This window comes from Tiliqua scincoides, chromosome 10 (assembly GCF_035046505.1).
Source record: "Tiliqua scincoides isolate rTilSci1 chromosome 10, rTilSci1.hap2, whole genome shotgun sequence".
NCBI lineage: Eukaryota > Metazoa > Chordata > Lepidosauria > Squamata > Scincidae > Tiliqua > Tiliqua scincoides.
This window is the reverse complement of record NC_089830.1, coordinates 19,835,838-19,896,457: the sequence shown is the minus strand read 5'-3', so window position 1 is coordinate 19,896,457 and position 60,620 is coordinate 19,835,838. Positions and strand designations below refer to the sequence as shown.

The window sequence follows — 60,620 nt, the reverse complement described above, 5'->3', positions numbered from 1 at the left end:
GTACCAGAGGAGACTGATGTACACTGCACATACCATGTTTGTCGAGAACATCAGCTGAACCAGTTAGGCTTTGACGTGGTTTCACTTCCTTGGGAAAGGATTGTGATTTGGTGATCAAGTGGATGCTGAGCATGTGCAAAGTTCCAGGCTTGATCTCCAGTGACAGTATTTCAGGGAACAGGGCGGCAAATCTGCACAAGGGGGGGGGGGAATCTGTAGGAAATGCGGAGACTGCTGCTAGTCAGAGTCCACAGCACTGATCAATGGTCAGACTCAATGAAGGCAGCTTCATAGGAGACCAATCCTTGGACTTGGTTTGTAGCTGCCTGCAGATGCTCGGAGGCATGAGAGCTGTGCAGCAAGAGAGAAGACCACGCTGGGAAGGGAGACATCTGGAGAATGAAAGGTTCTGTATGGACAGTTTTGTAACCATCCCATTTGGAAAATGGGGTTTATGCCAGCCTGCCAATGGAAACTGCTGGACAGCCCTGGACCTGTGCTGTAGCCACAGGTCAGAATTGGCCATCTCCTTAGGGTAAAGGGATTTTTTCCGCTTACCCCAACTAACACCCTAGCCTGCGCAATGGGGCTACTCGGATCTCAGCCAACTATTTAATAATGCAGGCAGGCCTAGGACAGGGGTTAGGATCCCACCGCTCTCCCAGGCGAAATCCACCCCCTTTCCATCTTCCACTTGCCAAAAAAACACCCCTCCCCACCTCTGGAATTCCCCCCCCCCCGCCACCCTCTCCCAGCCCCTGCACCACTCAGTACAATACTCACCTCCGCTGTCGACCCTGGGATGGGATGTAATGCTGGTGGGCCGGCTCAGGCCACCCTGCCAGTGCAGCTAACTCTCAAATAGTCACAAACGTGCTTTATGGCACATTTGAGACAGTCAAGACCAGTGGTTCTCACACATTTACCACCAGGACCCACTTTTTAGAAAGAAAATCTGTCAGGTCCCACTGGAAGTGATGTCATGACCAGAAGTGACATCATCAAGCAGGAAAATTTTTAACAATTCAAGGCTGCAGTCCTACCCACACTTAGAGGAGTAACAGCCCAATTACTTTCCTGGAAATAAGCGCCATTAACTCTAATGGGACTTACTTCTGAGTAGACATGTCTAGGATTGGGCTGGAAGTCCCATTTACTACCATTGTTAAAAGCATATACATAGTAGCCTGTTCATAGTACAGATCTGTAACCTTTCCCCAAATGCAGTCACATATCATAGTAGCATCAAGTCTAATAATATATTAAGAATAAAATATTGAAATGAATGGGGACCCACCTGGAAATGGCTCATGACCCACCTGGTGGGTCCCGACCCACAGTTTGAGAAACACTGGTCTGGACCGTCGGAGTGGCAGCCGCACTGGTGGAAGGGTGAGTTTGGACTGTACTCTCGAACCTATGAGGAAGGCAGCAGACACATACTGTAATAAATAATTAAATAATCCTGATTGCAATCACCTCTTCTCTAGAGGCTTCTCCCTAATCCCAGGGAAATTACACATGGGTGCTCAGCACTGAGAAAAATCCACCCTGCACACAATCAAAGGCACTCTCTCCATTATCAATTCTGATTTTCCCAAGGCTCCCCCAAAGCACATAGATCTCAATCCTGAAAGCAAGGAGAATGGGGAACTGAGCTCGGTGCAAATGGGGCAGGCAGTGCCTCCGGGGACAGGCAGTGCCCGGTCAGGAAGCAGACTTCATGCTCGCAGTTGCATCAGGTTGTTGTGTTGCTGTTTCTCCCCAGGGCTCCGGCTTTCTATTCTCGCCTTCCCGTTCCCTGCGAGCGGGTCAGGGGATCATCATAACGCAGCCACAAATAAATAATGCAGCTTCCCACACTTTTGCCGTTTGAGAGCCCAGAACCAGAGTACAGGCAATCCCGGGGGGATTAGGGTTGAGCTTCAGAAATGAGAGACATTGGAGGGGCAAGCTGCCAAAAAAAGAAGAAGGATGCTTAATAAGGATTTATGGGAGATGGGCGAGGTTTGGGAAGCGATCAGGTGCATCCTTTACAGGGCAATGGGATTTGGGGAATTTGGAATAAGGCAATTGGCTTCCTTTACAGTCAAGGGGGCACCTGGCACTCCTAACCCTGCTCATTGGGCCAAGAGGCACTTTTTTAAAAATGGCATCCTTTTATATTTAGCAGGGGGATAACAGCTGTCCCTCTTCACTCCAGTGCGGTGCCTTTTACCAGTGGCTGTTGCTGGTGTCTCTTCTTCATCTTTACCTTTGAGATTGCAAGCCTGCTGGGAGCAGAACATTCACTCAGGGCCTCTGGAAGGAATTTTATCAGGGGGTGCTATGTTTGGCAACCTTCAGTCTCGAAAGACTATGGTATAAGCCTACAGCACCCGGTATTCCCAGGCGGTCTCCCATCCAAGTACTAACCAGGCCTGACCCTGCTTAGCTTCCGAGATCATGGTATAAGCCTACAGCACCCGGTATTCCCAGGCGGTCTCCCATCCAAGTACTAACCAGGCCTGACCCTGCTTAGCTTCCGAGATCATGGTATAAGCCTACGGCACCCGGTATTCCCAGGCGGTCTCCCATCCAAGTACTAACCAGGCCCGACTCTGCTTAGCTTCCGAGATCAGACAGGATTGGGCATGTGCAGGGTAACAATTGCTGCTATAAAGTTTCTTTTGGGCCCTTTTGCAAAGGGGAGGGGTGAAACAGAGCAGGGGAGGGTGGTGATGGGTAAGCAGAATAGGGGCAGGGGGGCGAAACGGGGGCAGAGGGTAGAAACAACTGGAAAAGTCTTTGGAGCCCAGGTCTACTAACCCATGTGGCATCAGTAGTGTCCCCAGCATCCCCAATTGTCCCATGGGCGTCCACCCTGCCTAGTTGCTCTGTATCCTGGATTTTAAGCACTGTATTTTCAGCAACTGTTACCCTGCACATGCCCAATCTCGTCTGATCTTGGAAGCTAAGCAGGGTCAGGACTGGTTAGTACTTGGATGGGAGACCGCCTGGCAATACCGGGTGCTGAAGGCTTATACCATAGTCTTTCGAGACTGAAGGTTGCCAACCATTTTCAGTGGTGACTGAGCTAGGTGCTACATGGCCCACCTAAAACTGGCTCATGACCTAGTTAGTGGGACCTAAGTAGGGACCCATTTCCCAGTTTGGGCAATGCTGATTTTCAGTATTTAGCTATGGAAACTGTTTTGTAAGTTACTTTAGGCTGAAATGTGGCACATAAATATTATTCTTAAATCACAAATCCCATGCATCGGGCAGGGCAACTCTCTGGGCAGCAAGCATAGTGATGTACATGTACCATTGCCCCTGCTTCCACTGGTATTTTGGCTATAACTTTTGATAGAGTGGAAATATTTCAACATCTTTGTTTGTTTGTTTGTTTGTTTTTTTCATTGCCTCCTGCATGAAATTACACATCGAGTGAAATACAACCTGATGGTATCATTCAAAAATAGCATGATTTAAAAATTTTTTGACCAGTAGTGGTGTCATGCACGTCACCTGATGCGCAAGGTGACCAGATACAATGGAGGACAAAGTGCCTATACTTTTAACCAGTGTATGGTTGGTTGGCAACCTTCAGTCTCGAAAGACTATGGTATAAGCCTACAGCACCCAGTATTCCCAGGCGGTCTCCCATCCAAGTACTAACCAGGCCTGATCCTGCTTAGCTTACGAGATCAGATGATATTGGGCATGTGCAGGGTAACAGTTGCTGCCAACCAGTGTATAGAAGAGGGGATTTTGGCACGTGTAGCTTTTCAAACCATTCCCTCTTCTAAAGGTATAGGTGAGTGTTTCTCAGACTGTGGGTCGGGACCCACCAGGTGGGTCATGAGCCCATTTCAGGTGGGTCCCCATTCATTTCACTATTTTTAATATATTAGACTTGATGCTACGGTGGTATGTAACTGCATCTGGGGAAATGTTATAGACCTGTACTTTTAACAAGCTACTATGTATAATTTTTTTTAACACTGATGGCAAATGGGACTTACTCCTGTGTAAGTGTGGGTAGGATTGCAACCTAGGATTGTTAAAAATTTTCCTGCTTGATGATGTCACTTCCAGTCATGACATCACTTCCAGTGGGTCCTGACATTCTAAAAAGTGGGTCCTGGTGCTAAATGCGTGAGAACCACTGGTATAGGTACTCTGTCCTCCACTGTATCTGGTCATCCTGTCTGGTGCCGCCTGCATCACCTGCACCTCCCTAGCAATGCCACCGCTCTGTCCCTCTTTCCATCCTCACAACAACCCTGTGAGGTCCTTGAGGCTGAAAGAGGGTGACTGGCCCAATGTCACCCAGGAAGCATCAGCTAATAATAAAAATAATGATAAAACTTCCCTACTTAGCACTCAGGCTCTCCAACTAATTAAAGAGCATCACATGCAAAATGTGGCATGATCCATGGCACATCCTTCCCTGCTCTCCAAACGCACCCCTGGGTTTGCCCTTATCTCTTTAGCGGGGAAGACTGGGGTCCTTGGCGTCCCAGCCAGGGACCACTCCATGCTGAGCCTGGGATTTTTTATTTTAGTCCCTACCTTCTAATTCATCCCTTTATTCTCCTGCCTCCGAGGCAGCCAATGGGCGGCCAGGTGGGCGTGGCCTCCCCTGCCCTGCTGAATGAGCCGGAGCTCCCTGGAGGTGAAGGGCTACAGTGTGGAAGAAGCCCGTGCAGGGAGCGAAGTGGCAGCGTTGGGGAGAGGGGGGATAGTGCTGCGGTGTAGGGGGATAGAAGCAGCCCACCCCGGGGTAGCCCCCTGGAGAAAGCAGCCCCCTCTAGTTCCACTCTTCCCCTTCTCCCCTTTAAGCCACCGCAGCCCTTGCAACCAAGGTCAGCCTCACCAGCTCTCCTCCCCTTGGTGGACCTGCCTTGGATACGCGGGAAGGACGATCGTGTGAACGGGGGCAAGAAGACTCCTGCAGCTCCAGCCAGCCAGCCCTGCTGCGGAGCTCTCTGCTTCCCTCCAACCCACCCACCCACCCACCTACCCCGCATCGTGCCTGCATGTGTGTGTGTCCCGCCCCACTCCACCTCCCCTCTCCCTCCAAGCCCTCCACTATGAGGACGGAGCTCCTGCTGACCTGGATCGTGTCCCTGAGTTACTTTGCCAAGACAGGTAAGGAGCTGCGGCAGCTTTCGGGAACTTTTGACCAGGCAGGGCAAAAAAAAAGGGGGTGGGGACCCCAATCCCTCTCCGCACCCCCTCCCCATTCCAAACCTCCCGCCCCCCAGAAATGGAGTAGTTTGGGGTGTGTAACTGGTTGCGTGAGTGGGGTACAAGGCAAGGATGGGGGTGGGGGTCTCCCCAGTTGAGGGTCCTGGGTTGTGTCCCTAACTCTGGAGGGAGATCATAGGGCAGTGGTGGAAGAGGGTGGCCAGGACTCCTGGGTTCCCTTGGGAATGGGGAAGGGGCTGGGAGGCAGGACTGCGGGGTAGGGGGGTTGTGCCAGTGATCCTTGACTCAGTGTGTATGACCTTGAAGAGAAATTCACCCTATACCTCCGCCTTGGCCGCTCCCAGTTATCTGGGGCAGGGAAGGGGGGGGGCGATGTTAAGCAAATAATGTCCCTGCTGACTGCACCAGAGGCTTTCTCTTCTCTTGGGGGGGGAGGGTCTCTCCTCTATCCTCCTAGCCTACATATTGCAGTTATATCTCTGGAGGAACAGGGGGGCTTTGGGGGGGGGGCTAATTGATGCCATACAGGCTGTGGGAGTGGGGAGCCCAGTAAAGGGCTGATTGACATTGTCTTGCCTTTTTCCCCTAAAATGTCTTGGGGGGGGGGGAATTGGGGTTAGGGCTGCTGTAGGTTCCACTCCATGGGCAAACTCCCCCTCGTGGTTAACCTTGAACCACAAAAGCACAGTCTCTTTGCTTGCTTCCCCCCCCTTCTCTCCCTACCCACCCCACACTTAGTTCTACAAGCCTTTACACTTCAGGGTAATTCTGGAGATATTCTATTATTTAACATTCCTTCCTGGCAGGAGAATTCCCAGTACACAGCTGGAAGAGTCCCTGCAATCCCCCTCTCAATTAAAGGGTCCTCCTCCTGACATTGTGCTGTGCCCCCTTCCCTGGCAGAAAGCACCTTGCCCTCTTCAAGGACTTGAGTTTCCTCATTTGGATGTCCTACATGTCAGTTCCGTCAAGGGGTGAACTTTCATTGGGATCCCCTGTGCCCTGATTGCAGCAATGTAACCGCTGGTTGGTGGGGGGTTACGCAGTAGGGAGCAAAAGAAAAAAGAAAAAGAAAAAAAGCACTCTGCACATGCTTAGGTGTTATGAAGCACATGTCATGAAACTGGCATTGCAGGTTTGGGGTGGATGGGGCTGGTCCAAGCAGAGCCATGTTGGAGGTATTGGTTGATGAGGTGGGCTGCCAATACATTCTGGTCTCCCTTGTTAGAAATTCTGGTTTGGGGTGGGGAGGGGAGGGGAGAGCCTCTCCCTTAGCTGCAGTGGCTACAGGCACAGGTGCCTGAGGAAGCAGATGCCAATGACCTATTTCCCTCCCTCCCCACTAATTAGCATGCTGCACTAACCACTAGGGAAGATTGCCTATGCAGGCAACAGCAGCGAGGCTAGTAGTTTTGTGCAGCCCAACTGCCTAGTCCATTGAATGTTGATGGACTCTCAGTGGCTCTCAGGGGTGTTGGGGTTACAGCTTTTCCCAGCCTGACCTGGAACTGCCCGGGTTTGAACCTGCGACCTTTTGCATGCGGAGCATGTGCTCCATCACTGAGCCATGACCCCTCTCCACTGCACCTGCCTTGCGGTTGAATCTGACAACCACCCACTCTCCTCACTGCCCTTGAGGACTGCCCAAAGTCCATAGCCTGCCTTTGCTGTGTGGCAAGACCGCCTGCCCCAGTGCAGGAGAGCCCACAGGCAACCCTGGGTCATTCTGGCAGTGGGTCACTGGGAGGAGCCATGGACACATGTGGTTGCCTACACCAAGAGGGCTCCTGTGCCTTTAAGGACTCTGCTGTTAGCCGGGAGGGGCTCCTCCAGTCTGCAGTGCTGCAGTGGTGGTGGAAGGTGCACCTGCCCAACTTCTCCCCTGCTGTGCAAGGCCACTCTTAAAGGCACAGGAGATGCCTTTCCAGACCAGGCGGTGGCCCTCCTCCTGAGGTGGCCAGGCTCCTTGGCTCATCCACTGTCAGATGCCTTCAGTGGCAGCGATTGGAGCACACAGAGGGAGATGCCTCTGGGGTAGGGTTAAGGGGTGTCAGGATGTGTGGGGAGCGGATGTGTCAAGGGGACGAGCGAGTTCACACTTACACGCCTGGCTTAGTCCCTGCCCTGGGCTACAAGTTCCCTTTGCAGTAACGCTAATAATTCCTGAGTGATTGCGGTGCTCGTACCCGGGGGCGCCTTCTCTTAGCCAGCTTGGTGTTGAATCAACCTCTGCACAAGGGTGGGGGGAAGAGATGGGAGGGCACCGTCTAATGATGATGTGTGGTGAGCCGGCAGCAAGAATCAGCAACAGAAACATGGGAGAGGGACACAAGGAGGAGTACAGCTTGAGGACAGAAACAGGACCTCACATTTCCTTATTAAGGCTCCTTCTCTCTGGAAAATCTGTCTGTGTGACCCTCCTGTGGATGAGCCACAGCTTGAAAGTCAAATAGTTGCAGCTGTCCTTTTTGGCCTGATGCGAGAGTTCTGTGCCATGCAAAAGCTTGCACACTTGTTCACAGACATCATCTGGTTCAGCAGAAACTAGTGTGCTGTCACCTGTTTTCTGGAACACGTGCCGGGTTATTGTATAGCAGGTGATGGAAGGAACAACTAGTGGCAGTATGTTGTCCATCTCACTGCTTTTATCTGTTCATGGTCATCAAGAAGCTGCAACTTTAAAAAAAATAAAAATCCATCATTCTCTGAGGTCCAGCCAGGCAACCATTCCATCAGAGATCTGAGGCTGACCTTTGACTTGGTCCTGAAACTGTGGCCCACTTTTGATCACTATTGTTTTCTTAATTCAAATTTCTGCTCAACTTTTTCTCTTTTTCTTCTTCTTTAAAACACATGCACCAGACCCCAAAAAAAAAAAAAAACATTCTCTCTTCCTCTTCTGAAAAAAATAATACCATCACTGGAGCGAGCCACCATAAGCTGGGGCTAAAACCACTTTAGGGTCATAATTCACCAGTTGTGGACCAAAGGTGAAGGATCATGGCTCTGTGGTAGAAACTGTCACCCCACACACACACTTTGCAGGCTGAAGTTCCCAGGTTCAGTTCTTGGCATCTCTGAGTTCAGCTAGAGGTAGACCCCTCTGCAATACAGCCAACCAGAGTGGACAATAGTGACCTAGAAGGGCCTAGGAGGGTTTGACTGGGAGATTGACTACAGACTGAAGTTCCCAGGTTCAGTTCTTGGCATCTTTGGGTCCAGCTAGGGGTAGACCCCTCTCTGCAATACAGCCAGCCAGAGTGGACAATAATGACCTAGAAGGGCCAAGGAGAATTTGACTGGGAGATGCCAGTTTCATAGATAGCTTAACCAGCTGAGCAACCTTTGTGTGTTGCAAAGGATTCTGGGAACTGTTCTGCATTATGGTCAGACGTGGCACCTGCTGTTTTCCCTTTGCCACTGGCTTGCGCAGACAGAAAGCGTGCTTGGAAACACACCCCTTGCTCATTACAAGGGAAGAATCAGTACTGGTGCCTTCTCCTCTTCCCCCTCCCCCCCATGATACCTTCTCATTTGAGGAATCCCAACTGAGCTTCTATAGAGGGCCAGAGTTTGCTGGAATGCCACAAGACTGCCACCGTTGTCTAGCAAGCTGTATTATCCAGGCATAGAATACCTAACATTCCTTTTTCTTTCTTTTTCCGGTTGACTTTCTATTTTTTACAAGAGGCAACTTTTATTTCACCAGGCTTTCAAACCCACATGCCAATTTTTCACCGAGTCAAAGGGGTCGGGAGCCTGCAGAGTGCATTGTGTCCTTGATCTTTCCTGGTTGTGTGTGTGTGTGTGTGTTTAATGTTTGATCAAAAATAGACATAATGAAGCTTCCTTTTGTCAAGCATTCACACTCTTCCTGCCCATCTGATTTTTGTTTCCATTGCATCGGGTGGTTTTTGGTGTTCTAACACACTACACACCCACAAAAATTCTAGCTTGCTCCAAGAATGATAGGAAAAGATGATTTTTTTTTTTAGTCCTTCCTCCTTCATCTTTAAAATAAAAAAATAAAAAAATGCAGTCATCCCATTGAGAAGCTGTTTGACTGAAATTTGGCAGGAGCAAAAGCTGGCCTGGGGGGATATGCCTTCTGTTGTTTCGGTGGAAATCCACTCAAATTTGCAGTGATCTCAAGTTGGCAAAACTGCAAGTAGTGCATTTAACTGAATACTAATGCCATGCCTTGCCTGTATTAAGTTTATGCAAATGACTACCCCCCCTCGATCGCTGACACAGAGCTTGGGGGGGGGAAGCGGGGAGAAAATGACTGGTTGGCAACTCCAGGGGCGGTGGAGGTGGGGGGGAGAGAGGGAAAGAGGGCTGCTCGGTCAGGCTGACAAACAATCAACAGAGGCATCGATCAACCGCAAATAAGCCCCGCAGACACACAAGGTGATCTTTAGAGCATATTTTAGGAAGCTAACGTGTTTCCTTCTTCCCCTCTCTGGACTGGCTAACAAATCATCGTCATCATTGGGAAATCTGTTTGGCTCCGGGTGCAGCTGTAGTCATCTTCAGTGCCAGGAGTGCTGTTGCGAAGGAGGGGGGGCTTGCACTCCAGTTAGAAAGCTGCTGCTGTTTACTGAGTCAGGCCCCTGCTTAATCTAGGTCGATATCCTCAACACTGACTGGCAGTAGCTGCCCAGGGTGCCAAGCAGGAATGGTTTTCTGCCATACTTGAAGATGCCAGGATCTGAAACTAGAACCTTTTGTATGCACAACAGGGGCTCCGTCCTGGGGCTTCAGCCCCACTGATAAGCTAACATTCATTGCGTGAACCAGCAAAGCCCATGTTCCAGAAGCTCATAAGAAGTGCTCAGCTGGATCAGATCAAAAGTCCCTCTTATCCACTATCATTTCCCTCCCCCCCCATCAGGTGCCAGCCAGGTGCATTCATAAAACACACAAGCTGCTCATTAAGGTAACAGTGCCATCACCTCCCTGGATTTGAAGGTATACTGCCTCTAAACATGGAGGTTTTTGCTTGGCTATCATAGTGGTTGGTAGAGCTCTCCTCCACAAATGTGGCTCCTTGATCCTACTTTTGAAAGCCATCTAAGCTAGTTGCCATTGTCACAGCCTGTTGCTATGAGCACAATGGCACATCACACTAAATGCATCCTTTGGCCCTTGGCATACATTTCTTCTGATTTAAATTGCAGCCATGGGGGAGGGGTGGATGGCTTTAACCCTATTTTTCCCAGCATGGTCCCAATCTAGATTAGAAGACTCCCACAACAACCCTGTGAGGTAGATTAGACTGAGAGATGGTGACTGGCCCAATGTCACCAGTAAGCTTCGTTCACATTGGATATGCAAAAGAAGGAAGTGGTACAATCCTGAAGGGTAGGTAGCGAACTGTGCCTTTAAAGGGCTGATGCAGGGATTGTGTGGCCACATGCTTCCCCATGTGAAAACAAATCCCTCCTTTTAGTAGTGAAGTAGCACACCAGGGAGAAAAGATTCTAGTCCGCCCAATTCCCTATTGTGCTAGTTTTCTACCTGCAGGGAGTTTTTTTTACCTAAGAGAGCATTCAAAAATATAATCCTTTCCCACACTCAGGCAGCTCAGTGCCACTTAGCAGATCAGGGAAATGCTGGCTTGCTGCTACAAGAGTCCCACTGATGAGCAGAACTGTCTCTGACTGGCCCAAGGTTGCGTGGTGAGTTTTTTTCAATGCCTAGGGATTGAAGCATGATTCAGATTTAACCCAGTCTTTGTTGCATCTATCTGGAAGGTCTTCAGAAAGAGGTTGCCATAGTTCTGGGTTGTAACAACCTCCCCAATCCACTCTTGCGTACAGCTGGGCCTTCCAAGCATTTTTCTTTCTTATCTTGGTCATGTCCCCAAGTGCTGCATTTGTGAATCCTACTTCTGCCACCAGAGATGGCAGCTGTGCACAGAACATAAGAACAGCCCCACTGGATCAGGCCATAGGCCCATCTAGTCCAGCTTCCTGTATCTCACAGCGGCCCACCAAATGCCCCAGGGAGCACACCTGATAACAAGAAGACCTGCAAGGCTTCCTGGGAATTGTAGTTAAAAACATCAGCCCCACTGGATCAGGCCATAGGCCCATCTAGTCCAGCTTCCTGTATCTCACAGCAGCCCACCAAATGCCCCAGGGAGCACACCAGATAACAAGAGACCTCATCCTGGTGCCCTCCCTTGCATCTGGCATTCTGACATAAAAGACACAGGAGTGTCTTGCCCCACATTTGAGGCTTCCCCCAAACCATGCCTCTTTGGGAGGGCCAGAGAGCTGCACAGACATATTTTGTCCCATGGGGCACCACTGTCCCACCCATTTCCACTTCCAATGAAGCTGGGCTAGCGCCATGTACTCACCACAAGCAAAAATGGTTGGCAACCTTCAGTCTCGAAAGACTATGGTATAAGCCTACAGCATCCGGTACTCCAAGGCGGTCTCCCATCCAAGTACTAACCAGACCTAACCCTGCTTAGCTTCCAAGATCAGATAAGATCAGGGATGTGTAGGGTAACAGTTGCTGCAGTGGTGTTGATTACAGGTCTGATCTCCTAATCCACGGATTTGGGGCCCATGGATTTAACTCACTGCGGGGTCCAAACCTGAGGTGGAAGGTTGGACCTGGGCTCCTGAAAGGTATTTTCTGGTTGCATCCAGGAGCCTTTCTGAGGCCTGCAAACCCCGCAGAGTTGTTTAAAGGGCAGTTCTGGTTTTCGCTGAAAACCTAATGTGCCCTTCTGAAGCTTTCAGTGGGCTTTCTCCAGGGGGCCACTACAGGCCTCAGAACAGCTCCAGATGCCACTGGAACAATGTTGTGGTCACATCCAGAGGCCCTATTGGCCTGCACCCCACTGATTTAATTATCTGCAAGTTCCAGTATCTGCTTGCCATTCTGTGAAGTGCCTCCTAGTGACACCAGTACCACGGGTTGAAAAGCACTGGCGCATGGTGACGCATGTACTTGACAGCCAGGATGGTGTAATGGTTTGGGTGTTGGATTTAGACCTGGAAGTTCCAGGTTCAAATCCCTGCACAGCCACAAACTGCCAGGGTGACCTTGAGCCAGTCACTATCTCAGCCTCATCTACTTCACAGGGTTGTTGTGAGGGCCAAAGGAGAGAAGGAATCCATGTACACCATCCTGAGCTCCTTGGAGGCAGGGTGGTATACAAATGGGGAAAAATAAATTTAATGCGGGGTTGCCCGTCGCGTTGTCCTTGAACATGTCTTGTACAAACAGCTGTACGTGGAGGGGGGTTTCCTGTTTGCTTTCTGTTGGAACCCCAGCCACTCTGTCTGGGAGGGCCAGCAGTGGTCACAGAATTTCCCATCTGCCTCCACCTGTTTCCAGCCAAGCTTTTATGTTCTCGAATGCCAAGCTGGGGTTGGGGGGGGGGAACACCTTACCGCAAGAGCCGAGTGATGAAATGGGCAGGTGCTTAGCCTGTAGCTAAGTAAAAGCGGAAAGTCGAGGTTGAGAGGTCCGTGCAGGCATCTCCTCTCACTTCCTGACATCTGGAAAATTATATCGGTTCGGCCCCTCCCCTCAAAGTGAGTGTCTTTTATTGGACTCCGCGCACACCAAAAAATGTTAATGGAGGATTTGGCCCTCTGACAGCTTTTTGGGACAGAAACCACTTGCCAGCTTAGCGATGGGGCAGGGCTGATCGATGGGGGTCCTGCCTGCTTTCCAGTTTTGGAATGCAATACTTTGATTCAGGATCCCCACTGTGTCTGTCACCGAGCATCGAGGCTCTTCTTTTTGCTGTCTGATGTCAATCTGTGTTTGCTGCAATCACACAAACCGCTAATGTGGGTGGGGGGGTGCGTGTTCCTATTGATTCAGACTCAAACCAATGAACAGCTAGGTCTGCTAATGAATGCCGCACAAAGCAAATCTCCTTTCTGAAGACCAGCATGCTTTTTTCTGAATGTGATGGCCCTGACGCTGTATGAAGTTAGCGATCGCTATTAAAACAAAAATAAAATAAAACTCTTCTTCTTTTTTTTACCCCCGAGCTTCATCCCTCTGTCACAAAGTAATTGTCTGATCCCTTAATTTCCTGCGGCGCTCAGCGTTTGGATTGATTTCTTTAACTAGTCTGGAGAGATGCTTTAAGATACCCATTGATTATTACCCGCTCAAATTGTCGGACGAGACAGGGAAAATTGAATTTCTGAAGGGAGAAAAAAGACACAGGAGCTTTCAAAAAAAAAACTGCAGTTATTACATGCTTGATGGCCACTGGAGAGATTGGCAGCGGCCCAAAGATGTTGTCACCGTTGAACATATTTCACGGGGAGGCTCTGAGAGGCAGGGCGAACCTTCCCATGGACTTATTGCTTTTTCCCCAGCCAGGGCTTAGCTTGACATATTGGTTTAGCCCCCAAACCCATTCTTTACTGCTTGTGCCCAAGCCCTGGAACACAAGTGGCTGTGGGATAATGAATGCCTTCACTGGAGAAGAGGACACCGACAGCTCAAAATATTGCTTTTCCAACTGTACGGAGGCCCACGGAGAGGCTGAGCAGAATTGCCTGCCTCATAAACTGGTCCCCGCTCAGGGAATCCTACTTGATTGTTCAGCTCTAGTTTGTTACATGGCCAGCAATCAGCTAGAACAAGAGTCCTATTCTTGTTTTTGTCCGTTGGTTCATCCCCTGCCATTGGACTGGTTTACCTGCTACAATGCTCTCTCTTTTGGGTAGCTATGCTGTGGATCCAGTTCCATCCAACTTTCCAGGGCTGATGCAGCCATGCCAAAGAGGCATACACTGCATCCTGCACTGGGGGGGGGGGGGGTAGACACAGAGGCCTCCTCAAGTTAAGGGAATATTTGTTCCCTCATCTCAGCTATTTTCAATCTTTTTCATCTCATAGCACACTGAGAAGGCACTAAATTTGTCAAGGCACACCATCAGGTTTTTGACAATTGACAAGACACACCATGCTTCCAGAGGGGGGCTCACATTCCCATTGGCCCTACTAATAAATGACCTCCCTCCCCCCCCCCAAATTCCCATGGCACACCTGTGGACCACTCATGACATACCAGTGTGCCATGGCGCACTGGTTGAAAGTTGTGACTGCATTGCAGCTGCATCCATGCAGGAAAGATGGATAGGATTGGGCACTATTGTAGCTAAGGGGGTGGGGGGAGATAAAGGGCCCCCAAGTTCCATGTTTGAGAGGGTGTCTAGCTGAGGGTAACTTAAAAAGTCGTTGCACCCCTTCTGGGGCTCACAGGGCCAGAGACCTCTGAAAGGTACTTCCAGTTTTCAGCCAAAATCAGAAGTGCCTTTCAGAGGTCTACAAAAGACTCTCTGAGGTCTGACGGGGACACAATGATGTCGTATTGGGAGGGTGTTATAAATTTTTGTGGTCCCGGTGTCAGATGCCTTAGCTACGCCACTGGCCAGTTGGTCCCTATATACATAAAAAACGTGGCATAAAAAGACCCTTACTAGTGTGGGCCCAAGGATCTGTCTAGTCTAGTGTAAGTCTCCCCATACATGTTGCAAATTCCACAGATGAATAGAAATAAAAACCTCTTTCCCGGGTTTCCTCTGCCAATCCTAACCCCAGCCTTATTTCTCCCCCAGTTCTTCAAATTGGAGGGAGGGGTTGTTGGAGGGAGGGCAGGGGGTTAAAGAAGGTGCCTGAATCCATCTCTTTGCAACTTCCCTGGGTCTAAGTCAGTAGTTGCCAAACTTACTGTGGCCACGTCACCCTTCTTTCATGGCAGTCTCTTCTTCCCAGATCTCCTGGATCCTGCCGTCTTGGATCTTGTGTGGCAGCACCCAGGAGAGCCTGGAAGAGGAGGCCACCGGGGACATTCCACAGTGTCTTCTTCCCAGATCTCCTGGATGCTGCCGTCTTAGATCTTGTGTAGCGGCACCCAGGAGAGCCTGGAAGAGGAGGCCACTGGGGACATTCCACAGTGTCTTCTTCCCAGATCTCCTGGATGCTGCCGTCTTAGATCTTGTGTGGCAGCACCCAGGAGAGCCTGGAAGAGGAGGCTGACAGGGACATTCCACAGTCTCTTCTTCCCAGATCTCCTGGATGCTGCCGTCTTGGATCTTGTGTGGCAGCACCCAGGAGAGCCTGGAAGAGGAGGCCACAGGGGACATTCCACAGTCTCTTCTTGCCAGATCTCCTGGATGCTGCCGTCTTGGATCTTGTGTGGCGGCACCCAGGAGAGCCTGGAAAAAGAGGCCACCATGGACATTCCACAGCACCTCTGTGCTGCAGAACCCCCAGGTGCTGCAATGCACAGTTTGGGACCCACTGGTCTAAGGCATTCTGTTGACCAGCTAGCTCCACTCCCCTCTTCTTCAGTCCTCTGCCTGAGGCTTTTACAGCCAGAGGAGCAGGCTTTGTGGGTCCTATGATCTTCTCCTTCCTCTGAGGTGCTTGAATCTGGCATCCTGGATATGGGGCCAGTGTAGGGTCCATGGGGCAGGCAGATGGCTCCAGCTGTGCCTCCCTCCCTCCCTGTGTGTGGCTCCCCTTTCCTGTCCATGCGAGATCTCTGGATACTGACATCCAGGATCCTGTTTCTCACAGTTGCTACCCAGGTGCCCCTGGAAAGCAAACAGAAAATGAAGGCAAACCCCTCTCCCACCAGAACTCCCCTGCAGCTGGTATGCAGGGGCACATGGCCTCTGAGCCTGGAGGTAGCGCAAAGGCATCATGATTAGAAGCCAATGAGGGAACAAACTTCCATGCAGTTGTCTTCTCCCCTTTAAAACCAGAAGCTCACTTCCTCTGCCTCTATCTTTTCCATTTGCAATATGCAAGCCCATGGCCATTGTAGCATGCTGTGGCAATGAGTCCCACAGGCTAATTATGTGGGGGGGGGAGTGCCTCCTTTATCTGTCCTGAATCTCCCGCCAATCCATGTATGGGAACCTGTCTTCCCCCTCCGCACCCAGGAGCACTGATCTGGGAGTGAGTCTGCACGGATTCCCTTTAGTGTCATCAAAGGTGCTAGGGTGCAACTTTCAGCTAGCATGTGGCACTAACAGTGCCAGAGGCAGCTCGCAACTCTGAAAGCAGCATCCAAGATGCATGTGCAATGCTACCATCCCCGCAGTGTGTGTGGATTCAGAAACATTTGGGGAAATGCAGTTTTGCTGTCAGAGAGACATCAGTATTTCACGTGGTGTTGTGTGGTAAGTGGGCCAATGTCTTGACTAGTCGCCTACTGCATCGAACTTCTAGACCTCACGAGCCTGGAATAGGTGCCCATGCAGATGTTGTCTGCTGAAGTCCTTGGAAGCGGAGGAGAGACAAAATAGGGGAGAGAGACCCAACGTGAGAGATTCAGAGCACACACACACACACAGCAACCTAAAAATAGAATAGCAAACTGCATTCCCCCACAAAGCCTTCCTCTAAAAATATCTTGCTTCACAGGCATGGTGTCAAAATGCAAAAATGCACAGGCAAAAGTTCTCATCTCAAATGATAAAAAATGACAGCATGTCACGACTGTGCACAGGACAAAGTCTTTGTTGCAGGGAAGCAGGATTTTCACAGTGTGCCTGATGCAATGGTGTCGCTAGGGGGTGCGGGGGTACGGGCCGCACTAGGTGATGCATGCAGGAGGGTGACACCTCCCCCGGTCAAAATTTTAATAATTATTCAAAATTATTTTTGAATAATTATATCTCTATTCCATCAAAGGGTATAGCCCAAAAAAATCAGCAGGGGCGGGGCAATGGTGCATCACCACACCCACCGCCTGGGGTGTTGCCCCACCCACTGCATGGGAGGAGCTCCATCGTGGGAGTAATGCACTGGCCTCCCGCACCAGGTGACACAAACCCTAGTCACGCCACTGGCCAGACGACCATGAAAGCTGGTGCAGTGTCCAGGCTGAGCTGTAAATCAGGCTACGTTTGTTCAGCTCTCGTGTGTCTGCCAGAAACTCTGTAGGAGGGCTTAGGCAAGCCCCGCCCACTCAGCCTCAACCTTTCCTAGCCATAAAATGGGTAGAACGATGCCTTCCATTTTAAGGTTGCGGCCGATGGAGTTGGCAGTGTGTCCAATGATAAACAGAGCAGACGCAGAGGCTGAGCTTCCAGTCGGGACTTTCCTGATTTAAATCTCGTCTCTCGCCACGAAGTCGCCCTGTGGCCGGGGGCAAGGCACTGCCTCTCAACCCCAGCTGTAATATAAGATGGTCAGAACCCTTCGTTATCTCCCAGGGTCATTGTTAAGATTACATCAAGATAACAAACATGAATCACTTTTCACACTTGAGGGAATGCAAGCAGCCTGTCCTGCCTGTTTTGTATGTCGTTGCAGGTAAATATATCTCATTTGCATTGCTACACTTGTGAATACCCTACCACAGTGTTTCTCAAACTGTAGGTCGGGACCCACTAGGTGGGTCGTGAGTCAATTTCAGGTGAGTCCCTATTCATTTCAATATTTTATTGTTCATATGTTAGACTTGATGCTACCATGGTATGTGACTGCAGCTGGGGGAATGTGACAGACCTGTACTTTGAACAAGCTACTGTGTATATTATTTTAACAATGTTAGTAAATGGGATGTGCTCCTGGGTAAGTGTGGGTAGGATTGCAGCCTAGGATTGTTAAAAAAAATTTCCTTCTTGATGATGTCACTTCTGATCATGACATCACTTCTGGTGGGCCCTGACAGATTCTCATTCCAAAAAGTGGGTCCCGGTGCTAAATGTGTGAGAACCATTGCCATGCAATCACAGTTTCTACATAAAGATATCTGTCAGGACCTATAAACTGTTCTTGCAGAGGTGCCCTGCTGAGCGAATTGTGAGTTCTCCAATCTGGATGCAAACTTGCCAACTCTCTGCGTTCCTTTGAATCCTGTCCAAGTATTCAGCCCTGTCCTCTCATTCAGATCTTTTAGTACTTCGCATCTGCAATTTGAAGTGTGTTGCTGTAGCTCAGTGGCGGAACCCTCCCTTGCACACAGGTGGCCCCAGATGTTCAACCCCGAACATCTGCAGGCAGGGTAGGGAGAGAGCCCTAAGACCCTGGAGAGCCTCTGTTGCCAGTTAGCATGGATAAGACTGGGCGAATGCTCTTATTCAGGACAGGGCAGCTTCCTATTGTCCTAGTCCTTACAGCTACCTGATGGGCAGCCCAATCCAAAAATGGCTGCCACTGCATCCTGCGCGCTTCAAGTAGCCGCCGGCAGCTCCTCTGGAGACAGGGACTTTTGTCCCCTTCCCCTAGGTAAAGCAAGTAGCCCTGTAATGGGGCTACTCGATTCTGGGGCGAACCAAAAGTCGGCATAGAATCAAGAGCCTCCATGTCGAGTGGCCAACCCGACATGGAGGCTCTGAATCTGGTGGAGCAAAGCTCCACCAATCCCATCTCGCTCCTCCACTCCTTCCCCTCAGAATGGCTCCTCCCTGCCCTCTCCCCGCCCTCCCTCTGCCTCCCTCCTCCCCAGAATGCCTCCTCCCCACCTACCTCTCCATTGCTCGGCGATCTGTGTGACTTCTGAGCAGTGGAGCTCTGGTGCTCACCCAGCGCTGTACTGGTCAGTGACCGTAATAAAAGATTCTTCTTCGCCCAGCGCTAACCCAGCACTGGCCAACGCTAGGCTAGCACTGATGGAGCACCGGAGCTAGGGCCCGCAAACATGCCCTATGGCACCTTTGCGACACTGCACGCAGGCTCTGAGCCAATGCACCGAGCTCAGGATTGGGCTCTAAGTAAATATCATTATGCCCATATTGCAGATGGGAAAGACTGAGGCTGAGGAAGTGAGTTTGTGATAGAGACAAGATTCTAACCAGGGACGTCTTGAGAGTTGTATCTTAGCGCCTCTGCTACACCAGCTCTGTCTGTATATTGAGTGAATATATCTGGATGGAGCAAGGATTCATGACCCCAAACTCTCACCCCCAGGCACACTGCAGGAGGAAAGAAGGGGCTGTATGTTCATTGGGAACCCTGACATATGAACAGTACCAATCTAACTTCTTTTTACATGCTGCTATATGGAGATTCAGAGTGGAGCCCCAGACGTGATCTCCTTGGCCCTCCATGCATTCTTAAACCCATGGATATGAAGGGCTTAGAATAAATGTTCAGGGAAGAACTGGGGTGAGAGAGTTAATGAATCGTTCCCTGTATTTTCAACTTAATGCTTATTCTCGGTCACAAGAGATGCACGTAAAGCCTAGGAATTATACAATTGCTATAATGGCTACACCTGTTGGAATCTCCCACTTGGGTCTGCTCTAGCTGGTTAGCAGGTGTGCCCGCCAGAGCTTCAGAAAATACAGGCCCTTTTGTAATCCGAAAAAGGGGGATGGCGGGGGATTTGCGGTGGTGAACCCTTAAGCTTTCCAATCTGGTGCCAGTTTATTCCCCTCTTTGTTTCGGTGTGCAGATTGAAAGAAAAGAATTGCCCTCGTTGGCAAGCACAGAGGTCTGACAGATGCCTTAAAGTAGCACAGGCCGTGAGATACGGTGCGGCGTGGTGGTGTGGACGTGTCAGGCTCAGAGCAGCAAGACGTCGGTTCAAGTCCCCACCATGTCCTCGAGTCTGCTAGGCAAGCTGGAGACAGTCGCACGCCGTCTTAGCCTCGGTGATTTGTTGAGATCATAAAACGGGAGAAAAATCTATGTGCGTTGCCCTGAGCTCCTCGGAGCAGTGGTGGGCTAGATAAGAAGAGCATCCTCTCTTTGGAGGTTTGGTGCACACTCTAGTTCTATTCAGGCAGGGAGAACGTTAAATACTTAAGGGGAAAGGGGACTCTTATATTGTAGTACAATTCTATTTCCAGATATAAATTCCATTATGCTCAATGAGATTTACTTCCAGGAATGTGTGCATAGAATTGCAGCCTAAGTTCAAGACAAGCCTCTACTCAGTGGCATAGCTAAGGTGGGGAGCAGGGTACCATGCCTTGAGAGGGAAGACCTGAACTGGAAAAAAAACAAACTTCTGGGACTCAAAGAGGATGCGCATGGCCTCCTCACATCTCAGCACACCTCAGCAAGCCTCCTTGAGGCTTTAGAAAGGCACTTCTGGTTTTCGTGAAATCCGGAAATGCCTTGCTAAGGCCACCAAGAGTCCCTGTGCCTCTTGGACCACCTCCCATACATGACAGGGTGTGTGTTTTTGAGCTTATAGTGGGGGCGTGTTAAAAATTTGTGTGTCCCCAGGTGCCTTAGCTATACCACTGCCTTTACTATCTCATTCTGAAGCAGCCCAACTTCAGGAGAATGTACCTAGCAAAATGAACTGCTGAACTCATCTGATCACAAGTTTCCTCCCCCACACTGTCCCTTTGGACCACAACTGCCTTCTCAATCGCTTTCTTGATGCCTCTTCTCTCTCCTCCTTTTCCATGAAGCTTTTGGCCTGGCTCTGTAGGCTACTGAAAGTAAACCTTCAACGAGTCGAAGGATAGCCAGCAAGGAGGAGGAAGCATCAGATGTTGGAGATGTTGATAAGCCCTCACTATCACCCAACCCCATAGACTTCCAAGTTCATAGAGTCTATGGCGAAGAGAGCCCCCTGGAACTGAAACCCATTTTCCCCAAAGGCTCAATGATTCAAGTGTTCGCTAATTTGGTATCCACGAGATTTTCCAGGAACCCAATCCTAGCAGATAGCGAGAACCGACTGTGTAAACTCCCGAGCAAATGGCAAGATCAGAAGTGTCTCAGCTCAGAATAAGATGCTGATGAAAAAATACCCCAACTCCCATTGCTCATTAAAACCCATAGCTCTCTTCATTTTAAAGCAGGTATGTCCGGAAGCTCCCCTTTGGGAAGAACAGCAAAACTATGTTGGATTCATTTTCTACTTTCAGGGTGCCGAATTTTCAATTACAGGAGGAAAAAACCATTTAAATGGTTTTGCGAATGGTGGTGATCCAGAAGTCCAGACGGGAGGAACTTTGCTTGCCATTCTGCTTCTGCCCGCTCTGGACCTCTGCGGTCTGTTTGTCTTCCCAGCATGCAACAGACTGCATTATATAGATGACATTGCTGCTGCTGCAGCAGCAGCAATTTCTGATGGTCCGTAATTCATCTCTGTATTTGCCGTTCTCTGCTGAATTCACTGAGGCCGTTAGGTAGAAAGATTGGGAGCGTGGGTTCTGGAGGCCACTGCAAAAGGGGCCCTCAGTGCTTGTTGCGCACAGCCTGTGAAAGAGCATTTTGGAACGCACCAAATTGTCCCCCGGGTGGTTAGTGCATCTGCATGCAAAGTGATGTTGTCTGTGAGATCCCAAGATGGACTGCATCCCAAAACCTCAGTACAAACTCCACTCACAAGCATGGCAAGAGTTCTGTGTGTGCTGAGGACTCAGGCTTCAGCAAGGGACCAGATTGTTCCACCGGGTGCAGTCGTTTTTTGCTTCGCCTCTAGTGGTTCTCAAACTTTTTAGCACCAGGACCCACTTTTCAGAATTATCTGTGGACCCACCGGAAGTGATGTCATTAGTCTGGAAGTGATGTCATTAATCTGGAAGTGACATCATCAAGCAGGAAAATTTTTAATAACCCCCATACGACAAAATTAAATAATTACTTTAAAGTGTACAATTTTATTTAAAAGAAAGAAAAACCCTTCTAACCCTCCCAAGCAGTTGCTAATCTGTTTACAAAGAAATTTCCCAAATATGCCAAAGACTGCAATCCTATCCATACTTTGTTGGCATCCTTCAGTCTCGGAAGACTATGGTGTCACGCTCTGAATGGTGGTTCTGGAACAGAGTGTCCTCTCCAGTGCGTGAAACCTGGGTAAAGTAGGTATGGAGGATAGACTGTTACCCATGCAGCAAATCCCCCCTCTCCACGTCGCTGAAATGGTCCAATGGAAAGGCAGAGGCCAATACGGTTGGTTCCAGCGGTGTCGCAGGAGTTGCCAGAACGTGACTGTGTTCAGCCATGAACTGCCTTAGGGACTCCGGCTCCGGATTTTGCCTTGAGGTTGACTCCTGAAGCCTTTTCCATAACTGGATGTAGCCACAAGGCAGTGGAGGTTTAGGATCAGATCCATACTTACTCAGGAGTAAACCCATTGAAATTGTTAAAAGCATGTACATAGTAACCTGTTAAAAGTACAGGCAGTCATATTTCCCAAAATGCAGTCACTTACCATGGTAGCACCAGGTCTAGCATCACACTGAAATGAATGGGGGCCCACCTGAGATTGGCTTGTGACCCACCTTGTGGGTCCCAACTCACAGTTTGAGAAATGCTGCTCTAGAAGGTTCCAGGTTCAAATCTTGACCTCTCCAAGCAAACTTGCAAAATGCCCTTGAGGAGGTATCAATAACACTGAGCTGGATGAAGCACTTGTGTCCAGTCTAAGTTCTGGTAGCTCCCTGTGTTGCAGTGATGTGCGATGAGGTCCAAGTCTGGGGAGGCAGACCCGGGTGTATGCTGATGACATGATGACATCACACCGCAAGGAATTCAGGGGGGCTACCCCCCACACCTACGCAGTCACAGCGGAAGCTGAACTCTCGTCTGCCATAGCTCTAGTCTCTCTCTTCCATGTCTGCATATCCCTGCTATGTTGTTATTAAGAATATTTTCATACCGCTTCATATCATGTCCATATAATCTACACACACACACACACACACACACCACACACACACACAAATTGGAGACACAGTTGGTTGGGAACAGCCCCAGGACAACCTTGAATGCCCAAAGCTTCCCTGGCCAGGATTCTGCCCTAGTCCACTCTAGTTCGCATTTCAAATAGCTTCAGGAAAGTGCAATGTCAAGGATGTGTTGGGGCGACTCCGACCTTCTCCCCCTCCCTTTTTCCTTCCCCCAGTCCATTAATTATTTGACACACCCCTTATTGGGACTTCAGGGCACTCTCCGCATTCCAAAACCAAGACACTCAGCCGGCTGTTCTTTCTCACATCTCAAAGGCTTGTCATGGTGGAAAGGGAAGTAGGTGTGAGAATTGGCAGGAGCCATGGTGAATGGCTTGCCTGCCTTTCTTTCCCTGTGTGGTTTTTGGAATGTGTGTGGGGGGGGGAGGATGGTTTGTATGTAGGGAGGAGTGGCTGATGCAAAGGAACTGAAGTGGTGAGGGCCAAGCACTAGCTTGTCTGCAGAGGACACAACAGCCTTCAGAGGGCTAGCTTGCAACTAGCTGGGGTCAACCCACCCACCAAGAAATGAACAGATAGAGTTGGTAGAGTGTGGGTGTGAGTGTGGGTGTGAAAATCTCCTAGATCAGGGGTCTCCAAACCCCGGGCTGGTGGCCAGATGTGGCCTGCAGCAAGCCTCTGTCCGACCCACAGCCAGCCTCTGATCCCCTGAGAGCCTCTGGCCCAGTTGACCAAACACAACCACAGTTGTGCTTATGGAGTGGGGAAATGGGTGTCCATTTAAGTGTGTGCTTTATTTCCTGGTCTGTGTTGGTACTTGGAGAAGTCCTGGGCATTTGAGCCCATTCATTTATTCATTCATCTAAGTTCCATCTCTAAAGTATTTATTTAAATTTTATATTTAATTTTTTTTTTCCCGGCCCTCAACACTGTGCCAGATATTTGATGCAGCCCTTTGGCTGAAAAGTTTCGACACCCCTGCCCTAGATCCAAGAGCCAGAGCTGGGAACAAATTCATGGCTGGAAGGTAGGGGCTGAAGCCATATGCAAAATAGGGCAGATATAAATTACTTAACCCCACCTCATAAGCTGGGATGACTTGTGTATACCTAACAAGTACAGATCAACGGTGACTACAGAGCAGGGAATTGATCGTGACACTTTGAAACTGGCCGGCAGAGTTGCTCAAAGGCTGGGCACGAGGCCAGCAATCAATACTTCCAGTTCACCACTGAGGAATACTGATCAGTCAGTGCTTGGCATAGAAGGCCAGCCGTCATAGAGAATGTTTCCTTCCTTCCTTTGTTTTTTAAAATTGCGGTGTGAAGGGACAGCGAGTTGGGTCAGCATTTGTAAGCATGCAGGGTGCAATCCTAACTAACTTTCCAGGACTGGCATAGCTGTACCCAGGGGGCATGAGGCAGTCACAGAGGTCTCCTCAAGGTAAGGCAATGTTGGTTCCCTTACCTTGGAGTTGCATTACCTCAGTGCTGGAAAATGGGTCAGGAGTGCACCCACAGTTCCATTTTACAGCATAGGAATGCTGAGGCTTTGATAGACACAACTCGCCCCTGTATCTAGAAGATAAATGTGGATAAGGTGGCAGCGTTTCGAAGCAGTTGGGAGTTGGAAAGCTGTGCTGATCTATTGCAAAGCACCCAGAAGTGTATCGATATATCCTGATTTACCAGAATGCCCACCCCTGCTTTACCCCCCCTCCGCTGGGAGAGGTGCTAGGTCACTTGTGATTCAGATATTTTACATGCAGATGGTCCCAAACTCAATCCCTGGCATATCCAAATAGGATAGAAAAAGATCCTGCCAGGTACCCTGGAGAGCTGTTGGCACTCCAGAGCTAGATGGATCAAGGATCTATCTCAGCAGAAAGTGGCTTCTTTTGTTACTACCCCTGGCAGTTGCGACCAAGCCCAGTCCTGGCTGTTTTGCTTATGGTGGGACTCTATTCTAAGAGGTATTGGTTAATGTTGTCTAGGGAAGTTGCACAACCCGTGATCCTTGACATTTTTGACAGCACTGCAGTTGGTTCTAGATCCGTTATGCACCAGGAGTTCAGCCACTGCAAGATGTTGCCCTCATTTCCAGCCTCCCCCCCCCCCCGGATATAACTGAGATGTTGCAGCATTTCCATTGCTCTCGAAGAAGCCTCTTGTGTAACCTGAAACCCTGCATGTTCTTTTATCAACGGAGATGAGTCCAATGGCAACACTCCAAGCTACCTATTTTGGATGTCTCAATGAGGCCACCCCTTGCCAAACTCCAGATTCTCCATTATAGTGTCCCTTCTTCAATCAATGGGGCTTTTTGCCATATCCACTAAATACTTTTGTTTTCCAAAAGCAAACATACTCAACTTGCTTGGAAGGTGTAGGAAGCCAAAAATGATCTTCCTATGTTTTTTTACCAGGGGGCTCTACCCAGTCTTTGTAGTTGCCTTGAAAAGAGGAATGTTGGAAATACTGGCCCAGTTGAGGTTAGGATTGGCCCAATACATCCTACGACCTAAGGCAATCTGCCAAATACTTCCTCCCCTTACCCTATGATGTGCTAGCCACCTCCACCCTGGATTCCAAAAGGCAAGGGAAACTAAGCAAAACAGGAAATGTGGAAGAGAAGAGAACAGTGGGCTAGAGTGTCTTCACTTCTGCTCTGTTCTGCTCTGTATTTTCAAATCTAAGGTGGAGAAGTGGCATCACAGCCTCGGGAGAATTCAGAAACCAGCCAGCCCTTGTTCAGGGTATCATTTAAACCCCAATTTAGATGACCCTGAATGAACTATGATGATCTTCTGGCTCATAAAAGCATCCTCTTCTTTCATCCCCTTGAGAGGAGTGGCGATTAAAAGCTTCGACTTTCAAATAAGCCTCTATTTGGGAACTTGGGAAACTGGCTTATTCTCCAACTGTAGTTAATTCAAACCAACTGGGATAAAACCATGGTTTCAGATACTGCAATTAGAAAAACCACGGTTTCTCGAGTTCGGACATAATAGGAAATGGTGGTGTAATCAAACCCAAATGTGGAAGCTTTTAATCTCCTCTACTCCCACATGAGGGAGGAAGAGAAGGAACAAAGGACCATGTTGACTCAAGACTCACCGCATCTCATTCATGGCACCTAAACCATGGTTTCAGCTATTCTCAACCTTTTATTCTGGCTATGGCCCCATAGGAGTTCTTCCCAGATTCCAGGGCCTCTCTTTCAACATGAACAGATAAAACCATTTATTATTGAACACCATGAAAACACAATTATTCTTACATCTAGGAATGTCCCGGGGGGGGGGTCCATATTGCCCCCATTGAGAATGGCCAGTAGATGACTATTTGAACTGGGACATAAGCTCTAAAACACGTTTAGCATGAACTTCAACTGTCCTTGTCTACCAGGCACAATTCCTATTTTTTTTTACGCCCGTCCCTAATACATTCTTTTGCTTTTGGGGGAGATTTGTGGGATGGATATAAAATGGATGTCTTGCTTTAAAAATGGATGTCTTGCTCTGCACAGATGTGCCACAAAGAAACACTTGCTTCCCTTTCATCTCTTCCCACCCCTTAACTATCTAGCTTGACAGGGAATACTGCTGAATGTGTTTGAAAGGGAGCGGGTTTATAAGCAAGGCCAAAAATCTGTGTGGGGTGGCACATGCTATTAAACCTTCTCTCTCTATATTTGATATATTTATTTAAAAACGTTAAAAGGAACAGTTATGATCTGTCTGGTTTGCTCTAAATGAGACTGTTGCACAGATACAGCGGGCAGATGCCTGTTTGGTTTACATGCTTGCACTCCAGCCATGTGTTAGCAGGGCAGAGCGAGAGCACCAGGGTCACCATCTGGGAAGACACCTGGACACCCGGAGCAAATTGAGGTGGCTTCTGTTCCTGCTGTAGCCCCATCCCCAAAGTTGGTATGTGTCGCAGTCGAGGGGACAGGCAGATGTTCCGAGAGGATTTTCACAGGCCTCACAATCCGGGGCAGCGGGGGAGGAGAGGGAAGGAGTGGTCAGCTTTAGAGAGACAAATGCACAAAATTAACATCTGTTGGCTTCTGGGAATGACCTGATTTTCTGGCAGCTGAGCTGGTGCCAGGCAACTATGGCAACAAACTGTAGGGGTGTACAAAGCTCAGTGCCAGGGCTGTCAGCGTGATGGACTGGTAAATGAGGGAGGTGTGCCCCTGTTGCAACGATCTGTTCTTGTGGGTGCCACGCACTGAAGGGTGTGTGGGTGTCTTCCCCAAACTGGGCGGCAAGAAGCTCAAAGGAGAGTCACTGTTGTCCTCTGCAGGAAGGCCTTCCATTTTCCCCACAAGGAGCAGCGGTGTAACCGACAGGGGTCGGGGTCAATTGCTCCGGATGCCATGCCTGAGGGGGTGTCAGGGGGTGCCTTTCAGAGGACTTCTGAGCCCCAGCGAGGCATGTGCAGGCTCCTCAAGCCTTGTAAGGCCTGCCAGAGGCCTTAGAAAGGCACTACATTTTGTTAAAACCAGAAGTAACTTTCTAAGGCCTTCTGGGAAGGATATTAAAAAAAATAAATTGTGCCCCAGGTGCCAGATGGCATAGGTTTGCCACTGCAAAGAGAAGTTTGGGAGAAGGATCAGTTTTGATAGGAAGATGAGCCCTTATTGTAGTTTTCTGCCATGTGTGTTCCCCTTCCAGAGGGCCAGTCTACATGGCCACTGGTCAAATTTTTGTTCCCCTCCCATTGTGCTTCATGAGGCCTCCACCACAGGCTGGAACCAAGAGATCCACCACAAAAATGTCCAGGTTGAAGAGTAGCCATCTGCCTTTCCATGACTTGTTCACCATGAGGGAGCCATAATCTACTTGGGGAGGGGCAGCTGTGTGGTCACATGCAATTTATTTATCTACCACATATTCATACTACCCTTCCTCCAAGAGCTCAGGGCAGTATGCATGGTTCCTTACCTCCTTTTGTCCTTACAGCAACCCTCCCCATGTACCCCTGTGAGGGTGTCCCTGGGAGGTAGGTTAGGCTGTGGAAGAATGACTAGCTCAAGGTCACCCAAGAAGCTTCATGACTGATCAGAGATTTGAACCTGGATCGTCCAGGTCTTAAGTCCAAGTCCCAAACCACTATACCATCCTGGCTGTAGCTTCCTGGAGTGGCCAGCTTTCCTTGAGCACACAAAACCGCTTAAACTCAACAGCAGAGCTGTGTGCAATCTTGCACATTTAGTTTAGCTTATGTGCTGTTTCCCAAGCATAAATAGCCCAGCCAGATTGAAATCATAGCAGGAACAAGGGGCTGAATCCCCCCCCTGCCCCTTGGAATCGGAATCGGCCTGTCAAACTAAGGGCACAATCCTAACCAGGTCTACTCAGAAGTAAGTCCTATTTTGTTCAGTGGGGCTTACTCTTAGGAAAGTGTGGTTAGGATGGCAGCCTAGGTGTTTATGGCCACATGTGGCTCCATGTTGAAACCATCTTGCCCAGGGTTGTCTACTCTCCAAGGTCTCTCTAGCAACTTTCCAACATCTCGGTCCCATCACCTGGTACTTAACCTGGCGATGCTGGAACCTGGATTCAGGAACCCCTGCCTGCGATACCACCTGTGCTATCCTTGCACCAGGACCCCTCATCCTCCCCCTTCTTCCAGGGGTAGACAAGCATGTGGCACTCTTTCATGTTGCTGCCCATCAGGCAGAAATTGGGACCGCTTCCCCAAGCAAGGGATCAGGCTTGCCGAAGAGCTGTTGAGCATGAAGGGACCGACCAGACAGTGTGGAGTTGGCTGGGTGGTGGAACTGATGGCAATTGAATGAGGCTATAATACAAAGTCCTCATTGTCCCAGCTCAGGCGCTCACAAGCTGCTGGCTCCGATAGCACCCCCTCCTTTCCCTGCTTGCAAAATGACAACACGGGGTCCGTGCCACACACACACACACACACACACACACACACACACACACACACACACAGACGGATGGCTTCCCTCTGGCCTTCCTTGCCTCTCTTCCTCCTTCTTAGCTTACTCCTGGAAGACATTCTTCTCCTATAAGAACCCAAAAATAAGCATTGGGGCCAATTTGCATTTGTTTCCAGTATAGTGGAGACTGGCATCAAGGCTCTGTAGCTCATTGGACCAAAAAATGTGCTTTTTTCAGTGGCGTGGCACCAAATGTTTGAAGCTCAGCGGCCAAGGGTGTGCTTGAAGTTGTCCTCCGTTTCCTTGCCTGTGCAGTGATTGTCAGAATGGGTCATCCTCAGACCTTTGATGTCATCCCTACTGGATCCTTGTGGGAGGATCCAGAGGGAGGGCACCAGGATGCAGGTCTCTTGTTATCTGGTGTGCTCCCTGGGGCATTTGGTGGGCTGCAGTGAGATACAGGAAGCTGGAGTAGATGGGCCTATGGCCTGATCCAGTGGGGCTGTTCTTATGTTCTTGTGAATCATGTCTGGAAAAGTTATTGGCCAAGACTCCTGTCCTGCATTTTACATCAAACGCACAATGTTTAAATGCCTTTTTAGCGTCCTTTCTTTTTCAAACCCACATGGTTCGGCCTCGAACGCTTTTCCCAGATCATCCTCTGAATTTCTCTTAATTACACCATGTGGCAGGGAAGCTATGGCGCCACTGCAGAGCCATAGGCGAGCACTGAACATCCCCCCCTCCCAAAAAAAATTCCACACGAGTCAATGCAAAACTTTCCAAATGGCTTTTGTACCTTTTTGCCTTCTGTGTTTTGTGTTTCTGTACTTTGTGGTTCAGGAGAGGAGGTGAGTCCCGTGCTGACTTCAGAGTCAGAGGGGCTGAAAAGTGTGCAGCAGGGGGAACCGCTGAACATTGTGCCAAGATTGTGCTGGGGACGGACACATTGTCCGCTGCAGACTTAGATGGGACCGCCAAGGTGCTCTAGATGCTCTTGGTTCTAATTGGCTCCTCTTGGTGAGTTGTTCTTGGCCCCCGTGGTTTCGGCTTCTACTCCTGTGGGCAAACTTTTGCCGGGGAGGAGCTCTCCACCTCCCCGGTGATTCTGCCCTATTTCCACTGGGCGGACAAGGAGCCTGGCAAGAGCGATTTGTGCATTCTGGAAGGCTTTCATCTCCCTTCCCCCTGCGGCTCTGGCACAATGGACCGCCGATTTCACGCCTATTAGCAGGCAGGAATTTAGCCGTTGCCTCTGCCTCTGCGCAGCTTCAAAAAGGATTTGCCGTGAAGCGTGGAAATACAACGCGGAGGCGTCCCTGAGCCCGGAGGGTAGATGATGGGGGTGGAAGGAAGGAAGGAAGGAGAGAAAGGGGAGCCAACAAGTGGTGTGGTGGAAGGGGCAAGGGGTTTGTTTGGTTTTGTTTTTTTAACTCGGGAAAAAGTGCCTCCCATCAGGATCTGGTTGCTACAACCACTAGGCCAGCCAGTCATTTTTATTCAGTTGAAGCATACTATAGTGGCATGCTTTTTAACACAGAAAAGGAGTGTATTGGTTACTTTCTGATTGTGACCCATCGGTCACCTACAGCGTGGCGCTGTTTGCCAAAGCTGCCAGAACTATTCGTGCCAACTACCTGGGGGAAATAGCGGTAGATTGTAAAGGAGATTCCTTAATATGATGGGTGTAGGTGCCGTTTGTGCTTGATTTTGACCTAATTTTTATCATTGTTTGTAACTTGATGTATACTTGGATTTATACGTTTTATCTTATTGTGATGGCTATTAGCTAATACAATAAACAATATTTGACTTTTGAATACAGAAAAGGTAGCACTCTGGTGTATCATCAAGGGAGCTGGGGTGGAGGAGAAAATATTCCCCCATCCAACAGGCACAGACTCATTTGGTACTTAGGCTGAGTTGGGATTTTATATCCCACATGTCCGCTGTTCCTCTGTTCCCCAGCTGGCAGCTCTGCCTAGACTTTGCATTAGTTTCCCTTCCCCAAGAGAAGTCTGGGAACTGTAAATTCCGCAGAGGCAGTCAGGTTAGGGCTCTCCAACAGAGCATTGTCAGTACTGTACTCTTGCCAAACAACAAATCCCAGGATGCTTTGAGGCAGCCATGAGACAGTACAACTGGTATGAAATGGATTAAAAACTATATATGGCATTTCAAGGGTTAGTTGTTCTTTCATTTATATCTGCTGGATCAGGACTGTGGTAGAGAGGGCTTTAACCACATGTGCAAGTACATGCATACACACAACTCTCGTCCCATTTGAACAACCACCACACAGATCCACTGAAAGGACAAAAAAATCTTCATGCCCATCACTCCCTAGTAGGTTTGCCGCTGTTTGAAAACAAATCCCCCATAACAGTGTATGTCTTTTGACCACCATTTGCTTTGTGCAGCAGATGGCGATGCCTATCTCCGTACCACGAGATATGTTGGTCACTGAGCCCTGACTGTCACAGAGTCATTAAAAGCATAGCTGCGGGAGTCCTTTCCGAAGCTGGCAACCCTGCCAACTTGTGTATGATGCGGGAGAGATTAAATAAGGTTTTTGGTTGCACAGTCTAATTTACAGGGACTTGGAAGAGCACACCAGATATATTTACCGAACAAAGCACCCTTGTTGGTGAGTGATGTGTGGCTTCCCCCAAGTCCGGATTCCACAGCATTACACAATAATGCAAGCAGGTTCCAGTACTGAAACTTCATGGTTTAAGCTGAGCTGACCAGGTCAACACTATAACCAGAGCTGGGGTCCAAACAGAGGCAAGGGTGTAGACAGGGGGGTTAGACCTTAGGCAACTCCAAAGGGAGGCACAAGTTCAGGCAGGGCAAGAGGCCACCTAAGGGCTCAGGACCTTGGATAGCTCCAGCAGGAGAACAGACAAGACCTGAATTGACCGCTACTATGAAACCAAGGCTCAAATGTTGCTCCAGGGTAGGTCACTGAAGAGACTGTGTATCTAATCTGCAGCTAGTTTTGTTGGTGAAGTGGTTCGGGAATTGAGCTTAGACCTGGAAGATTCAGGTTCAAATCCCTGCTCAGCCATGACCTTGGGTCAGTCACTATCTCTCAGTCTCACCTACCTTGCAGGGTTGTTGTGAGAACAAAAGGAGGGGAGGAACTATTTATACCACCCTGAGCTCCTTGGAAGAAGGACAGCCCCCAAAATGTGAAAAATAAATAAATAAATAAAATAAAAATAAGTCCAAGTGGTTGACACTGGTCCTCCCCCGCCTATCCCCGGGAAATCTCCTTGTGTCTCAGACCCTTGCTCAGTTCTTCAGATATCAGTTCTGACAGTGCCAATGGGGATGCTGGCTCCATTACATGTCCTCCAAATCTGAGGAAAGAGGCAGAGCAAATGCTGTTGTTTTTTTTGTTTTGTGTCTGATCTGGGAAGCTAAGCAGGGTCAGGCCTGGTTAGTACTTGGATGGGAGACCGCTTGGGAATACCGGGTGCTGTAGGCTTCTACCATAGTCTTTCGAGACTGAAGGTTGCCAGCCATCTCCCTATACTGAACACTATCTCCCGATCTCGTCTGATCTCGGAAGCTAAGCAGGGTCAGGCCTGGTTAGTACTTGGATGGGAGACCGCCTGGGAATACCGGGTGCTGTAGGCTTCTACCATAGTCTTTCGAGACTGAAGGTTGCCAACCATCTCCCTATACTGAACACTATCTCCCGATCTCGTCTGATCTCGGAAGCTAAGCAGGGTCAGGCCTGGTTAGTACTTGGATGGGAGACCACCTGGGAATACCAGGTGCTGTAGGCTTATACCATAGTCTTTCGAGACTGAAGGTTGCCAACCATTTGTGTGTGTTTTGTAATGGAGGTTTGGAGGACCCCATCAGAGGTCCCAAGTTTCAACTTGAGTGGGGGATTCAGGTGGAGTGGGGGGGGGTGCACCCATGGTTTGTGCCAAGAGAATTCTCTTCCACCCATCTTTCCCCCTTGCAGCTTTTTCTCCAGTTTGAAGGGGCTCCTTGGAGGGGGGCATTGAGTGAGAGCTGACAAAAAGTGGGATGTGAGCAAGAATCTCAGCCCTCTCCATTGTGTCTCCTTTTTCTCAGAAGGGGCCACAGCTCAGTAGTAGAATACCATTTTTGTAGCAAGGAGGACCCAGGTTCAGTCCCTCACATCTCCTGGTAGGGCTGGGCAAGACTCCTCCCTCCCCCCCCCCCAAGCCCCAGAAAGTCACTGCTGGGCAATGTAGATGATACTGAGCAACAGCCCCTGTTCAACTGCAACTAAGGCAACTGCCCCTGTTCACTGCAAGAAGGGAACTTGTGCAGGGCACATGACAGCTCTTTTGGTGGTTTCTCATCACCCTTTCTTGCCTTCTGACCTGTTTCCTGTCTTGATTCCATCACCCCCAGAGCTACCAATTGATCCCAAGAATCGTAGCTCTTGGTCCTCTCCTCTTCCATCCTTGTTGGAATGTCAATTCCCTCCTTGACTTAACATTACACTCCTGAATTAACTGTTACCCTACGCATGCCCAATCTTGTCTGGTCTTGGAAGCTAAGCAGGGTCAGGCCTGGTTAGTACTTGGATGGGAGACCGCCCAGGAATACCGGGTGCTGTAGGCTTATACCATAGTCTTTCGAGACTGATGGTTGCCAACCATCTCCCTATACTGAACACTATCTCCCGATCTTGTCTGATCTCGGAAGCTAAGCAGGGTCAGGCCTGGTTAGTACTTGGATGGGAGACCGCCTGGGAATACCAGGTGCTGTAGGCTTATACCATAGTCTTTCGAGACTGAAGGTTGCCAACCATCTCCCTATACTGAACACTATCTCCCGATCTTGTCTGATCTCGGAAGCTAAGCAGGGTCAGGCCTGGTTAGTACTTGGATGGGAGACCGCCTGGGAATACCGGGTGCTGTAGGCTTATACCATAGTCTTTCGAGACTGAAGGTTGCCAACCAACCAACCTGAATCTGAATTGTCACCCAGGTTTTAAATGTTTTGACATTTCTAGACCTCATGGCTTTGAGGAGGACAAGAATTAAAATGTGTGCTCACCGCAGAAGGTGGAGCAGATGTGGCACTGGAGCCCCCAAGCCCCACACCAATTATTTAACTGTGTGCACTCCATGAATGACTGGCTACATCAATGCACATCACTATCTGTTATCTTTCCCTTGTAGATGAAAATGGGTTTAGTGTTCTTTAGAGGCAATGTTGTTTGGAAGTCACATGTTGGCTACATGAGTGGATTGCCTAGTGGTTAGAAGTTGTGGCTACATAAGAAGGGTGATGATGAAACCCTTCTTCTAGCTATTTGCAATGGTCACTGGCTGCTCAATCCCAACAGCACATAAATCTGCAGTATTGCAAGGCAATGTGCTTGCCAAAACCGGCGCACCAGCAACCACTGTGCACAGCAGTGTGTGCCCACACACTTGTGGGGTGGGCAATGGCTTCTGGGGTGGCAGGTCAGGAGGTGAGTTGATCCACCTCGTCATTATAGCAGAACAACACTGGCAGACATGATGCTGCCTTTGTCGCGAGAGAACATTCTCGTGGAAGTCACCAGATGGGAGCCCATATGGACGCCTCCCGGTAGGCCTGTGGCAGGAGTCTTTCCCCTGCAGCTGTGTGTGTTCAGCAAGGATGTTGTGTGTGTGTGATGGAGAATGAATGCGCATGGTTGCAAGAGGATGAAAGGCAGTGGACTTGCGGGGTGCCCAGTGCAAACATAAGGTTTGCAATTGGGGCCAGCAAAGAGGAGAACACTGGCTGGAAATTGGGAGGATACTGGTGTGAACTGGCTTCCTGGTGTCCATTAAGAGGATCTTGTGGCCACAAATGTTCCATTTCCATCCATGTTGCCTCTGCCTCAGGAGACAACTGCCTCCTGACCATCTCTCCCTCCTCCCCATTGGCTAGTAGCCTTGTTCGCATAGGGCCATCAGCATACATGGCCCTTTGGAGAGCAACAACAAGATGGCAGGTCCTTGCCCCGAGGAGCTTACAATCTAAAATTCAACCCAGGAAGAAGGTGGAGGCTAGAATAGAATAGGCATTCACTTCAGATGCAAAGGCTTAAGTGCAGTTGGGTGAACTGCTGCGCCGAAGGCTTTCCAGAAAAGGAGGGATTTGACGGAAGTCAGAGAGGTAGCATCTGGGATGCGGGTTCCAGGCAGATGCCAGCTTCAACCCTGCACAAGCCATTCTGTGTTTGTTTCCCCCCCTCCCCCCACCCAGGCGCTTGCTTGTGTCTCCTTTGTGGGTTATTATGATTCTCTATCTTGGTTTTTTTTATTACTGACTCTGTCCATAGCAATTTTTAAGAGGACAAAGCATGCTGTGATTATTTCATTATTGACTGCCCCATAAAATAATATGGCAGGCATCTTCTGTTGCTCAAGGCAGGGGAGGTGCTGTGAGCTGGGAAGCCCAGCCAAGGAGCCATATCTTCCCAACCACCAGTGTTCATGGAGGGCCACCTGTTGGAAAGGGATTGAAGGACAGGAGAACCAACTCCCCAACTTTACTCTGCGTCTAGCTAGAATCTCAAGGCAGAGATGGACTGAAATCTGCAGTAGGCTCAGCGGTGACTTGAGAGAGGCTAGATGACTTGCCCCAGCAGGATTCTGGGTCTTGCTTCATGGGTGGGTGGGAGAGAGTAGCAAGGAGAAATGTCATGAAGTGATTATTAGAGCATCAAACCAGGGCTGGAAAGAGCCAGGTTCAAATCTCCACTGGGCTCCACTCAAAACTCAGTGGGTAAAACCTGGGCCCCAGTCACTGTCCCTCAGTCAAGCCTACCTCACAGGGTTGTTGTGAGGATTAAATTGATGGTGTGAAGGAGAGCGTAGTAAATGTCACCCTGAGCTTCCTTAGGCAGGGAGGATAAAAATAAAATGAGAAGGCCGTGCCACATTAGAGCGTAAATTCAATTTAAAAATACAAAGATGAGCTTTGTGTGAAGCTGCTATTACAGGTAAGGCCATGAAAGGGTAGGTTTTGGACCACCTTAAGAGCACTGTTACCTCCCCCTCCCCCAAGGCCTCAGTCTAGAGGAGAAGTGCAACCATAGTAAAGGCAGTTAGTTGTATTTAGAGGGAGGGGGTTGCAACCTGCCTCCAACTCAAGGTGGCTCAGGAGATAACACTGTAAATCAGAGTTTCTCAGACTGTGGGTCAGGACCCGATAGATGGGTCGCGATCCAATTTCAGGTGGGTCTCCATTTCAATGTGTGTGTTATATTTAATATATTAGACTTGATGCTATAATGGTAAGTGATTCCATTTGCAGAAATGTTACAGATCTGTACTTTGAACAGGCTGCTATTTATATGCTTTAACAAGGAGAGGCAATGGGACTTACTCCTGGGTAAGTGTGGGTAGAATTGCAGCCTTTGAGATGTGTGGGGAATTTTTTTAAACAGATCAGGAACTGCTTGGGAGACTTAGGAGAACTGTTCTTTATTTTAAATAAATTTTTAAACTTATTGTAAACTTATTTATTTACTTAATTTGTGGTACGGGGGTGTTAAAAATTTTTCCTGCTTGATGATGTCACTTCTGGCCGTTACATCACTTCTAGGTTAATGACGTTGGGTCCTGACAGATGGTCATTCTAAAAAGTGGGTCCTGCTGCTGAATGTTTGAGAACCACTGCCATAAATAATACTATTGTGTCATCCATGCACATGGCACCTTACAAAGAGTGAGAGGGTAGACCCCTGCCCTGAGCAGCTTACAATTTAGGGAATGGGTGACAAGTGGCACAGCAAAACAATGGCTATGGTCTTTATTTGTTGTTGTGAACAACTTTTGCAGAAGTGATGCACTGGAGATGGAAAAATGCATCCCAAACATAACTTGCACTGCCCTCCCCTTCCCGGCTGACAATTTGTACTTTGGAAAAATAGGACACATTGTTGCTCGGAGCAGAGGTTCGGGTCAGTACCAGACATGGTGGTACGCAAGGCGATTAGCTGGCCTTGTTCCCCTGGGGGGACGGGGACGGGGTCAGAATGGACCTGCCTTTCTGACTCTCTGCCAGGCCTTTGTCTGCAGCTCCCTCTGTCTCGCCCCTCTTGACCCTCTTGAGGGGATTATCCCGCTATTCAGACCCTAGTTTAGTGGGTAAACTTTTAAACAATAGGACAAAGGGCTGGCATTATTGGATTGCAGTTAAGCAGGCTTTAGTGAGGAGATAAGAGCCTCAAGATGGAGGGATCTGTGTGCCAATAAAGGCTCTTTCAGTCTCTTGGATCTTAACAACCTTCCCCCAGAAAGAGAGGAGGGGAAGGGGTGGGAGCTGAGTCTGGGAGGTTGCATGGAGCAGGTCTTGGAGCGGTCAGTGGGCTTGGAGCACATGGCTTGATGTACCTTGCCAGGGAGGTTGATCCTCTGCCATTTTTGCTTAAAGGAAATTTGTGCGAAATTTCAGGACAGCCACTGTATAAACGAGAGCAGCAATTTTCAACATTTTTCCTCTCTGTTTCTGAGAGGCACACTGAGAAGGTGCTAAAATTGTCAAGGCACCCCATCTGTATTAGGACAATTGACACTCTGCATCACTGGCAGGGGGGCCCACAATTTCCAGTGGCCCGACTAATAAATGACCCTCCCCAAATCTGCACGGCACACCTGCTGACCATCCAGGGCACACCAACAGGCCACAGCACAGCGGTTGAAAATGGCAGAACTAGAGGCTCCATTGAAGGAGAATCTGGGAATGAAAACATCTGCTTCTTCTTTAAACCCATATTTCTCAAGATCAATTCAGACATGCACATTTATCACTCACTGCTGTACAGATGATTTAAGAAGCCTTTGGTGATGTCCAGGGGTGGGAAGGCTCTCATTTAACCTGTTGCAGCCAATGCACACATGTTCATGTGTGGGGGGAAGGGTTAAATTTCCTCTCCCCCTGCCTAACAGCCTCTCAGTTCAGATTTCCTCACCGACACACACTCACAACACACACTTGGGACTGCTGTTAATGCTTCTAAAGCCACTTGGAGATGCGATCAAGGGATCTTCAGCGGATCTTCTCTTTCCATCTCGTTTGGCTCCAAAGTTCAGTTTGTGCAATAGAGATGGAGTGTTTGCGCATGTGCATGCAAGCCAAAGCAGCAATATGTTTCTGTTTCACTGCCTGTACATGTGGTGTAGAGGTGTAGTTGGTCATGACTTCCCAGGGTATCCAGGATGTGTCTTTGAGCCTCTAAATGCCTTCTACTGGACTGCCACAGAGAGAGATGAGCAGCAGTTTTTGCCCATTCAGTTGGAATCAGTCAATGTTCATTTGCTTCTCCCTCAGAATGTAGGTGGCACTAGAGGAGAGGAAGCACCTCCCTGATAAGTAGATTGCCCCCATACCCCCATTCTGTCCCCTTATATCCCATGAGAGCCAGGATAGTGTAGTGGTTTGGGAATTGGACTTAAACCTGGAAGATCCAGGTTCAAATCTCCACTCAACTTTGACACTTCCTGGGTGACCTGGGGCCATTCATTCTATCTAGAGGGTTGAGCCTCCATTTGCCTGAAGATAACATCCGAAGGTCGCCAGTTCAAGGCCACCGGCACCGTGCGACCTTGAAGCAGCTGACAAGCTGAACCGAGCTATTCCATCTGCTCTGAGCGTGGGAGGATGGAGGCCAGGATGGAGGCCAGATCAAAACGAAACATCTGAATTGTTGTAGCTCTTGAAAGATAGAGCCTTCTTTCAATTGTAAAAATCCCTACGGGGATTTAAATTAGCCTGCCTATGTAAACCGCCTTGAATAAAGTCTGAGGAGAAATCTGAGGACCTAGAAAGGCGGTATATAAATACCTGTATTATTAGTATTATTATTATATCTCTCAGCCTTGCCTACCTCACAGGGTCGTTGTGAAGACAAAAGGAGGGAATGAACCCTGTACACCACCCTTAGTTCTTGGAAAAAAGGTGGTATAAAAATGTGTAAAATAAATAAAATAACCCATTGCTGAATCATAAATAAAGCAGCAAAGGCCTTAATTTCAAGAAACCATGTTTAGAATTGGGAAGGTCAATATGAAATGGCTCTTTCGGTAGTCTACCATTTTGTTTTTTTCATCCAGTGGTGCTAGTTCCACAGGTGGTATTTTAGCATAAGACAGGCAGAACTGGGACCCACGGCCACAGCGGGCACATGGCGCTAGCCCACCAGGCCCAACCCCACTGGACGTGGAGGCAGGAGGGGCAGTGGTGCCCCAGTGGGCCAGATGGGTCTGTGTGGCCCTTTGAAAGAGGCACATTTTGGAGGGTGAAGAGCAGAGCCCCCCAGTGTGGGACAAGCTGCACAATCCTATGTACAGAAACGGTCCCTGCAAGGAAAGGACAGTGAAAAGCCCTGAACAAACGTATTGGACAAATCTTGCTGCCTCCAGTAAGAAAAATAATTCGCCCTTCCTTGTTACCTTCTCAGTGGACGTTGCATCTGTCCCTTAGATCCTGTGAACATTTTTTGCTGGGTGAATGGCTTCATTTTTCCACGTCCTTCCCAATCCCCGTGACCACGCGTGGAACGGAGTACAAGCCTGTGGTTATGTTTTACTTGTCACCCGTGTCCAACCTCTAGAAAAAGGTTGATCCTTGACACCAGCAATTTTCAGCCACAGGCACAGGTATGTTGCAGGAGTTTGGGGAGAGGGTCATTTATTAGAAGGGCCATTGGTGGATATGAGGACCACCACCACCACCCCGACACCACCGGTGCAGTGTGGTGTGCATTGTTGATTGCCAAAAAACCAATTGGGTGTACCTAAACAATTTTAGCGCCTTGTCCGTATGCCGTGAGATGTCAAAGGTGGAAAATCGCTGCTTTACGCAATGCTAATTGCAGGCCCCGTGAAACAGGGGACAAGACCACAGGAACGCATTATGGGGTCAAGAGTGTGTGGTGGTCCTTTCATTCTGTGTCACTGGATTCGAGCTTACTAGCATACTCTACCTCTCCTTCCCTCCTTGGCCTCCATCTCTTCTCTTCCCCCAACTCCTGTTTCAGTCCAAAGCTGAGACAGGACCCAGAGGGCTTGGATTCCAAAGCAGCCCTCTCTTTTGCTTACACAGCCTTGCTCGCTCACTCTCCCCCCTCCCTCCAAAATTTTTCTTCAAGCATGTGCTTGGCGCCAGGGGGAAAAGGAGAGCAGCAGGTTGGATGAGGGCACCGCGGAACAAAAACGGAAGTTTTCTTGGCCGAAGGGCATGTGCAGAGCACACAAAGCTGGCACCTTGACAGTCTGCGGCAGGGAGATAAGGCCATGCCAGGGACCCAGGGGGGCTGCTGCCTTGCTTCCAAATTGGAATACGCTACATCAGCCTTTTTTCCCCCCATGCACCTGCCTCTCCCAGCTCATTTCTGCATCTCTTTTTTCACACACAAGGTGGGGGGGAGAGAGAAAGAGCCTAAAATTATGGACGGGAGGAATGCTTTGGGGATGTGTACATACCTTATCGGTTACAGGAGGATTGTTAAGGAGGATCAGCATGAACTCAGATTTACTGTACCATTTGCACAAGAGGTGGACATGGCCAGCAGCTGAGGCCTGGTCTGCACATCCATGTGCAGCATGGGGTGGTTGTATGTCTCTTGAGAGGAATGAGCCACTGCAATTGAGGGGGCTATTTAAAAAACCAGAAGAAAATGAAAAAGGCCGAACCGCAGGTAGAAAATTAGCACATCAAGAGGCAGTCAGCTGGAATAGCAATTTTCTCTCTAGTGTGCTAGAGTGTCTGGCTAGGGAGAGGCAGGTTCAAATCCCCATTCAGCTCCAATCCTTTCAGGACAACCTTGGGCCATTTGGCTTCTCTCTCAACCTAGCCTGTCTCACAGCATGGCAGCTCCTTTGGTTTTTATAAACCAGGGGTGCCCAAACCCAGCCCGGGGGCCACTTGCGGCCCTCAATAATGGTTGGCAACCTTCAGTCTCGAAAGACTATGGTATAAGCCTACAGCACCCAATATTCCCAGGTGGTCTCCCATCCAAGTACTAGCCAGGCCTGACCCTGCTTAGCTTCCAAGATCAGACAAGATTGGGCATGTGCAGGGTAACAGAAGCTCCCAATCTGGCCCTCAGGGAGCCCCCAGTCTCCAATGAGCCTCTGGCCCTCCGGAGACTTGCTGACACCCATGCTGGCCCGTTGCAACCGCTCTCAGCGTGAGGGTGACTATTCAACCTCTCGCATGAGCTGTGGGATGAGGGCTCCCTCCACTACTTGCTGATGAAACAGCAGCAGCGAAGGAAAGGCTGGCCTTACTTTGTGCAAGGCCTTTTAGAGGTCTTGAGCTACTGCAAGACCTTCATTCATTCATATGCTACATCTCTAATATATTCATTTATGTAAATTTATTCAAATTTTAAATGTAAATTAATTCTTTTTTTCCTGGCCCCCGACACAGTGTCGGAGAGATGATGTGGCCCTCCTGCCAAAATGTTTGGACACCCCTGGTATAAACAATGGAAAACAGGCTACTAGATTGGCTTTGTTGGAAGTAGGAAGGTAGCTCTTTGTCCCCCACCACCGCATGCAAACTAGTAGCATAGCTAAGGGGAGCAGGGGATACATTTCCCCGGGTACCTGGCCTTGAGGGGCTATCACGAGTGGCCAAAATTGTGGAAACCTTGGTACATATGAATAACACCATCATGTTATACATCATTCAATAGGTAATTTAAAGCAGAATGCAACAAAACAAACGGCATTTAAATATCTGCATTCTATCAAAAGTTATAGACAAATTCCCAGAGAACACAAAAGCCTTATGGAACAAAAAGTGAATTTCTTTAACGCAAAACTGCACACCGCACACCTAGAAGTTCTGACTTTCTGCTATGAGTGCTACTACCTCAGGGCTTGACCTAACCGCCACATTTTTCTCCACAGGGCTAGCTGCTTATTTTTTTCAACAGCCAATGGACCAGGTGATTGTGTCTGGACAGTCGGTGACTCTGGCCTGTGTGATTATGGGCTACCGGGGCATGGTTCAGTGGACCAAGGATGGATTGGCCTTGGGGGGAGAAAGAGACCTGCCTGGTATGTTCAATGTGGTATTGGCGGGGGGGGGGGGATGGATGGGTTATGGGGGGGCAGCTGGAAAAGTGTCGGTCATGTTTGACTGCTTGTTTTGACCCAGTGTTGGCCCATGAGAGTTATTGATGCGTGTAGTGACTCAATGAAACTCCAGGGGGTGCTGTACCACAACATTCTGTTTTGGTTCTGTGCAAGGAGCCAATACTTCAATTCCTTCCTCCTCCTCGCAGGCTGGTCCCGTTATTCCATTGTCGGGGATGCCTCTGCCGGACAGCACAACCTACGGATTGACTACGCCGACCTAGATGATGACGCGGTCTACGAATGCCAGGCCACACAAGCGGCGTTACGATCCCAGCGGGCAAAACTCACCGTGCTCAGTGAGTTGCCTTATCCCCCACCCAGGGCCGGCCCATCCATGAGGCCAACTGAAGCAGTTGCCTTTGGCATCAGGAGGTCTTGGACTGACCCCACCCCCACTGCACTTCTTTTTTGCCCCACTCCTACAAAGGTCCTCTTCCAAAATATTGTTCTTTCTCACAGTTTGTAACCCATCCATCTCTAAGGCAGTGATTTTCAACTGGTGTGCCACGGTACATTGTTGTGCTGTGAAAGGTCCACAGATGTGCCGCGGGAGTTTAGAGCACAGCGCTTGAAAATCACTGAAAAACCACCCTTCCAGGTTCTGTGACTATGTTTTTAGGGCAACTGTCTATAGTAACAAAGGGCACAATCCTAACCAACTTTCCAGCACTGACTTCGCCGCAATGCAGCCCCCAAGGTAAGGCAACAAATATGCCCTTAGCTTGAGGAAGCCCCTGTTGTATACTTGGTCTCACTCCCAGGGTTTTGGGGTGCTCAGAGTTGTTGGTTCTGAACCCTAGAGCCCTCAAAGATCCCTGTTTGGTAGTACTGCCACCACCCTGTAAGAGCCAGTGCCTCAGTCCAGGGAAACCGAGACCCTCTAGGCTTAACTATATCCCTTGTAGGCACTGAGCACTTTCTTTACTTAAAGTCTCAGTCCCCAAGTTACTAGTCCACAATAAGGATTTTTGGTAGTTTGCTGAACGGCTAGGCAGGATTCTGAACCTTTGTCCCCAACAGACAATGAACCAACATGGTAAAAGGATTTTTACTTTATTAAGTACATAGGGTTACAAAAAGTTACAAAAGGCAGCAAATGCTAGAGGCATAAAAACTTCTAGGAAACATATCAGCATAAAATAATAAAGCTAACTGGCTATCTCTATTATTTCCTAACGCTCACCTGGGTCAGCTTCTTTTGTAGATCCTCCATTACCTATGAGGCCACATGGTCCTGGCGGGGCAGGATGTGCACCCACCACCTATCTCACCAAGAGACAAAGACCAAAGACGAAGACAAGAGACCCCTTTGGGCTTTGTTTTTTATACTTCACAGGCTACCAGGATGGGGTGACTCTGAACCCATTTCAAACGGCCCAATCAGAACTCTTGGGGTCAGAATCTTCTCGAAGTGGGGCTGGATGCTAGTCCTCCTAGTTCTCCCCCTCCCCACTGGAGGCTCCTGGGCGCCTCTCTGGCTACTGAGGTGCTACATTTATCGCCTTCCATGAGTTGTAAATTCCTTGCAGCTAGGATGCAAGCCACTTCTATGTTACTGGGTTACTTTGGTTCAGGCTTTGCAATGCTACTAGGCCTGAACTGCACATATTTATGACAGCCCCCTTGACTACCTCCCCACTGCAGGATGCAGTGCACACCGCATTGCCACAGATATGTCAGGGCTGGAAAGTTGGTTAGGATTGCGCCCAAATTGTCTGTCTCTCATCCTCTGCCAGCAGAACAGAGTACAGGACCCAGAAAAGTCTCCTGGGAGAAGATCTAGGAATCATCCCTTGGATTTGAAGTCTTTTCAAATGCCCATTGCATGGACGTCTAGTGCCACTGGAGGCATGACAGGTGTGCGCTTACCTGGTTCACTTTCCTACCTGGGGTGCACTTTTCCACAGGTGTGCCCCAGGTAGGAAAGTGACTCAGGTCAGAGCATTGTTCAATCCGGTAGCCTGATGTCACAAGAGAGGAGAGGGCAAGTGGGTTCAATATGCCCTCCCTGCAAGTGAGGAGTACCCTCCCCGGCATTCACTTGCAGGAGCAGTCAGCCAAGACTCTGGGTGGGCTTGCTGCTCCCCGTCCCAGAAGAGTAAATATTGGATTGCAAGCCTGAAAGGGTCTTGTTTGCCATTCTTTATTGATTAAGTGCCTGGTTGTTTAGGCATCTAATAAAGAAGAAAGACCATTGCAGCAGGACTGAGATCATTGGTTCTCCCCAAGCCAGATGGGTTTGTCTTTGGGCTGTGATCAGTTGTCTTGCTGTGTTTTATTCAGTCAGGTTTTGTTTGTATATAGCCTTGTTGCTGGATCTCATGTTCTGGCTTCCAGGCAGGAGGAACCCCCTGCCCCCAATAGGACAAACAGATTATGCTGCATCCCCTCTGAAGAACAGGGACTATCTGGAAATGGAACTCACAGAGGCTGATTAAGTTGTTCTGTTGCAAATGATTCAGGGTCCAATCCTATCCAGTTTTCCAGTGCCGGTGCTGCTGTGCCTATGGGATTTGCACTGCTTCCTGTGTTGGGGAGGCAGTCTTGAGGCCTCCTCAAGGTATGCGAACATTTGACCTCGGGGCTGCATTGTGGCTGCCCCGGTGCTGGAAAGTTGGATCGGATTGGACTCTCAATGGCTCAATGCCACCCCTCTTTGCACAATTGGGCTCTCACAATGCACTGCCCCTTCTCCTCTCCAAAAAGGCTCACCTTTCTGCAATCTCTGGCCTGTGGGCTCCCTTCCCTAACCTCCTTGGCATCTCTCCTTCCAGTTCCCCCCAACGACCCTGAGATCCAGAATGGGCCAATCGTGCACGTGATCTCCAACATCCCCTACAACCTTTCATGTCGCGCCGGTGGCGCCAAGCCAGCCGCTGAGATCAGCTGGTACCGTGATGGGCAGAGGCAAGATTCAGCGGTGTACTCCAAGGTGAGCTGGGGTCGACGTTCAGGAAACGAAGGAGGAAGAAAAGGTGGTTAAATTGTTCATCAAGTGATTGCTTGGGGAACAGGAGATAATAAAGTCCACTTCTTAGATTGGGCAGGGCCAAGGTGCCATTTGGCTCTTTCCCTCCTGAAATCTGTCTCCAGCAGCCATTCCCCTTGGTCAGGATGCAATTTGAAGGTTTGATTCCTGAATGGTTGGCAACCTTCAGTCTCGAAAGACTATGGTATAAACCTACAGCACCCGGTATTCCCAGGCGGTCTCCCATCCAAGTAGTAACCAGGCCTGACCCTGCTTAGCTTCTGAGATCAGACAAGATCAGGCATGTGCAACTGGGAGGCGGACTTAGATTCATTCATTCATTTTTATTTTTCACATTTTTGTACTGCCCTTCCTCCAAGGAGCTCAGGGTGGTGTACATAGTTCCCCCCCTCTTTTTGTCCTCACAACAGCCCTGGGTTGTTGGTGAGGCTGAGAGATAGTGACTGGCCCAAGGTCATCCAGGAAGCTTCTTGGCTGAGCAGGGATCTGAACCTGGATTTTCCACGTCTGACTCCCGAACCACTATACCATTTTCTCCTTCCCTTCCTCCACCTTTCCCTGATGCAAGACCAGGTCTGAAAAGTGGAAACCATCTCTGGAAAGTGCTTAGAACATTTTAAAAGTCACAGTTCAATAATATGAGGAGCAACCTGTTGTGTCACAGCTCCTCCCCACTAGGTATTGTGCCCGCTTAAGGCTGGTTAGTTTCCCTTTGCTAACTCACCTGGGTAGTAAGCACGCCTCAGAGTCAAGTCCCAGTCCAATAAATGCAGATTGCCAAATCACAGTCCAAAGTCAATAAGCCGGGTCAAAGTCCAAGGGCAAAGTCCAGTCAGGTCAGGTCAGGTCAGGTCAGGTCAGGTCTCCTCTGGGTCAGGTAGCGTCTCCCTCTGGGTCAGCGTCCGGCTTCCGGCTGGGTCAGCGTCCCGCTCCTTTGGTCCTTCTGAAGCTGCCTTTTATCCTTTGGGTCCCATTAAGTGCAAGTGCAGCTCAGCTGTAAGCTACCTCCTTAGCTCATTCAAAGCCCCATCAAGGTCAAATGAAGCTCAGGTGTCCAACCAGGTCTCCATTGGCCTTGATGGATTACAGCTTGATGGAGCTAGCCCTGCCCTTCCCCGAGCTGTCAACCAGCTGTCAAAACATGGGATCACTGTCAACACCACATCATCCACCTGATGATCTTCTGATCTTCCATTACACAACCAAAATTCCACAGAGGACTTACCAACAGGCTTTTAAGTTCTCAGCTCTTCTCATGCTTACAAAGAGCCCTGTTGAAATACAGTAGTGAATAAGAAGTTGGGAAGAGGGCTGCATTGGTACATTATGGTGGCTACCAAGAGTGCGCACGGGACCACAGCCAATCCAATCCCTGTATGAGATGAGTGTTTCTAAACCACTGTTGGTCACAACTGGGTATTAGGTTCTGCCATAATGTGTGATGCGGCCCTGCCCCGAGAGAGGGATTATTCAAAGAAAGATGGCACTTGTGGACACCTCCCTTTTCTCCCCTGCAGGCACTGATGGACGATGGCAAGCGGGAGATGGCTGTCAGCACCCTCCTCTTGACCCCCAGCAACAGGGACATGGGCAGCTCCTTCGCCTGCCGGGTCAGCAACCCAGCGGCCCCAGCCGGCAAGCAGACCACAGTGACTCTCAATGTGCAATGTGAGTCCACGTCAGGGGGATCTGCTGGGGAGAAGGTGCACTGGGTGGAGAGAAGATGTGTTGGTGGAGAGGAGGTGTGTGCTGTAAGGAGCTGGTGGAAGTGGAGGGACAATTCATTACTAGAGATGTGTGTTGGCAACCTTCAGTCTCGGAAAGACTCTGGTATCGCGCTCTGAATGGTGGTTCTGGCACAGCGTCTAGTGTGGCTGAAAAGGCCGATTCGGGAGTGACAATCCCTTCCACACTGGGAGCAAGCGCAGTCTGTCCCTGGCCTATCTCCCTGGCTATGGGCCTTCCTTCTTTGCCTCTTAGACTGTTGGCCAAGTGTCTCTTCAAACTGGGAAAGGCCATGCTGCACAGCCTGCCTCCAAGCGGGCCACTCAGAGGCCAGGGTTTCCCACCTGTTGAGACAATTGCCCTAAAAACAGAGCCTCAGAACCTGTAAGATTCTCCAGAAAGCCGGAAGTGATATCACAGGAGGCGAAGGTCATAGAGAAGACCATAGATTTTCAAACTGAGGCATTGTGATTCCCCAGCCTGAAGTCCTCTGCCCTTACCATTTTAAGGTACGGGGATGGGGGAATGGAGTAACGTGATCCCCAGGAGGGGGGGCAGGGGTTGTATTTTACTCATACGTAACAGCAGCAGGTTCCCGGGGGTGCAGCGAACCCTACAGAAGCCTCCACAGGGCTCCCCAAGTCTGGGAAAATGTAAAAAAAAAAAAATTGCAACCCACTTTCGGTTTGTGATTGTGAAATCAGAGGTGGGTTGCAATCATCCTGGGCTCCATTCCTGCCTCCCCTACAAGAATGTACCTTGGGAATTTTACTCCTGAGAAGTTTGAGAACCCCTGCCATAGAGTGTCGTGCAAAGAAAAGCATTGAAAATTGCTGCACTACAGAGGAGACTCTCTTCCGTGATTGTGCATACGATTCAATTTTTACTTCTGGGGATAGATATATAATATGGCATTTTTTGCCATCGTTCCTCCAAGGAGCTCAGGGAAGTGTACAATGGTCTTGTCTCCCCCCTCCCCCCCCCCACACACACACCTTTATCTTCACAAGAACATATGGTGTAAGTTAGACTGTGAAATGGAGAGTGACCCAAGGTCACCCAGCCAGCTTCATGGCCAAGTGGGGGAATTAGAATCTGACCCTCCCCAGGCTTAAGTACACCACACCAGGTCTTGCCCAGGATGTTGTATGAGTGCGGCATTTGCAGTTAGGTGCCTGGTTCCATGTCCTGTGAATCTCAGCTTTTGTTCTTTGAGATTGAATTAAGTTTCTAGCTCTCATGAATGCAGAGACCTATTGCCAGTGTATTATCAGGGACAGAGTGGGATCTTGGCACTAGTTCTCATTGAGGTGATAAATTTGCAACATGGTTGGACAGACCTCAGGTGCGGGCACATGTGATTATATGCCTCTTGGTAGCAAGAAAGCAAATCCATGCGCATAGAAAACTGGCTTGGTTCTAGCTATGCTAGACCACTTTGCCCTGACATGCTTATTCTGTATGTGAAATTTATCCTGTCTGGAAGAATTCATGCAAGCCCCTTCCTATATGCAGCCTGCCTCAGTGCAAATAATTGGAGGAGGATAAATTGGGAATTTCAGGGGTCTAGAGGTGATGCTTCAATGCCCTTGTCTCTCCCCGAGGTGATCAGCAGCCGCCAAATAAATCTTGCCAAAGTCAGCAAATATATTTTCATAAATGATACAGTGTTTGTGTTTGTTCTTGGTGCGGAATGTGGGTTACCTTCCATTATTATTCATACCTCAACATCTGATCTCCTGGCACCTTGCTGAGTTGCGTCTTAGACAAGTCCTCTGCCCCAAAGAGCTTACAGTGCAAGATGATAGGGAAGGCAAAAAAGAGGGAGAGACAAGGGCAAGGATGGGAGAGTGGAGGCAAATGTAGGGGTAGGAGCTAATACATAGGCCAGGCCTGAGTAGATCTGGGATGGGACGGACACATTGGTGCTGGGTTCCATCCCCCTTCTTGAGTTTTCAGCCTCTCTGCTCCTCTTTCTTGCAGATCCCCCTGTCGTCATGCTGTCGGTGCAGCCGCAAACGGTGGCCGAGGGTGGCAAAGTGAGCTTTCTCTGCACGGCCACCTCCAACCCGGAGGTGACAGGCTACAGGTAAAAAGGCCAACAGACTCCAACCTCCCTGTGATCACACAACAATAGTGATGTTGCTGTGATGCCCTCTCCTGGCAGCTTTGGGGATTGCAATGAGCCAGGCTCGTCTGATGCCAGTGCATGCCTTCGCAGGTGGGCCAAAGGAGGTGTGCCCATTCCGGAGGCCAACGGGGACAGCTATGAGGCGACAGTCGATCAATCGTTTTTCACAGAGCCGGTGTCGTGCGAGGTCTCAAATGCCGTCGGCAGCACCAACGTCAGCACACTGGTGGATGTGCATTGTAAGTGAAGGAGGCAGGTTGGGTCTGTGTATCCTGGGATAGGTGGGAACACTTTGGAAGAGGAGGATGGACAAGGAGATGACAAGGGTGACCTTGGTGCCAGATTGGGGCATACTCAGTGTGGTCAGGTCAGATGTGGGGCTCCCCTTGCCAGGATCTTCTCTCCTGTAACCCCACTTGCCATTCCAGCAGGTAGACCTCAAAGGTCTCCCACCTGCGACCATCATCATGGTAAAATTAGGCATTTGTGCCATATTTTTGACACATTCACAGCTGGGTTTGCACCCAGTTAGAGCAAGGTGACTAATATATCAATTACCTTTGCATCAATTTGCATATGAGTAAAAATAACCGTTTCTGAAGCAAGAAAGCATGCTTAATTTGTTTTTTTTACATTATGCACACAGATCAAGACCCTTAATTGACTATAAAGTTACCCCCAATTAATTTTATAAGTACTTGTATGAAGCAGCACAGGCAGATATGTATCTACATACAAATTTTTTTTAAAACAAACTATTTAATACATGCATAAACACACCTTCGTTCACACTATTGAAGACAACAGTGTATAAAACTGCAGATTTTAAGAAGAATGTTTAATGGACTGCTTGTCAACCGAAAAGCCATTCACAAAGAAGGCAAGCGCTGTCTTTAAAAGAAAAGAAAAGTGTTACCCTTTTCCATTGCAAGGAGGACATCATCCACTTAAAAAAGGCACCCCCATCTCTGTGGAATTCAGCCACCTGTTGTTTTTGTACAGTTTCTAGACATCTTCCCAGTTATTCCAGTTACTTCCCAGTTACTTTTTGACTCCATTAAAAGTATAATTTTGTTTTGCTTGGGTTGAAATCAGCAAACACAGCACTCCTCTTTCAATGTCCCTCAGATGCATTTTCTCAGTTGCCTGCACAACACTCCTCCCCCCCCCCCATAGGTGAGGCCAGGATTTTTAATCCCATGATGAAGGACAGACAATGTGACATGCCCAGGTCTACCCAGCAAGTCTGTGGCACAAAAGCCTTCGCTGGCTCACAGTCTCTTAACCGATCCCTAGGACCATATGAAGCGGCCTTAAAGTCAGGCCATTAGTCTAGCTAGGTCAATGTGTTTCTGAAAGGGGTTGCTCCTGGGACATTCTGCATGGAAAGCAGGTCTCCACTACTGAGCAATGGACCCCCATAAGCCCTGTTTTCCTCTTTTTTCCTGCAGTTGGACCCCGCCTCACCTCCCAGCCCAAGCCCCTGACTGTAGATGTTGGTTCTGATGCCTCTTTCACCTGTACCTGGGCGGGGAATCCACCTCTCACCCTAGCCTGGACCAAGAAGGGATCTAGTGTGGTAAGTGACTTAAACCAGGAGTTCAGGTTCCCAAGTTGTGTGTAATTTACCAAACACAAATCTGGAAACACCAGCTTCTACCCCCTCCTGTTGTCTACCCCTCCTGTTGTCTTGTAGCACAGTGAGCCAGGTAGAAGACCATGGTGGTAGTAAGAGAGATATAGAACCTTTGCTTTATTCTGACTGTCTGCCAAGATCAACAGGGGGCACCCCATTCTGCCTTCCTCCCCACCTGAACTGAGCCTGGTGAACACACAGGACACAGTTTTGGTTGTGGCACCTAGAACCTCTCCCCCAGGAGACCCATCCACTTTGAATCCTCAGAAAAATTGTGAAGCCCTTCTGTCCAAACAGGCCTTCAGTTTAGGATTGTCTTTTCCCTGGTTAAATAACTGAGGCCGGGTATCCTTTTTTTGGCTGGGAAAAGAGCACTGATACCTTCATTTCAGTAAATAAATCTGAACTCACTTGTACCTACAGGTGTTGAGCAACGGAAACACGCTTCACCTCAAGGCTGTGACGCAGGAAGATGCCGGCATCTATGTCTGCAAAGCCATCGTGCCACGCATTGGAGTGGCTGAGAAGGAAGTGACACTAGCTGTGAATGGTGAGGGGTCTTGAGAACAGGTCATGTACAGCAACCTATTGCTGTGAGCCTGGCAGAAATCTGACAAGACCTGATTGCGTCCATCATTTTTGTCTTTTCTTCAGGGCCGCCCATTATCAGCGCAGAACCAAGCCTGCAGACTGCAGTGGGGGCCAAGGCACGGCTGGAGTGTTTGGTGGGGAGCGTCCCACCCCCCGACAGGATTGTAAGTGCTTGACTCGCCTTTGCCCTCCACCCTCATGCCTTAACCAGACCTGAATGTACCGGATGGTCCTCCTTATCCATAGGTTTGTGATCCATGGAGTTGACTCAACTGGAGCAGCAACTGTTACCCTGCACATGCCTGATCTTGTCTGATCTCGGAAGCTAAGCAGGGTCAGGCCTGGTTAGTACTTGGATGGGAGACTGCTTGGGAATACCGGATGCTGTAGGCTTCTACCATAGTCTTTCGAGACTGAAGGTTGCCAAACACTGGAGGACCTCAGAGGACCTCCCGGACATGACTAGAAGTCATGTCTAGGAGGTCTTCTGAGTTCAGTCAGAGCCTTTGGAGAGGCACTTCCAGGTTTTCACAAAATCAGAAATGCCTTTCTGAAGACTCTGGCTGACTTTCTGAGGTGCAAGGAGGTAGCTTGCAGTGTCCCTGCACTTCATAAAGTCTCCTGGAGTCCTTCTGGAGTCCTTAAGGCACCCCTGGTTTTCAACCAAAGCTGGAAGTGCTTTTCAAAGACCTTCTGAGGCCTGGGCAGGCTGTGTACAACCTCCCCTCACCTCAGAAGGCCAGCCCCAGTCATTGGAAAGGCAGTAGGGTATGTCATATGCAAAAGAAACCAGATATTATTTGTGAAGTTGGATGAAAAGGTGGAATGCATGTGTGCCAAAGTAGTTAGAATGTACAGATATTGAACCCATTATTTTAAACGTACACTGCTTAGTTCAGGGTTCTTAACCCTTTTACTATTACAGACCCCCCCACCCCCCCATAGATTGCCCAGTGTGTCCCCATACCCTCTTCACTAGTCTGTGGAAATCAACATCATCACCAGTCCTATTAGGTACCACTATTTTGTCAGCAGTGGGGTTCTACTTTACATATGGATAGCTAGGATTAGAATGCCTCAATCTGCATTGACAGTGGTGATACTTAATAATCTTACCCATATAAATAATGGTAATAGTTAATCACCTAATCTGGTTGGCAACCTTCAGTCTCGAAAGACTATGGTATAAGCCTACAGCACCCAGTATTCCCAAGTGGTCTCCCATCCAAGTACTAACCAGGCCTGACCTTGCTTAGCTTCCAAGATCAGACGAGATCTTTTTTTAATTGTTCAGAGATTGAGAGCACAATCCTAACCAGGTCTACTCAGAAGTTAGTCCTATTTTGTTCACTGGGGCTTACTCTCAGGAAAGTGTGGTTAGGATTGCAACCTGAGTTCCATATCTCCCTCATTGGGTTCAGGTACCTCCAAAGGGTATGGATAACCCCGGTTAAGAATCCCTGGTTTAGATTTTCCCACAAAACCTTGGAAGGTTCTGCATCGCCAATCATCCCCGTAGCGTCTAGAGTCGATCCTTGGGCTTGGTACCCATCGGGCACAAGCCTAACCAGGTCTACTCAGAAGTAAGTCCTATTTTGTTCACTGGGGCTTACTCTCAGGAAAGTGTGGTTAGCACTGCAGCCATCATCTTCTGCCTGTCCAGGCTTCTGATTTGCCTTCCTGTCTCTTTGCAACAGGCCTGGTCATGGGGTGAATGGGTGCTGGATGCTGGCTCGCTAGATCGGTTCACGGTGGACACCATGGTGACCGACCAAGGGGTGCTCTCTGCTTTGCTGATCGACCCAACCCATGACAGCGACTTCACCTTGGCCTACAACTGCACCGCATGGAATCGCTTTGGCGCACGTTCCGCTACCGTCAGCTTGCGCCGCCAAGGTAAGATTCCCCATCCTCCTCTACTAATTTCACCAGGAACAAGCCTCATGGTGAACCCACTGGGGCCCCGCCAGATCTCCTGTTTTCAAAGCAGAGAGATCCAAGTCCAGAGCCCAGCAGAGCAGTGAAACTCACCTTAGCAAGCCACTGTCTCTCTGTACAGCATACTTTGGCAGGGATTGTTGGGAGAAGAAAAGGGGATAATCTCCAGCTTGAGACTGAGGTCCTGGAGGGGGAGGGCAGAATACTGATGTGACAAACATGACCTTGACTTTCATCCCCCCTTGGGCAGTAGTTCCCAAACCTTTCCAACTAGCAGTTCCCTTGACCTACTGGGCCATTGGCCACAACTCCCCATTAGGGCTACAATCCTATACTGTATAGGGCGGCAGATTTTTTCACGAGGATTCTGCATCTCCCCTGGCTGGATTCCGTGGCTTCCCAGGGAGCCTCCGTTTGGGAACCACTGTACTTGACGTTCATCACTTTGCTCTTTCAGCTGTGCTCAGCCTGGGCTGATGCAAGCCTCTGGGGTGGGCGGGAAGGAGGTGGGGAGGGAGGCATTCCTGGGTGGGGGGAGGGCAGGCGGTGGGCAGCACCAGGGGTGGGCAGGTGGGGAGCAGGAGGCGGAGCTAGGATCCAGCGCTTATGCTGGATCCCAACCCCCGTTCCTGGGGAGCTTGGAGCAGCCTCAAGCCACTCCGCTCTCCTTGGACTTGTGCCACCTCAGGAGGTGGCACAAGTCAGGAGGTGGCACAAGTCCAAGGAGACCCATAGGGGAAAAGTCACCTTACCCGGAGGTAAGGGGGAAAGTTTCCTCTTGCCTCTGGCTGAACCACCTTGGGCCCCTGTCCTGTGCTGGATACAGCGCAAGCCTCTTGGCTTGCCTGTTCCAGCGCAGGGTAGGATTGCGCCCAAAAAGGTTATGTTTTTTTGCTGGCCAAAATAAATTTTCAAGCTAAGTCTGTGCTTTGACACCCATCCATTTTTGACTTGCATTCATGTTCTGGTCCCTAACCAGAAGAAAGCACAAGGTATCACTTAAGATCGCATTAAATCAAATGCCAATAATAAAAGGCATGAATTTTCCCCACAGAGGTCTTGTCCGTCCTGATCATGGGGGGCTTAGCTGCCTCCGGGGTCGCTGCTCTCCTGCTATTGGTGGTTGTCGTCTCTTTCTGCTACCGACGGAAGCGCTGTGGGAAAGGTGAGGTGTCATTCTCAGAAGCTAAGCAGGGTCAGGCCTGGTTAGTACTTGGATGGGAGACCGCCTGGGAATACTGGGTGCTGCAGGCTTCTACCATAGTCTTTCGAGACTGAAGGTTGCCAACCAACCATTCTCAGCCCTCCCAGGAATTACGTGGGGCCTTGTGCCCCTGAGCTGCAGCCCCCGTCACCAATCCTTGAGTGACCTTCGGGGAGAAAGTTGGGGTCAAAAATCAAATGATCTGTTTGCTGCCAGCCTATAGTTAAGGCTGCATTGTCAGAATGCTGGAGAGAGGCAGGGTTATTCCCTCTTCCTCTGAGCTCCTCTGGTCTGTGAACTTGATTAGGCCCACTGAATATCCCCACCTGGTCTTCAAAGCCTCTCCCCCTCCTTTTCCATTGGCCTGACATCTCCCTGCTACTGACGGTGGCTCCAGACGCAACCATTTGAGCTGTTTACCTGGGGTCCCGCAGACACTTGCCCCTGCACAGTTTCTGGGGAAAACCAGTGGGTGGAATGGTGCCACCAGTGGACCTCCCAAACAGCAGATATATGGGCCTGCTCTTCTCCCAGCTAGCTGCCCAAGGGGATATGGATCCACCCATGCCTCCGTTGAATAATGCTACCCAATCTACATGGGGATAGATCAGAGAAGGGCTTCAGTGCATCTTGCCACTTCCTGGTGTTTTCACATGCCCATCCCAGAGCTCTCCAAGATCTGGAATGTGCGCAGATGTCATTGTTTAAATCCCCTGGAGTGGAATCCTATAGAAGACCAAGTTTTCAGCTCACACATCTGTCTGTCCATCTCTCCTGCAGCCAAGCGGGGGACGCAGCTCTCCAAAGCAGATATCCTTGTGCAGATCACCACGAGCGAGAGCAGCCCAAGTCGGCCGAGTGAGACAGAGGACGATGGCAAGGAGCCCATGGTGAGCATGATCAAGGGTCTGCAGAGTGCAGCTGTCTCTGCCCAAGACTTTGGTGGGTCCTCCCTGCCAAAAAGGACTCTGCAGGGCTCTCCTCCTGCTGTTTCTCGAAGGAGGAGGTCCCCATTTTGGCAGCATCCCACACCCGAGTTCAGGTTGCCCGCTGAGAACATTAAATGGAGACCTTCAGAAAGACTATCTAGTCTAGCATCCTTTTCTCCAACAGTGGCCAGCCAGGTGCCTCTTGGAAGCCTCCAAGCCAAGGCATGACGGCAACAGCCCTCCCCCGTTGTATGTCCCCAGCATCTGGTATTCACAGGTACACTGCCCTGAAACATGCAGGTTCCATTTTTTAGCTCTCATGATTCATAGCCATTGATTTCGCACTATCCTCCATGCATTTGTCTAACCCTTGGGGGGAAAAAAAGCCAGTTAGTGGCCACCCTCCACATCTGGTGGGAGAAGACACTCCATCCATTAGTGCAGTGGTTCCCAAACATTGTCGCACTGGGAACATGTTTTAAATGACACGCTATTGGGACCCACCTACCTTTATGAGACTTTTTAAAAAAAAGTTTCGCCTCTGTTTGTATCCTTTGGAGCAAGAGGTTGCCTTCTAGAGCAGTGGTTCTCAAACTTTCTAGTACCTGGAGCCACTTTTTAGAATGACAATCTGTTGGAACCCACTGAAAGTGATGTCATGAACCTGGAAGTGATGTCATGGCTGGAACTGACATCATCAGGCAGGAAAGTTTTAAAGAATTTTTAATTATTTTTTAAATAATTTTTTTTAAAAGAATTGAAAATAAAAAGGAACCCTTCTAACCTTCCCAAGCAGTCGCTGATCTGTTTAAAAAATATTCCCCAAGCATCCCAAAGGCTTCAATCCTATCCACACTTACCCAGGAGTAAGTCCCATTGACTATCCTTGTTAAAAGCATATACACAGTAGCCTGTTTAAAGTACAGGTCTGTCATGTTTCCCAGAATGCATTCACATACCCTGGCAGCATCAAGCCTAATATATTGAAAATTAAATACACCTTGAAATGAATGGGGACCCACCTGGAATTGGTTCGCAACCCACAGTTTGAGAAACACTGTTGTAGAGCATTTATTGAACTTCACGTTCATTGGATTTCATTGGATTTCATGAACTTTCACGTTCATTGGATTTGGACCATTCTGGTGACTTTGCATTCCTCTTTGCCTGAGCTTCGATAGGAGCCAAGGTACATTTGTGTACTCATAAGTGAACGTGCACATATGGCTCGGTTTCACTTTCCATAGGCCTGGTGGCATTTCATTCCTCTTGGCTTGCCCTTTGACATAGACTGAAGCATGGTCACCCACGGGGTGCGGGGGGGAAGCTCAGTGCGGCTCAATTTCACTTTTCATAGGGCTCCATGCATTTTCCTTGGCAGTTACCAGCTTGTCAGTTTCACAACCCACCAACAATCAGGTCTCAACCCACTGGTGGGTCCTGACCCACAGTTTGGGAAACACTGCATTAGTGACATGTTCTCCCATTAACTGCTCTGAACCAAATTCTGGTCAATATCGTTGGTTGACCCAGAGTATTAGTATCAGGGGAGAGGGACAAAAAATCTCTCTCTTCCTTGCCATTGATAATGTTTAATCATGTTGTCCCCTCCCCTGAGTCTAGGCACATCATCCCCTTCCCTTCATGCCACTTGTACCCACATCCCCGTCAGCACATCATACAGTATGCTTTAATCCCTGCTCTGGAAAGCATCAGATTCTGGTGCCAAAACTCGTGCAATCCATGCTCTAACTGTGTGTGTCTGTGTTTGTGCTCCATGTAAAAATCTATATCTGGTGGGTAATTTGGGGAGAGGTGGTGATGCAAGAAATTATCCCCTCAAATGCCTTGTGCAGATGATGAAACGTTGTATGTGAGGGGGAAGGGGGCCCTCTGAACCATCAGATCTACCCCTGTCTGGCTTCTTTTACTAGATGTTGCCAACACAGTCTAATTTTTTCCCCCTCTCACAACCACGAGGGCAAGAAACTTGTGCATTTCTTTTGAAAATGAAACTCCCCAGAGGATGGATGTGAGATGAGGCCATACTGGAGAACTGGCTCCCAAATTGTTCGGTTTTGTTGTACAACTTTTGGTGAAACCTATGTCCCCCTTCAAGACAACCCTGAGTTGAACTAGACACAACAAGAACTATGTTGTTGCGTGTTCATCTTCAATTTCGTACATGGTCATCATGGACCTCTCCAGTCTTGATGGGGACTATGGAGGAGGGAACCTTAATGCCCATTTCTGCCCAGCCCACAGGTGTACACATTTGGTCCCTGTTGCATATATGCACTGGTGGGCAGAAACGGCTTAACCCTCTCCCTGAAGCAGCTCCCCCATGAGGACAAAAATATTTATATATATGAAAATTTGGGAACATATGATTTTTCTCCCTGGGGCAAATAGCAACTGGAGAGGGAAAGAAAATGCAGGAGGGGGAAGGGTTAAAAATCCTCCCTTCCCCTGTAGAACCCCAGATCCACTATTGTAAAACATGATTATGAAACTAGCAACATCCACATGCGTCACACTTTAAATAGCGCAAGACTTAAAGACCAAAGTTGTGATGATACGTTTTTCGTCACATCTAGTTTGACCCAAAGGGATCCACAGAACTGGGACGAGGCGGTCGTCTATACCATGCTCACCCTTCCTCCTTCATCCCCTGCCAGGCTACAAGCAGCGAGTCCCCTGCAACATCCCACACGGAGCACAGCGAGATCTTGGAGGATGATGACGGGAGCCAAGAACTGAAGGTGAGCTCAACTGGGAGTGTGGGAGACTTACAGTAGATCCACCCAAACTGAGGCTCTAAGTCAGTGTGGTCCAGCAAAGATGTGTACAGTAATGTACACTTTGAACCCCCAGAGATGTGTGGCCTTACTGGGTGATGCCAAAAGGTCCTTCTCTTTCCACAAGTGCCAACCAGATGAATTGAGATGCTCAAAAACAGGGTGTGACGGTGACATTTATTCATTTATTTAAGACATGTATACCCTGCCTTTCCAGTATTTTTAGAACACGAACATCATCCCTAGCATCTTTTCCTCAGCAGGTGGTACCTGCTGGCATCTTGCCTTTGAAACAGAAAAGTTCTGTTCTCCACTAATAGTTAGGATAGCAGATTTGTGGGCAGTGGGTCTAATTCTTTCTTTATGCTGTCTAACCTAGTGCCCACCACACCTGATGGCAAAGAGGCCTACCTGTGAACTTCTCCATATTTGGTCCATTCTTTTCATTCTTTCCTTAAGCAGCTATGGCAGGTGAACCTGGGGTTCCCTTGTTGTAGTCCAATGCTCTAACCATTACACCACACTGTGAATCGGCCCTCAAAATAATTTGGTGGTACCTTAACCTTGCTTCATTGGCGTTTCTGTCTTTGTCCTCCCCAGGATCCCACCAATGGCTACTACAAGGTCCGCGCCCATGAGGAGCAATGTTTAGGAAGCAGCTTCTCTGAGTACACGCCAACCACCCGACCTTTGTTTGGGGCATCTTCTCTCTACCCTTCTGCTGGGCCGGCCCAGCCCAAGTTGTATGAGTATGCCCACCGGTACACCCTGGGTACACCAGGCTCTCGTGCAGCCTATGACCCACACGAGCGACTTTTCCCTCAGGAAAGCATGTACAGCGGGACGGCCTACCTCACAGCCCCCTATAGCCGGGCTTTCACCAGCTACGTCAAGCCGAGCAGCTACGAGAAGGCCGAGAGTGGGTATGAGCAGTCGGACCAGGCCAGTAAGACCTCGGGCTGTTCCCGCTTCTCTTATACCTCCCTGTCCCAGCAGTCCGACTATGGGCGCCCTGCCCACCAACGCATGCAGACTCACGTATGACTCGTGCCTGACCCCTGCCAACCTCCGGTCGTCTTCAGAAGGGAGAGAACAGGGAACGGACACTTAATGTGGCTAATGGACTCCAAAACAGCCAGATAGACTTGGTGCCCAAGACCTGGGCTGGGATATGCCATTCTCATCCTCTGGGGAAGATGGCTGCCTGGCTGGCTTAGCAACGCAGAGTTGCTGCCAAGATGGCCAGTAGCCTGCTTGTAAGTCATCTTCATCTGTAGCTGGGTCCATCTCTCTTGGGGAGCGTGAGAGGAAACTGTTTTTAGCCACCTCCATGTCAGGACGTGAAAGTGGGTTTTGGACAGCCAAAGGCACATCTCTGCTGAAACTGGAAACAAGTTTTCATGGCTTATTAAGGAGTCTTGGTCTAGGTCGGACTTCAAAATGGTGGACGTGGCTGGCTGCCAGGCCAAGAGCGCTAGTGGAAGCAGCCAGCAGGTCAGCACTTTCAAAATGGTGCCAGGACACGGAGTCGGCAATGGGACTACAGGACTCTCTCGCTCTTTGCTCACTGATAGACTTGCCCAGAAGGGAAAGACTCCAGACCTTGCTCCAGACGCATGATCTTGGGAAATCTCTAAGCATGGGTGCTAGGCTTGCATTTTTATTTTCCTGGCTTGATGCAATGGTGAAAAAAATATTCCCTCCCCCCTCCTCCTTAGCAGGGGTGCCTCTGAACAGACACAAATGCAGCTCGATTCCTCCCCACCGCCACCCTTTCATAAAACTTCCAATGGAGAGGCACTTGCACTGAGCCAAGTGGACCAGGAGGTGGCGATAGTGTTCAACATTTTTCTGCCATTGAAGCTCTGAAAGGACTCCTGGGGGGACCATATATTGAAAAAATAGGATGAAGTTAAGAATGAAAAATCCAATATAGCAAGCTGATCATGGGAGAAAGCAGGAAGCCAAAAGCCAATGGGATCTGTTGATTTGGGGGATTTAATTTTTGTATACGAAAAATAAGTTATTCCTTGTTGTTACTTTTGCCTTAAGTGTATTTACCAGCCGTGGATGTTTTATTTTTTGTTTGTTTGTTTCAGTTTTCCAGAGTCACTGGGGGAAGGGGTTTGTTTGTTTGTATTTTGCTTTTTTTTTTTTTTAAAGAATGGGATTCCACATTGGCATTCTATGATCATGCCTGTTTTGAGTCTGTCATGCATTTTTATATACAGAGGGGAGATTGCAAATGTATTGCCTACTGCAGAACTCAAAAATATTTATATTTAATTTAAAAAGTGGGAATGGAGTGACGATCCTTTATTATTTCTGGGATGTGTACTGGAAAACCCAGAGTCTGGAATAGAAGGAGAGAGAAAGGGAAGCACACACTAAGTTTCCTGGGTGACCTTGGGCCAGTCAATCACTCACTCCCAGCCTCACCTACCTCACAGGGTTGGTGTGAGGACCAAAGTTGGGGAGGAAACATGTTCATCACCCTGAACTCCTTGGAGGAAGGGCAGTAGAAAAATGTGAAATTTGAAAGCGCACAGGTATGCCCAGAAAAGCTCGATCCTCTATGCCAGGGGTGTCCAAAGTTTTTGGCAGGAGGGCCATATCATTTCTCTGACACTGTGTTGGGGGCCAGGGAAAAAAAAGAATTAATTTACATTTAAAATTTGAATGAATTTACATAAGTTTACATAAATTAATATATTAAAGATGAACTTATATGAATGAATGAAGGTCTTGCAATAGCTCAAGGCCTATAAAAGGCCTTGCACAAAGCAAGGCTGGCCTTTCCTGTGCTGCCGCTACTGCACCACAGATGTGAAACA

General features: G+C 49.1%; 1 protein-coding gene and 4 pseudogenes across 1 annotated transcript; all 5 read left to right on the top strand.

Annotated features, from left to right (window-relative positions):
• Nucleotides 1–4,685: 4,685 nt before the first annotated feature.
• KIRREL2 (kirre like nephrin family adhesion molecule 2) lies at nt 4,686–60,087 on the top strand. The gene is made up of 15 exons (XM_066638996.1): nt 4,686–5,136; nt 41,615–41,764; nt 41,992–42,141; nt 44,620–44,777; nt 46,352–46,502; nt 48,543–48,648; nt 48,781–48,929; nt 50,142–50,269; nt 50,750–50,876; nt 50,981–51,081; nt 52,615–52,813; nt 53,910–54,020; nt 54,840–54,949; nt 57,667–57,750; nt 58,387–60,087. Exons 1-15 carry the CDS (start codon nt 5,025–5,027, stop codon nt 58,828–58,830), a joined length of 2,280 nt encoding a protein of 759 aa, XP_066495093.1. The 5' UTR covers nt 4,686–5,024; the 3' UTR covers nt 58,831–60,087.
• Nucleotides 32,241–32,363, top strand: LOC136661813 (5S ribosomal RNA; annotated as a pseudogene).
• On the top strand, nt 32,393–32,515 carry LOC136661722 (5S ribosomal RNA; annotated as a pseudogene).
• Nucleotides 33,362–33,484, top strand: LOC136661882 (5S ribosomal RNA; annotated as a pseudogene).
• LOC136661936 (5S ribosomal RNA) lies at nt 33,514–33,636 on the top strand (annotated as a pseudogene).
• Nucleotides 60,088–60,620: the final 533 nt, after the last annotated feature.

Coding starts and splice junctions, on each gene's coding strand:
- KIRREL2 (XM_066638996.1), top strand. CDS start 5,025: ATGTGTGTGTGTCCCGCCCCACTCCACCTCCCCTCTCCCTCCAAGCCC. Junction 5,137..41,614: donor GAGTTACTTTGCCAAGACAG/GTAAGGAGCTGC, acceptor TTTTCTCCACAG/GGCTAGCTGCTTATTTTTTT. Junction 54,950..57,666: donor ACGATGGCAAGGAGCCCATG/GTGAGCATGATC, acceptor ATCCCCTGCCAG/GCTACAAGCAGCGAGTCCCC.